The 70,870-nt window shown below is 39.9% G+C and overlaps 1 protein-coding gene across 1 annotated transcript; it reads right to left on the minus strand.

Annotated features, from left to right (window-relative positions):
* Nucleotides 1-16,219: 16,219 nt before the first annotated feature.
* LOC121508562 (homeobox protein OTX1 B-like) lies at nt 16,220-32,640 on the minus strand. Its single transcript, XM_041785495.1, has 4 exons — nt 32,388-32,640; nt 21,676-21,871; nt 20,943-21,094; nt 16,220-17,612 (listed from the first exon to the last, which is right to left on the minus strand). Exons 2-4 carry the CDS (start codon nt 21,770-21,772, stop codon nt 16,809-16,811), a joined length of 1,053 nt encoding a protein of 350 aa, XP_041641429.1. The 5' UTR covers nt 21,773-21,871; nt 32,388-32,640; the 3' UTR covers nt 16,220-16,808.
* Between the last annotated feature and the right edge of the window lie 38,230 nt (nt 32,641-70,870).

The raw sequence follows: 70,870 nt of genomic DNA on the forward strand, positions 1-70,870 counted from the left end.
ATGCGTTTTAGTCCCATTGACCCTCTTATATACAACCAGAGTCCATGTCTTAGTTACTGAGAGTGATTCTAAATAAGTACCTCATACCTGATGCACACCTATAATGATTATATTTGGGGCCTCTTTGAGCTCAGGGTAAAAGGTAATTCTCTAACTTTGTCTTACTGTAAAACCACCTGTAAGTCTGCAGGTTTGCAAGTCTAAAGAAAAACCATCAGTGCTTTCTTAAGATATCAGGTTAACAGGACAGGATGGACAGGCTGACACCGAGGCCGGAGAAAGAAAAAAGGCTTTGTATGTCTCCTCTGTGAGCATCCTCCATTTTTGGTCCTGGTCCAGATGCCGTCCCTGGTTCCTAAATTGATTCTGTTAAACAGAGATCTCATCTAGATTGGCTCTTAATTCTTTGTTTTTATAATTTGCTCATAATCGCCTTCTCTCTGTGCTAATGATAAGGCTCAGCTCTAAAGCCCCTCACTGTGAGCCCCTAAAGCTCTTAAATAAATACGATTAGAGAATATCCCCTGTTACATTTGAGAAGACGACCAGCGCTATCAGATCTGTCACTCAGATGTAAATCTGCACGGTGGGAACTGAAGTTAGCGGCCCGTTAGAAATAATGCCGACAGGGCCAGTATGGATTCATTAGAGTATACTAGATGCGTCTTTTTCTGTTTTAATTCTTGATCACAGTTCATGCTAAAATTGTGCGACTGTCCCTGAAGTACCCGACCACGATCAACAGACCAGCAACAGGTGACGGACGCCGCCAGAGGATACAGCAGAGAGGAAGACTACGGCCACTACCGGGAGAACCAAACAAATAAAAACAAATAAAGATCTGTAATATAAAACATCACATCACTTACAAACTGAGTGGGCGTGCAAGAAAGAGACTAGTGAAAGAGTCCACCAAGACCCCTATGACTACTCTGAAGGAGTTCCAAGCTTCAGCAGCTGAGATGGAGAGACTCTGCAGACAACAACTGTTGGCCGGGTTCTTCAGCAGTCAGAGCTTTATGGGAGAGAGGCAAAGAGAAAGACACTGTTGAAGAAAACTCAGATTCAATCTGGACTAGAGTTCACCAAAAGGACTGTGGGAGACTCCATGGTCAAGAGGAAGAAAGTTCTTTGGTCTGATGAGACCAGAATGGAGCTTTGAGACCATCAGGCAAGACGCCAAACACTGACATCACCACAAACACACCATCCCCACTGTGGATCACGGTGGTGGCAGCATCATGCTGTGGGGATGCTTCTCAGCAGCATCGTGCCGTGGGGATGCTTCTCAGCAGCATCGTGCCATGGGGATGCTTCTCAGCAGCATCATGCAGTGGGGATGCTTCTCAGCAGCCAGCCCTGGAAGGCTTGTACAGGTAGAGGGTAAAATGAATCCTGGAGGACAATCTGATTCAGTCTGACAGGGAACTATGGCCTAGAGAAGTTTTATTTTCCAGTCAGACAGTGAGCCGAAGCATCCAGAGAAAGCTACACAGAAATGTTTTAAAGACAACAAGGAGAATGTTCTGGAGTGGCCGAGTCAAAGCCCAGACTTCAATCCAAGAGAGAATCTGTGACTAGACTTGAAAGGAGCTGTTCACTCCTGATCCCTGATCAACCTGACAGAGCTTGAGCAGTTTATCAAAGAAGAATGGAGTAAAATTCCAGAGTCCAGATGTTTGATCCTGACTGAGACCTATCCACACAGACTCAGAGCTGAGACTGCAGACAGAGGAGACTCTACTAAATACTGACTAGAAGGAGGAATATTTATGTAGTCTCTTATTTTACATTACAGATTTTTATTTCTTTGACATTTCTGGTAGAAATCTGTTGTCACTTTGACATTAATGAGGGTTTTCTCATTAAAAAAGCCAAATCATATTGACCATAATTGATTAATAAAATCAATGACAGAGTGTTGAAATCATCCATGGGTCGGTACTTTTAAAAGGGACTGTATAAACCAACAATGGTTCTGTTTTGTTGAGCTGGAGAGGAGCCACGTCTGTGTTTTTTTACGCTCACGTCTCTTTAATCCAGCCTTGCTAGTGTTTAAGCATCCTGTCAGTCAGAGCGCTGACAGCTGCAGGGAGGGGCTCCCCAGACGGGCCGACACATGCAGAAACTCGTTCCTGCAGGAAAAGTGGACCACAAACAAACACAAACTCTGTGAGAGGAGATCAATTAGAAAACGGCGATCAGATAACCAGGAAAACATCTGGAGACCTGCTGATTTAACCATGATGAGGTCAACACAAAGAAATGATCAGCAGGAACCCAAACTCTTTTCCTGTGAGAGTTTCAGTTAGCTTGACAGGTTTGGACCGCTGACTCTCTGCAGTCTTCCTCATTAGAGTCACATGATGTGACCGAGGGGTCACAGGGGGGACGTTTAGGTCTGGCTTCATAACTTCTCCCTAACGTGGACCCTCTACTCGAACATGGTTGTACCGATGTGGCAGTAGTAGTTTTGTTCGATTCCTTTTATATAATGGTTTTATTTTATCGCGTCTTGAGTGTTTTTATCAGAAGTGTGTTTTATTGTTTTATTGGTTGCTTTTATGAGAGTGGATCCACCGGCCCTGAAACACACAGGTCGCCTCATCAGATGAGCATCGCCACAGGACGCTGCAGATCCAAAGAAAAGTCGAGGAGCTAGCAGACTGGAGAGAGGCGTCCCACCAGCAGAGCGTGGAACAGCAGCACAGCCTGGCCCAGGACAACCATGAAACCAGTTTTTGCCACTTTTAAACCATGTACCATTTTTCATCACTTTTTTGCCAATGTTTACCACTCTTTAACCATTTTTCATCACTTTTTGCCAATTTTTGCCACTTTTGATCCCGTTTTCATCACTTTTTTGCCAGTGTTTACCACTTTTGATCCTGTTTTCATCACCTTTTTGAATTTTTTTGCCACTTTTCAACCCTTTTCATCACTTTTTGCCAATTTTTGCCACTTTTAAAGCATTTCAAAGTAAACTGCAGCAGCTGAGATTTAACGGCTGGAGGAGTGGCTGGAGCAGATCCAATCAGCTGCAGCCACCTGCATCAGCACCTGATTACCTATACACCTACCTACCTATACATCTTTTCCATCACCTTCTCTGCCCATCCTCATCACATTTAACAAATATTTCCACTTCTCAACCCCTTTTAATCACTTTTCTGTCCATTTTTGCTGCTCTTAACCCTTTTTCCACATCTCTGTATGCACATTTTTGACATTTTTTTCACCACCCTTGTCCATTTTGCCTTTTTAAACCCAAATCTGCCATTTGTTTCCATTTTTCAACATGTTTTAACCCAAGCTATGCCATTTTTGGGCCATTTTCTGCACCTTTGGTCCTTTTTTGCCACTTTTTATGCCCTTTTTTGCCTTTTTGTCACAAAAACTTATTAATTATCCCTAAAGTTGTCTCAGTTTTGTCTCCTTTTTTTCTGGCATCCTGACATTTGGCATGGCTTAGCTCTGAAGTCTTACTCTAATTTTTAAATGGTTTATTTCAGTGCGCATCCACGTTGTTGACAAAGATGGTTAGATTTTGTAGAAGACATTTTACGAAGGAAAAATAAATTCTAAATCTATTTGTTTGTTTGATAAGAGAGTTCATTATTCAGGGAGAAAACTCAAATATTGTTATAGCATATGGACCATGGTTTTGCCCCCTTTATCTAGGCCCCAGAAAGCTCTCCGAGCTCTTTATCCCCCCCTATAGGCGGCCTCGGGTACAGACACTGGGGGCGTTGGCAGAGCTCTGTTGGTGCTGTCCTCTCAGGATGAAGCCGGCGGCGGTACAGGGACGCATGGACGTGTTGGCTTGGCAGATAAGTGGACTGATGGAGAGACGCCCAGGCCAAAGAGTGGGACGGCCCAGCACAGCCAGGGAGGACCAGCAACTCACCAACACTGCCGGCTGTAGGGGCAGGAATGTTGGGCGATCTTATGAACATTTTAAGACTTTTAAAAATGTTTTATGAATATTTTTTTCACTTTTATTGACTTCTGTCCTCATGTCATTGAAATAAATTCATTTAATGTAATTATTATCAGGCTGGTCTGGGACTAAGACTTAGCGGACTCAGGCTTGGCGTTAGAGTACTGAATGCCTCCACTCACTAAAGGAAACCAGACTTTGGGGTCAGGTGAATTTAGGTCTGAGTACGATAGATAAAGATATATGGACCAGTCAAACCACATTTTAATCTTTTTTTAAAGTGTCTGTCAGTGGGTCACCTGGGCAGGTGTGAGGTGGACTTCATGAACAAGACGTCAGAATGTTTGTTTGCTATTTTAGAAACCAAAGATTGTCTTTGTGTTCAGGAAGGTCTTCTGTTGACCCTCACAGTTCTGTTTCCTCTGAGTCCTCTCAGGCTTTGTCTAGAACACCTCTTTAGAAGACCTCGCCCCCCCTCATGCAGACTGTTTTTATGATCCTGTCCAGCATTAGGCAGTAAGGTCGTCCTCTGCAGACCCCCGGGTTGGTCAGATTCCAGGAGAGAGAGATTTAAATCTGGCGGTCGTGTTTCCATTGTTTCCTGAGGAGTCGAGGATCAAACGCTGGCGTCCAGTTCTTCCATTGCAGCTGAAACAGAGCGGGATCACACATTCCTCTCTGGCACTCTCAGACTGGACTTAATGGGGATTCCCTGGAAGGCGGCGACTCTCTGTGTTCTTCTTTTCTCTTCCTCTGCTGCTTCTTTAAGTGTTAATCCTCGGGAAACTTCCACCCACGGCGGCTCGTTTGAAGCGAGCCACTGGCCATCCCACTAAGTACGGCCCCCAGTCATCTGAATCATTAGATTAGGCTTAGGCACGGCCCCGACAAAAGACATCCCCCCGTCCACGTTTGTTTCAAGGACAGGCTTCAGCCTCAACAGTGAGAGGCTCTTCCATGCAGAATACATCAAACGGAGGAACCTGAAAACAAGACGCACTCCAGATCCGTGGGGCCGGCCTTACCAGACGTACGCCACTGAGAACACGAGAGGAAGAATGTGGAGTTACAGACGCGGTCTTCAGGAAACGGCCCGCTTGAGAGGAGGAAATTAAGAAGCAAAAACCGATAGTAGAAAAAACCAAAACTAACCCATAAGGGAGGAAATGTCCATCTAACGTCATCTCAGTGTCAAAGTTTGGTCCAAATTTCACTTCAAATCTGATCAGATTTCCAACACCTATGATAAACTATTACAATGAGATTTTAAAAATCTGGCCATGAACGTTTCTGTTTCAGTCTCTCCTCCCCCGGTGAGTCCACAGATAGGTATTTTAAAAGCTGCAGCGTTTTTTGTCCTTGCATACACGTGAAAACAGCGTCTAAGGTCACTGAACCGCCGTCAGCCTCATTCACTGATTCCTCCTTCAGTTTTCAGGGAAGCTTCCACCAGGCTCCTGAGCTTAAACTGCTGCATCGTTTTCTCCTCTGAACCAGGAGCTGCAAGCTTGTGCACGTTTTTCCAAACTAGCATAGAGACACACCCTTTTTATGCCCATATAAGGGCATGAGACTGCAGGGCAGTGTGCAAACACAGAAGGCACACAGGAAAGAGAGGAGCAGTAAGGAGACGTCAGTTTTCAGTTTCTCTTTTTTCAGTTTCTATTGTTGTTATCAGTTTCTCTTTTTAATTTTCAGTTTCTCTTTTTTTTCAGTTTCTCGTTTTTATTTTCAGTTTCTATTTTTTATTTTCAGTTTCTATTTTTTATTTTCAGTTTCTCTCTCTTGTTTTCAGTTCCTCTTTTTTATTTTCAGCTTCTCTTTTTTGTTTTCAGTTTCTCTTTTTTATTTTCAGTTTCTCTTTTTTGTTTTCAGTTTCTCTTTTTTATTTTCAGTTTCTCTTTCTTGTTTTCAGTTTCTCTTTTTTATTTTCAGTTTCTCTTTCTTGTTTTCAGTTTCTCTTTTTTCAGTCTCTCTTTTTTGTTTTCAGTTTCTCGTTTTTATTTTCAGTTTCTATTTTTTATTTTCAGTTTCTCTTCCTTGTTTTTCAGTTTCTCTTTTTGCATTTTCTCTTTCTTGTTTTCAGTTTCTCATTTTTATTTTCAGTTTCTCTTTTTTTAGTTTCTCCCTCTTGTTTTCACTTTCTCTGTTTTTTCAGTTTCTCTTTTTCAGTTTCTGTTTTTTCAGTTTCTCTTTTATTTTCAGTTTCTCTTTTTTAGTTTCTCTCTCTTGTTTTCAGTTTCTCTTTTTTATTTTCAGTTTCTCTTTTTATTTTCAGTTTCTCTTACAAGATTCTCTTTCTTGTTTTTCAGTTTCTCTTTTTGCATTTTGTCTTTCTTGTTTTCAGTTTCTTGTTTTTATTTTCAGTTTCTCCTTCTTGTTTTCAATTTCTCTTTTTATTTTCAGTTTCTCTTTTTTTCAGTTTCTCTTTTTCAGTTTTCAGTTTTCAGTTTTACACCCTCATAAGGAGGTTTTTCAGACATTACGAGATAGATAAATACTTCACTTATTTACCCGTCACAGGACGTAGCGTACGGTGTCACATGACCAGTTTTCTCTGAGAGAACGTGGCGTGGTACGTGTGGACAGAAGAGGAGAGGAGACTTTTCTTAACATCACACTTTTACCTTTCTATGTGGCTTTTGCCAGCAGATTCACGCAAGATTTTAGGAGGAGATTTTAAATGGGTCTTGGGTTTCTAATAGGTGGCAGGGATTCTGTCTCCACACTGACACCCACGAAGTATCAGAATGATAGAAGAACAGAAAATCTGGGCCACAAACAAAAACAGGTGGGGGGCATTCAAGTAAGGGGAAGGTGAAATAACAATATTTTTTTTTGCTTACACACACACACACCCACACACACCTATACGTACACACACACACAACCAATCAGAACTGATCAGCATTCTGCTCCCTATAACCTCCCAGTCCTGCTGATCACCAGCAGCTCTCAGCTTTGAGAAACACCTCAGGTGGACCAGGTTTCCCTAAACCAGCAGCGGGAGCTCCACTGAGGATTGTGGAGAAAATCGAGTATGAATCTAACCATTCATAACATCCTTTATCAAAAATGTTTGGATCCCTGTTTTTCATTTTGCTCAAATTCAACCTTCTAGAGATCACACTTCTGCTTTTCCATGATTTCCTCCCTCGTGGTCAAAACGCTGATCTCTCAGTCAGCAGGTGAACGTGACGATAAGGTCAGCAGCATCAGCAGAAGTTCAGAGTTGAAAACATCTCCATGGTCCAAAACTAAACAGTCAAACCTGAAAAAGTTTCAGACTTTAGAAGTCTGAGGGATGTGGAGTGAAATCTCTTCTCGAGCACCATCTAATCTGCTCCCTTTGAAGACGGCCGTCGTTGTCTCTGGGCCGCTGACGGCCTCATATGTTCATGCAGGGGGAGGCGGCGCTCCTTAAACAGCCGCGGAGCCATTTTGTGCAGAAGGATTCCCGGACATGTCAGGGCTGTTGACGGTCTGTGCTCGGGATTAGCGGGCCAGCGGCGAGGCGGTCCCCTAATCCCTGACTGTATCGTAATCTATTTACCCGCCGTGCAAAAAGGGATTTCCAAACCCAGCTCCAGTCAGAGCTGCTGGAAGAATTCACAATCACAAACATCACAGCTTTTTACCCACGTCCCTGCTCTCTGATTCAGTCCACTTCCTGAAGCTGCTGTTTGAATCAGCGCTGAGGAAAAGAGATGGAAGGAAATATGGTATATAAATAAATAAATACATACATTTTAATAATGGGGCTGCTAACAGGAACGGGGTACTTTGGATAGGACTGAAGCTACAGAGTAAGGATGTTCCTTCTTCCCTCTGTGTTTCACCCACGAGTCTAAAGAGGAGAAAATACTTTAAAACAGTCAGAACCAACAGCATCATTGTGTCAGTGGGATTAGATGAGTCTGAGTAGAGTGTGGCAAAAGCTAGCAGCTACCTCCACCAGCCGCTGTTCCTCTGAGCAGATAAATACGTCTGTTTGTGGTTCTTCATCACTTTAGTTTGGTCCTAAAACCCTCCGCAGCAAAAATATAATGACACGAACTTTTTCTAGTTCCAAACAATCCTAAAATACAGCGTCCTCATGCTAACAGCTAAGCTTCTGATGTTCAGAGTGGGAAAAGAGCCTGGGGAAAGAGGGCGTCACTTCCTGTTAGGATCTGCTTGATGCCATGATCTCCTGGTTTCTCTGTCAGACAGCATGAGGTTAGTCTGCCTAGAATGGATCTGATATAAAAATCACATCTAAAAATGAGAAAAACAGGTTTAATGGGTTTATTTTTAAATCAAACTCTGGCTTTAGTTACTCTATAAATCAAACTCTGGCTTTAGTTACTCTATAAATCAAACTCTGGCTTCAGTTACTCTATAAATCAAACTCTGGCTTTAGTTACTCTATAAATCAAACTCTGGCTTTAGTTACTCTATAAATCAAACTCTGGCTTTAGTTACTCTATAAATCAAACTCTGGCTTTAGTTACTCTGTAAATCAAACTCTGGCTTCAGTTACTCTATATATCAAACTCTGGCTTTAGTTACTCTGCAAATCAAACTCTGGCTTTAGTTACTCTGCAAATCAAACTCTGGCTTCAGTTACTCTATATATCAAACTCTGGCTTTAGTTACTCTATAAATCAAACTCTGGCTTTAGTTACTCTATAAATCAAACTCTGGCTTTAGTTACTCTATAAATCAAACTCTGGCTTTAGTTACTCTATAAATCAAACTCTGGCTTCAGTTACTCTATAAATCAAACTCTGGCTTTAGTTACTCTATAAATCAAACTCTGGCTTTAGTTACTCTATAAATCCAACTCTGGCTTTAGTTACTCTATAAATTAAACTCTGGCTTTAGTTACTCTATAAATCAAACTCTGGCTTTAGTTACTCTGTAAATCAAACTCTGGCTTCAGTTACTCTATATATCAAACTCTGGCTTTAGTTACTCTGCAAATCAAACTCTGGCTTTAGTTACTCTGCAAATCAAACTCTGGCTTCAGTTACTCTATAAATCAAACTCTGGCTTCAGTTACTCTATATATCAAACTCTGGCTTTAGTTACTCTGCAAATCAAACTCTGGCTTTAGTTACTCTGCAAATCAATCTCTGGCTTTAGTTACTCTATAAATCAAACTCTGGCTTTAGTTACTCTATAAATCAAACTCTGGCTTTAGTTACTCTATAAATCAAACTCTGGCTTTAGTTACTCTATAAATCAAACTCTGGCTTTAGTTACTCTATATATCAAATTCTGGCTTTAGTTACTCTATAAATCAAACTCTGGCTTTAGTAACTCTATATATCAAACTCTGGCTTTAGTTACTCTATAAATCAAACTCTGGCTTTAGTTACTCTATAAATCAAACTCTGGCTTCAGTTACTCTTTAAATCAAACTCTGGCTTCAGTTACTCTATATATCAAACTCTGGCTTTAGTTACTCTGCAAATCAAACTCTGGCTTTAGTTACTCTGCAAATCAAACTCTGGCTTTAGTTACTCTGCAAATCAAACTCTGGCTTTAGTTACTCTGCAAATCAAACTCTGGCTTTAGTTACTCTATAAATCAAACTCTGGCTTCAGTTACTCTATATATCAAATTCTGGCTTCAGTTACTCTATATATCAAACTCTGGCTTTAGTTACTCTCTAAATCAAACTCTGGCTTTAGTTACTCTATAAATCAAACTCTGGCTTTAGTTACTCTATAAATCAAACTCTGGCTTTAGTTACTCTATAAATCAAACTCTGGCTTTAGTTACTCTATAAATCAAACTCTGGCTTTAGTTACTCTATAAATCAAACTCTGGCTTTAGTTACTCTATAAATCAAACTCTGGCTTCAGTTACTCTATAAATCAAACTCTGGCTTTAGTTACTCTATAAATCAAACTCTGGCTTTAGTTACTCTTAAATCAAACTCTGGCTTCAGTTACTCTATATATCAAACACTGGCTTTAGTTACTCTATAAATCAAACTCTGGCTTCAGTTACTCTATAAATCAAACTCTGGCTTTAGTTACTCTATAAATCAAACTCTGGCTTTAGTTACTCTATAAATCAAACTCTGGCTTTAGTTACTCTATATATCAAACTCTGGCTTTAGTAACTCTATAAATCAAACTCTGGCTTCAGTTACTCTATAAATCAAACTCTGGCTTTAGTTACTCTATAAATCAAACTCTGGCTTCAGTTTACTCTGCAAATCAAACTCTGGCTTTAGTTACTCTATAAATCAAACTCTGGCTTTAGTTACTCTATAAATCAAACTCTGGCTTTAGTTACTCTATAAATCAAACTCTGGCTTTAGTTACTCTATAAATCAAACTCTGGCTTCAGTTACTCTATAAATCAAACTCTGGCTTTAGTTACTCTATAAATCCAACTCTGGCTACAGTTACTCTATAAACCAAACTCTGGCTTTAGTTACTCTATAAATCAAACTCTGGCTTTAGTTACTCTATAAATCAAACTCTGGCTACAGTTACTCTATAAATCAAACTCTGGCTTTAGTTACTCTATAAATCAAACTCTGGCTTTAGTTACTCTATAAATCAAACTCTGGCTACAGTTACTCTATAAATCAAACTCTGGCTTTAGTTACTCTATAAATCAAACTCTGGCTTTAGTTACTCTATATATCAAACTCTGGCTTTAGTTACTCTATATATCAAACTCTGGCTTTAGTAACTCTATAAATCAAACTCTGGCTTCAGTTACTCTATAAATCAAACTCTGGCTTTAGTTACTCTATAAATCAAACTCTGGCTTCAGTTTACTCTGCAAATCAAACTCTGGCTTTAGTTACTCTATAAATCAAACTCTGGCTTTAGTTACTCTATAAATCAAACTCTGGCTTTAGTTACTCTATAAATCAAACTCTGGCTTTAGTTACTCTATAAATCAAACTCTGGCTTCAGTTACTCTATAAATCAAACTCTGGCTTTAGTTACTCTATAAATCCAACTCTGGCTACAGTTACTCTATAAACCAAACTCTGGCTTTAGTTACTCTATATATCAAACTCTGGCTTTAGTTACTCTATAAATCAAACTCTGGCTACAGTTACTCTATAAATCAAACTCTGGCTTTAGTTACTCTATAAATCAAACTCTGGCTTTAGTTACTCTATAAATCAAACTCTGGCTACAGTTACTCTATAAATCAAACTCTGGCTTTAGTTACTCTATAAATCAAACTCTGGCTTCAGTGACTGGTCTGCAGGGACTGGGGGGGTGTTTACAGGATGGTTGTGATATTTCTCTGGGGGCCGGATAGAACAGTCATACTGCCTTTATTCCCTTTATTCCTGTTTTCTCTATCTAATCGGTTTATTTCAGAAGTGCTGCTTGTTTGTGGGATGACGGGATTCTGATTCATTTATTTGTTGAAGGTTTGATCACAAACAAGAAGAATTTAAGATGGAAAAGGGACATTTTGTCCAGTTTTAACCAATATTTACTGAGAACAATGGTCTGGTTTTTAGTGTTTAGTCATGATAGTTGTGAATGTAGGGACAGAAAATTGTTCCACAGTGACGGTCCACTTTCCCCACAGCGCTGGAGTCAAAGACGTAAAAATCCTGATCAGCTCTACAGAGGAGGGTTAGGGGGTATGGACCAATCAGTTTCTGAAATCAAACTTGATTGATCCAGTTTTGCCTCTTCTAACCCTTTTAGTCACGTCATCCATTATTGCTGCTGTTAAAGTTTTTGCTTTTTTATCTTTTTCTTTTTACATTTTCACAACTTTAGCCCCATGTTGTATAACCCAGTGTTGTCCCCTTTTTTTTATCTTTTTTTTTTTTTTGTCTTTTCAGTCAGTTTCCACTCTTTAACTGCTTTTCAACATTTTTCTACCCATCTTTGACCCTTTATTGCCTTTCTGGATGCATTTTTTTGACACATTTATCTCATGTTTGTTTCTTTACACCTGTTTTTGCCGCTTTGTAAACACTTTTCACCATTTTCCTGCTCATTTGTTTACCTTTTCGTGGCCTTTCTTTACCCTTCTCAGCCCTGTTAATCCCATTTTTTTCATCTATGCACCAATTTTTTTTAAACTCTTTTACCACTTTTCCCCACATTTACCCATCAGTTTTGGCCATTTTAACCCATTTTTCACTTTTCAACCACACTTTTCTGCCCATTTTTTTGTCTCTTAACACATTTTTAACCACTTTTTTTGTTGATCAGTTTTGCCACTTTTCACCCATATTTGCCAATTTTAACATTTCTTGCCTCTTTCTGTGATAAATTGATTCTACCTTAAACTTACAGCAGTTTTCTTTACTTTATTCTTTGGCATCCTAACATTTGTGTGCATGAAGGCTCACCTGGCCTCACCAGTTCCACCAACCATTTCAAAAGTTGCTAACTCCCAACATCCCCAGCTTCACCATCCTCTGCCCTTAGAGATGATGTCATCTTTAAAGTTCATAAAACATTCCATCCTTGCTTTTGAAGACAAGTAACAGAAAAAGAGCTGCAGGCTGGTTTTGAATTCATACGGCCTGTTTGGAGTACAACAGCCTCTAAATACATCACACATACAGGAAAAACCACTGGGAGAGCAAGCCCGGGTTTTCATGTCAGTAGGATCATTAAATAAAGAATCATGAAAAGATATGTCCCATTACTAGTTTAGTTCTCAAGTAAGCATGTTATAGCATCACAGTGATGGCAGCATCATGCTGTGGGGATGCTTCTCAGCAGCATCATGCTGTGGGGATGCTTCTGAGCAGCATCATGTTGTGGGGATGCCTCTCAGCAGCATCGTGCTGTGGGGATGCCTCTCAGCAGCATCGTGCTGTGGGGATGCCTCTCAGCAGCATCGTGCTGTGAGGATGCCTCTCAGCAGCATCATGCTGTGGGGATGCCTCTCAGCAGCATCATGCTGTGGGGATGCTTCTCAGCAGCATCGTGCTGTGGGGATGCCTCTCAGCAGCATCGTGCTGTGGGGATGCCTCTCAGCAGCATCGTGCTGTGGGGTTGCTTTTCAGCAGCCCACCATAGAAGGCTTGTACAGGTAGAGGGTAAAATGAATGACTTGAAAAGGGCTGTCCACTCCTGATCCCTGATCAACCTGACAGAACTTGAGCAGTTTATCAAAGAAGAGTAAAATTCCAGAGTCCAGATGTTTGATCCTGACTGAGACCTATCCACACAGACTCAGAGCTGAGACTGCAGACAAAGGAGACTCTACTAAATACTGACTAGAAGGAGGAATATTTATGCAGTCACTTATTTTATATTACAGATTTTTATTTAATGACATTACTTTGTAGAAATCTGTTTTCACTTTGACATTAATGGGGCAGTTTTTTGGTCATTTTTTTGTCAAAGAGCCAAATTATATTGACTATGATTGATTTTTAATAACACTAAAAGTGTCAAACATCCAAGGGGAAATACTTTTCCATTTATTCAAACATTCCAGCTCTAAATATCAGACTTTTAATTGATCCCCTGTTTTTTTGGTGTGGTTTGGCATTTCATCTCTTCACTGACAGTGCCGCCGCTCAGGCGCCAACAGGTCGGACCGTGTTTGTACTGGGCAGCTTCCAGGTGTGATCATGTGTGCCCTGAAGCCCTCAGTCAAACTAAATAAAGCTTTATTTATAAATCAGAGCATTTTTATTCCCTTATATTTGCTGCCTTTTACGGTTCATGTCTTACATGCAGCTCAGCGCTTCTGTTACAATCAATATTGATCAAACACCATGGCTCTGTTTACCATCTGAAACCAGTCAAACCAGTCCAGGAGAGTCATGTAACTGCTGAAGACAGAAACGTTGCTGAACCAACAGGATTCAAAGGCAGACATAACCGTTTGCTTTAACAAGACTTTATTATAAAGACACCAATGTACATCTTTCAAATTTCACTGACTGGATACTGACATCGCGTGTCTAATTCACATTTTTATTTTCTTTCCTCCCCCAAAAAACCCAAAAATCTTTCACTTTATAAACAAGTGCTGCAGCTCATTCTCCAACATACAACAGGCGGCAGGCCGGACGGCGAGTTTCTGAACAACATTCAAGTCAGAAACCAGACAGAAATGAAGATCAGCAGCCTGAACATCATAGCAGCATCGTGTTTAGGAAAAAGAATGGTTAAGAACAGCCATAAAAGTCTGATTCATGGTTTCTGTTTGTATTTGAAGAATAATCCCCATCACACTGGAGGATATGGGCCATATTCCCACTGCAGCCACGTTCCTGTGACATCATACTTTTACATCTCAATTCTGACTGTTTTTATTCTGTCCTGATTGAAAAGTGACAACAAAACATGATACCGAACATCCAGAGTGATAGGACCACATGTCGTGTTGAAATCCTGTTTGAAAACCCCTTGAATATCATTAGATTAAAGCTAACATTGACTCCCCTTTGGTGGAAACTTTTGAAAAAAGTTGCCAACGATGGACTGCTACTTGGGCAAAAATGGAGGGAAGAGCAACCTGTATCTTAAGTTTCATGAACACCCCTAACCCTGCCTTTGATGATGTCATCCTTAACAGTTTATAAACATTTTTTCCTCTGCCTTTGATGATGTCATCCTTTAAATTTCATAAAAAATGTTCTAATGCCTTTGATGATGTCGTACTTTAAATTTTCTAAACACTTTTTCTTCTGCCTTTGATGATGTCATCCTTAACAGTTTATAAAAAAAATTCCTCTGCCTTTTAATGATGTCATCCTTTAAATATCATAAACATTTTTCCTCTGCCTTTGATGATGTCATCCTTTTTATTTTATGAACATTTTTTGCTCTGCCTTTGATGATGTCATCCTTTTTATTTTATGAACATTTTTTGCTCTGCCTTTGATGATGCCATATAAAACTAAAATGGCCGTCTGAGGCGGCAGACCCACACCGAAGTGTTCAAATTTTGAAGTCCGAGAAAAACAGAATGGGTGCGCGGATCATCACCAAAATCTAATCGATTCTTCACTGTCACTATCCAAATACTTCCTGAACATCTGATGAAGATCCGACTTTCCGTTCTCGAGTTATTTTGTACACATACAAACAAACAAAGATATGGAACCCCTTACATAACCCCCTGCCGATTTTCATCGGCGTGGGTAACAAAACAAAACAGTTAACAAATAAATGTAACCCTGAGGTAAAACTTACTGGATGTATTAACAGCATTAGCCATGTAGTTTTTTAATGTTAGCACACGACATTACACCTACAGGTCTATATTTAAGCTCCTCTGAGGCCTAGTCTACAAGTAGGTAGGTATTTCCAAAAAAACTGAGTTTTTTCTGTCATTTTGATCCTTCATTTACACTCAAACAGTGTTTTTAGTTCACTGTAAAACCCTCTTTTTGTTAAAACCATTTAAGGTTGAACCTCTATTTACAGCATTAATATGCAGACAGGCTTTTTTACTGCTTTATACACTCCAAAGTAACAAACCTAGAGACCAACAGAGTTGGAGCTGATGCGGGCCTTAAGCCACCTCATGAACAGCTTTGACACACTGGCTTCATATCAGCCAATCAGTTCACAGTTACAAAACATTTCAGGAAGTGGGGACAGCTATTAGGAATGAATGAGAACAGAGGACAGTTAGTACTTTACAGCTCTAAAAGGACCTGAACTCTGTAGTTATCATCAGAACATTTCTACCGATACTGAGTATGATTCCAAACTTTATAAAACAGAGATTTTTACCTCAGGTAAACTGATTTATCTGGAGTGGAAGTGATCAAGATCACTAAGACTCAGTCCTGCAGACCTTCTAGTGTGGTCTATCCAGATGAAGGGGGACCAGAGTCTAGCAAAGAGGCTAGCTGAGTACGAAGGTACTATCTTGTATTTTAGAGCACTGGTTTTCAACTGGTGGGTCAGGACCCAAAAGTGGGTCATGGAGCTACTTCCAGAGGGTCATGAATGTGTCCCTGAAATAAAAGGAAGGACAAAAAGCCTACGATATTCAGATAACCCTAAATGGACAACAATGCTTTAATGGCACAACCTTCAAAGGCAAAGATGGGATGTTTATAAACTTTAAAGGATGACGTCATCAGTGTTTATAAACTTTAAAGGATGACGTCATCAGTGTTTATAAACTTTAAAGGATGACGTCATCAGTGTTTATAAACTTTAAAGGATGACGTCATCAGAGGCAGAGGATGGAATGTTTTATAAACTTTTATGGATGACATCATCAAAGGCAGAGGATGGAATGTTTTATAAACTTTTAAGGATGACATCATCAGAGGTAGAGGATGGGATGTTTTATCAACTTTAAAGGATGACATAATCAAAGGCAGAGGATGGAATGTTTTATAAACTTTAAAGGATGACATCATCAAAGGTGGAGAACAGAATGTTCAGCAAGCTGAAGATGTTTGGGGTTTTTTCCCCCTTATTTTTGCCAAATTTTGGAAAGTTGCCAACTATGGACAGTCAGCGTTAGCTTCAATCTAAGGGTAGCTAACAGGTTATCGGACACATTTGTTGATCTGAAATGTGGTCCAAACTCTGTGAATTTTCATCACATTGTCTTTGATCTTAAATTACTAAAGGTTCCCACCCTGAGTGTGATGCCACAGGAGCGTGGCCGCTGTGGGAGTATGAGCTATAGATTACTGAAAGGATCCAAACTGCACAGCCCTGCATGTTCCCCTGAAGTTTAACGCTCACAGGTGTTCAAAAGGTGAAAACATGTTGGCTTCTGGAAAGTTCTGGAGTAGAAAAATAATCCTGGACGGGTTGTTTGTGTCTGTTCACAGATAAAACTTTGTTTAAGCGTCTCTACGGTTAAAGAATCTCCAAAAAGAAACCACCAACAACAAAAACAAACTTCTTTTTAAGCAGAGAAGAAGACAAACAGGAAGTCACAGCACTTGGAAGCGCCATGACGCTTGGTCTTTGTAGTCCAAACAGTCGGCGGTGTTGAAGTTGAGTTTCCACGCTGATGCCGCTGTCTGCTCTTTGTAATCCAGACACTCAGAGGAGTTGAAGGCGAGGCCGGGCGCACTGTACGCCTGGTGGTGGTGCGTCGGGTGGTGGTGATGATGGTGGTGGTGTCCTGACGTCTGAGCGATGTGGTGGTGCGGGTGTCCCGACATGGAGCCGCCCGTCATGGGGCTCAGCTGGTGCGGATGGTGTGGGTGGTGATGGGAGTGCATTGGCGCCAGGTATGAGCCGCACTCCACCCCACCAAAGTAGGAGCCTGACGCTGAGGTTGGGTAACCCTGGCTGTAAGCCGCCGCCGTCTGGCTGTAGGACACCGGGTAGGATGATGTCCCACTACCGGTGGAAGACGAAACAGAGCGCTGCATGCAGGAGGCGCTGGTGGGAGCAGCGGGGTCAGCTAGCGTGGGCGGTGCCGGTGCTGGGGAGATGGGCGCCGGGCTCCATATGGACGACACCGGGGCGGTGACAGAGGTAGATGTGCTGAGCAGACCAGGGCCGCCGAGGCCCGAGGAGATGGAGGAGGACGACGAGGAGGATGAAGAGGAGGAGGCGGAGGAGGAGGAGCTGGACACGGCCGGCGGCGTGAACTGACCGCTGCTCTCGGAGCCCGTGCTCTCTCTGGTAGGGGAGGACTTCTTCTTCATGGGTTTGACTTTGGCGGCGCTGCTGCTGCTGCTCTGCTGCTGTTGCCGACACTTCGCTCGTCGGTTCTTAAACCAAACCTGAGGAGACGAAGGGAACGCCGAGGTCAGAGGAAAAACTGCATTCGTCACTTTTGTTGCATTTATCACACATTCTTGCTTTACTACAAATCATGACAATCATCAGTCTTTTCTCTTAATCAAATGTTGTTGTTTTATAACAAATTTTTATGTTAATTGAAAATGTTTGAATTCAGCAAATAACAATGCATCTATGAAACACTCTGCACAATATTATTGCTTTTACAAAATATTGTAGCATTAATGAATACAGGTGCATTTAGAAATATTGTTGCATTTATTGATTATCCTTGACTTAATATTACATTTGTATATTTGTATAATATTACACTGTAAAATCTTGCATATTTTAAATAAGGTGCATTGATTAAATAATGTGTTTGTTTATTTGTTGCTGGTTTTATAAGATGTCAGTGTGTTCATTACAAATTTTTACATTTGTCATATATTAATGCATTTATTTAATATTTTTGTCTTTACTCAATACTTTTGCTTTAACAAAATATTGTTGTGTTTACCGAATATCCCATCTTTTATTGAATATTGCTGCATTTAATGATTATTCTTGCCTGACTTAAGATCCTTGTATTTGTATTTAATATTGTTGGTTTTCCAATGTTTCGTTGCTTTTATTGAAAATTGTTGAATTCATCAGACATTGTTGCATTTATTAGATACTTGTGCCTTTCCCATATATTACTGCTTAAACAAAATATTGTTTCTGTAAGAAAATATGACTGCTTTTATTGAATATTGTTGGGATAAATATTGTTGCATTTATTTATTATTCTTGGAAGAATATAAAATTTTGCATTAGTTGAAATTATTTGTCAAATAGAGATGCATTTATTCCCAAATTATTGCTGTGTTTTTAAATATTGTGTTAAAAGAACATCTTTGTGCTTTAATAAAGTTACTGTTTTTATGGAAAATTGTTGCATTTATTTAATACCATTGCATGTTGTGAAATCTGCTAAATTGTTAAGATTCTGTTGTTGTTTTTTTCAACATTTTAGTTTTTAGTAAAATAATTTTACTTTTCATGACTTTTTTCAAGTTTGATTTTTTTGCTTTACAATAATTTTTTAAAATGTATTTATTTTTTAAACAGTTATTGAATAACTTTATGTTCATTTCAATGTATTTGCACATTTATGTTTTTTTGCAAACCATAGAATATTATTTGCATTCCATGAGATCTTTTTATCTTTGATTTTTATTTAATATTTTTATCAGCTATTTCAGTAAAAGCTTAAAATTTTTAGATCTTGTAAAATATTTTCTGCGTTTTACTCCTGTTGTTAAATCGCCGCGTCAGCAGCAGGAAGCAGATCTGCAGACACCATAATTGCAGCTTTAAGCTGAGCTGAGGCTCAGAGAGCCGAGCTGAAAAAGCCTTTTCTAAAGACGTCGACCACATCAAACGCCGCTGCTGCACCGAGCCTCCGCCCGGCTAAATCTCCCTGAGATCACACCTTTCTCCTCTGGACTCACAATAACAACTGGACTTTTCCTCAAACACTGGCGCTAATGGAGCCGAGGCCCGGGGTGAGAAACCCAAAGTCTGAGAGAATAAAAACAATTAGAAAGGTTAAGCTCCTTGTTCTCTCTGGCTCTCTGGAGTTTAATTCAAACTTTTACTCTGATTCTATCTCTGTGGCTGGATGCTTGGTGACTTATTTTCCTGGTTTTATCTGATTTAATTTTACATGGCTAAGTTTTGAGTGTTTGAATGTTTTCCACTTGGATTTAATCCTTTATTGATTTGATTTCTGCATTTTGATCATGTTTTTTAATTCTTGTATTTTACTCTTTTTCCAGGATGTAATGCATACCAAGCTCGAACATTTTTATGATGTACACTCCAGAAAAAATGCTGTTTTCAGTTCTCAATTTTACCTGTTTTACCTGTAACTTTCTGCACTGTGCAGTTGTGATAATTGACATTTTTATTATTATTATAATTATTATTTTATTCATGTTTTAATTGATTATAATTTGTTTTTATTGAGTAATGTAATAATTATACTTTTAATTTTATATTATTTTAATAATAATTATGATCATTATTATTATCATAATTAATATATTTCATCATTTTATTATTATTTTATTTTTTGTTTTATTGAGTGATGCAATGATAATTGTCGTTTTTATTTCATTATTAATATTATTTTTTGTTTTGTTTTTATAGAGTGACACAATGGTAATTGTCATTTTTATTTCATTATAATTATCATTATTTTTTATTTGTTTTATTTATTATACTTTGTTTTTATTGAGTGATGTAGTAATTGTCTTTTTTATTTTACATGATTAAAATAATTATTATGATCATTATTATTATCATATATATTATTATTTTATCATTTTATTATTTTTTTGTGCTTTTATTGAGTGATGCAATGATAGAGGAATTTTTTTATTTCATTATCAAATTGTTTTTATTATTATATTATTTGTTGTTTTTATTGAGTGATGCAATGGTAATTGTCATATTTAATCATTATTATTATCATTATTATTATTATTATTATTATTATTTATATTGAGTGATGTATTGGTAATTGTCATTTTAAAAATACTCTGCAGGTTAAAATCTTTGAGGAAAGGCCTCTAAAGTGGTCCTAGATGAGCTTTATGATGATGATGAAGGTGTGATTTGGGGAGTGTTGTGTGATTCCAGGGTTATTATAGCAGAGCTGAAACAGAGTTATGTGGCTGTTTGAATAAATGTAAAGACTGGAACTTTAGTCTAACTTTATCTCTAACTGATATTCTGTTCTCATCCAGTTCACAGACAGAATGCTGATTCCTGGATTTATTCTGAGCACTTGTAGATTTGAATTTATAAAAAAATGTAATAATGAACATTTTGGTATTAGAAATAGAATAAATCCCCTTACTTAAAATCAATAAATAAAATTGCCAGAGTTGATTCTCAGTTCCATTATTGCTCTTGTATTATCCCTGGGTGTCTGATGTTTAATGCACTTTAAACATTTTATTGCTTTGTCTTGTAAAAGTTTCTGCAGACTCCAGTCATGTAGAATTTTATTTTTAAAATGATCTACAGATTTAAAAACTTTGAAGGAAACAGCCTGAAACTTATCCTGATTTGGTTTTTAAGATTTAAAAGCACATTTGACTTCAATATTCAAGTCTTTAAGAAAGAATTCTATTAAAATAAATTCTGTTTAATTCAAACCTGTAGTTAGTCTGCTCTGTCTGTATAAAGTTGTTCTAATCGTCTTATTTCGCGGCCCTCTGGGCCCCCCCCCCCCCCCCCCACACACACACACACACATTAAATAATCCTGTTAATCGCACCTGGACTCGGGACTCGGGCAGGTTGATCTTCAGAGCCACCTCCTCCCTCATGAAGATGTCCGGGTAGCGCGTTTTGGCGAAGAGAGACTCCAGGATGTCCAGCTGCGTGCGCGTAAAAGTGGTGCGCTCGCGACGCTGCTTCCGAGGGTTACCTAGAAGAAAAAAAAAAATTATTCAAAGATTTTATTTAAACTTTTCTGTGGTAATTTAAGGTCAGAAAACAGCCAGAAAATAGACTTTATGTGCTGCAGGTGCGCGGGAAATGCCGTGCGTAAAAGTCTCCATGAGACCACAACTTCAATCTACGTCATTACGCCTCATTTCCTCTGAAGATGAATTCAGCACCCTCAGAGGTGTCCCTAAATGTAACCTTTCTAGATTATTGAGGATTAAAAACCAAAGATTGTTTTTTCCATCCGATAGAAGAAAATCAACAGTTGGCCTGCAGGAGGAAACCTGGAGATTCTTCTAGTTCCACTCAGAGGCGCCTTCTTCTGTTCATTTCACTACAGCAGCGTTTCTGACATTTTTAATTTACCATGAAAAAAAACGAGAGAGATGGAAACACTGAGGGAACCAGTTTAACCAAAACCAGACTGAACCGGATTTGATCATCATCTTAGCAGTTCTCAGTACTTTTATTCTGTGTTCGTTGGTTTTGATTATTTTGACAGTTGTCGCTCGTGTTTCTGTGGTTCTCTGGTTCTAGCAGGTTCTCAGGACGTGGTCGTACCCGGGTAGCCCACAGACGGGTGCAGCAGGTCCATGGTGGCCCCGCTCAGGCCCAGCGCGTTCATGCCGTACGGGGCCTGTTTCAGATAAGACATCATGCTGGGAGGCTGGACGGGCACAGGCGAGCTGCTCTGCCGGTGTTAGGAGCTCCGATCCCCGCTGTAGGCCTGGTCCTGGTCCTGATCCTGGTCCTGATCCTGCGGGAGGAAACAGCGCGGTTATGTCCGGTTACTTCTTAAAGACAACATGCAGAATAAAGCCACAGTCATGGAAACATCCAGCTAAAACTTTTAAAGTAGACCAAGACTTCACTTCACCCCCCTGGATCTGGTCTGATCTCTGCGCACAGAAGAACTGAAATAAAGTCCTGTAGTCCATCAGAGAGAGTCCTCTACGGCTGAGACAACATTAAAGACTCAGACATGATCTAGGACTCTGCAGAGTTAAACCCTGAAGCCTCCCGGGTCTCAGGTGTCGGGACTGTGCCGGACTGCCGTGGAGATCTCTGTGGCCCTCCGGAGGATCCTGGAGCATCATTCTCTCTTTTTTAATGAAACTGTCCGGATAAATCCACTTTTAGATCTAAACCTTCACCACAGTCCTGACTGGATACCTGACCCATCTGAGGCCTGAGGACCAGAATGAAAACGTTTAGATTTTTACGTTGAGGCCGTTTGGACACGAGAACTTTAATTCAACCGACAAAAATAATTCAGACTTTTTAGGACCAAGAACATGAGATCAAACTACCCTGGTTTAATGAAACAGGCTTAATCAAGCTTCTGTGTAAGCATTTAAACTTTCACCAGGAGGATTCTGGGAGGATTTACAGACTTTAGATTTATTCCAGAGGGTTCTGGTGAAGACAGGGTCCCAGCTGGAGGTTCGACCTTCAGATCTGACCAATCAGAGGCCTCGAAAACAGTCCAGAGACTTTCAGGTCCAGGTAAAAAATCAACTAAATGTGACGGTAGAGAGGCTGATCTAGACTTTAGCAACGACTCATAACAATACTGGGACCGGATCTGGAACTGCACCAAAAACCAGAACCTGGAGAGGACAATGGACCAATCAGACTGCAGAACCCTCAGAGACCACCAGAACCCTCAGAAACCACCAAAACCCTCAGAAACCACCAGAGACCACCAGAACCCTCAGAGACCACCAGAACCCTCAGAAACCACCAGAGACCACCAGAACCCTCAGAAACCACCAAAACCCTCAGAAACCACCAGAGACCACCAGAACCCTCAGAGCTTCTCTCTTTTGTGCTCTAAATTATGGGTTTTGTTGTTGTGAGGTAAAAGCGGACCGGTTTCTCTGATAACATCACAGACTGGAGGAGTCTGAGGAAATCTGGACCATTCTAGGGCCGGGCAGCACGGAGCAAAAACACACAAGTCTTTATCTGAACGTTCAGATATCTGGAGTCTGTAGAAGAAAACTAAAAATATCAACACCAGAGAAACACCAACACCAACTAAAAAAAACACCAACCCTGAACACTAAAAAAAAACACCAACCCTGAACACTAAAAAAAACACCAACCCTGAACACTAAAAAAAAACACCAACCCTGAACACTAAAAAAAACACCAACCCTGAACACATTAAAAAAAAAACACCAACCCTGAACACTAAAAAAACACCAACCCTGAACACTAAAAAAAAACACCAACCCTGAACACTAAAAAAAACACCAACCCTGAACACATAAAAAAAAAAAACACCAACCCTGAACACTAAAAAAACACCAACCCTGAACACTTAAAAAAACACCAACCCTGAATGCTAAAAAAAAACACCAACCCTGAACACTAAAAAAAACACCAACCCTGAACGCTAAAAAAAAACACCAACCCTGAACACTAAAAAAAAAAATCAACCCTGGACACTAAAAAAAAAAAACACAAACCCTGAACACTAAAAAAAACATCAACCCTAAACACTAAAAAAAAAACACACCAACACGAAACACTTTAAAAAAAAAAACACCAACCCTGAACACTAAAAAAAACACCAACCCTGAACACATAAAAAAAAAAACACCAACCCTGAACACTAAAAAAACACCAACCCTGAACACTAAAAAAAAACACCAACCCTGAACACTAAAAAAAACACCAACCCTGAACGCTAAAAAAACACCAACCCTGAACACTAAAAAAACACCAACCCTGAACACTAAAAAAAAACCCCAACCCTGAAAACTAAAAAAAAAAACACCAACCCTGAACACTAAAAAAAAACCCCAACCCTGAAAACTAAAAAAAAAAACACCAACCCTGAAAACTAAAAAAAAAAACACCAACCCTGAACACTAAAAAAAACACCAACCCTGAACACTAAAAAAAACACCAACCCTGAAAAAAAAAAAAAAAAACACCAACCCACAAAACTAAAAAAAAACCAACCCATAACACTAAAAAAAAAACCCAACCATCAAAAATAAAAAAAAAAACACCAACCCTGAACACTAAAAAAAAACCCCAACCCTGAAAACAAAAAAAAAAAACACCAACCATGACAACTAAAAAAAAACCAACCCTGAACACTAAAAAAAACACCAACCCTGAACACTAAAAAAAACACCAACCCTGAACACTAAAAAAAAAAACCCAACCCTGAAAACTAAAAAAAAAAACACCAACCCTGAACACTAAAAAAAAAAACCCAACCCTGAAAACTAAAAAAAAAAACACCAACCCTGAACACTAAAAAAAAAAACACCAACCCTGAACGCTAAAAAAAAACACCAACTCTGAACACTAAAAAAAAAACACCAACCCTGAACACTAAAAAAAACACCAACCCTGAACACTAAAAAAAACACCAACCCTGAACACTAAAAAAAACACCAACCCTGAACACTTAAAAAAAACACCAACTCTGAACACTAAAAAAAACACCAACCCTGAACACTAAAAAAAACACCAACCCTGAACACTAAAAAAAACACCAACCCTGAACACTAAAAAAAAACACCAACCCTGAACACTAAAAAAAACATCAACTCTGAACACTAAAAAAAAACACCAACCCTGAACACTAAAAAAAACACCAACCCTGAACACTTAAAAAAAACACCAACTCTGAACACTAAAAAAAACACCAACCCTGAACACTAAAAAAAACACCAACCCTGAACACTAAAAAAAACACCAACCCTGAACACTAAAAAAAAACACCAACCCTGAACACTAAAAAAAACATCAACTCTGAACACTAAAAAAAAACACACCAACCCTGAACACTAAAAAAAACACACCAACCCTGAACACTGAAAAAAACATCAACCCTGAACACTGAAAAAAACATCAACCCTGAACACTAAAAAAAAAAACACCAACCCTGAACACTAAAAAAAACACACCAACCCTGAACACTGAAAAAAACATCAACCCTGAACACTGAAAAAAACATCAACCCTGAACACTAAAAAAAAAAACACCAACACTGAACACTAAAAAAAAAAACACCAACACTGAACACTAAAAAAACCATCAACCCTGAACACTAAAAAAAAACATCAACTCTGAAAACTAAAAAACATCAACTCTGAACACTGAAAAAAACATCAACCCTGAACACTAAAAAAAAAAACACCAACACTGAACACTAAAAAAAAAAACACCAACACTGAACACTAAAAAAACCATCAACCCTGAACACTAAAAAAAAACACCAACTCTGAACACTAAAAAAACACATCAACTCTGAACACTAAAAAAAACATCAACCCTGAACACTGAAAAAAACATCAACTCTGAAAACTAAAAAACATCAACTCTGAACACTAAAAAAAAACCCCAACCCTGAAAACTAAAAAAAAACACCAACCCTGAACACTAAAAAAAACACCAACTCTGAACACTAAAAAAAAAAACCACCAACCCTGAACACTAAAAAAAACACCAACCCTGAACACTTAAAAAAAAACACCAACCCTGAACACTAAAAAAAACACCAACCCTGAACACTTAAAAAAAACACCAACTCTGAACACTAAAAAAAAAACCAACCCTGAACACTAAAAAAAACACCAACCCTGAACACTAAAAAAAAACACCAACCCACAACACTAAAAAAAAACACCAACCCTGAACAATAAAAAAAACATCAACTCTGAACACTAAAAAAAAACACCAACCCTGAACACTAAAAAAAACACCAACCCTGAACACTTAAAAAAAACACCAACTCTGAACACTAAAAAAAACACCAACCCTGAACACTAAAAAAAACACCAACCCTGAACACTAAAAAAAACACCAACCCTGAACACTAAAAAAAAACACCAACCCTGAACACTAAAAAAAACATCAACTCTGAACACTAAAAAAAAACACACCAACCCTGAACACTAAAAAAAACACACCAACCCTGAACACTGAAAAAAACATCAACCCTGAACACTGAAAAAAACATCAACCCTGAACACTAAAAAAAAAAACACCAACACTGAACACTAAAAAAAAAAACACCAACACTGAACACTAAAAAAACCATCAACCCTGAACACTAAAAAAAACATCAACTCTGAAAACTAAAAAACATCAACTCTGAACACTGAAAAAAACATCAACCCTGAACACTAAAAAAAAAAAACACCAACACTGAACACTAAAAAAAAAAACACCAACACTGAACACTAAAAAAACCATCAACCCTGAACACTAAAAAAAAACACCAACTCTGAACACTAAAAAAACACATCAACTCTGAACACTAAAAAAAACATCAACCCTGAACACTGAAAAAAACATCAACTCTGAAAACTAAAAAACATCAACTCTGAACACTGAAAAAAACATCAACCCTGAACACTAAAAAAAAAAACACCAACACTGAACACTAAAAAAAAAAACACCAACACTGAACACTAAAAAAACCATCAACTCTGAACACTAAAAAAACATCAACTCTGAAAACTAAAAAACATCAACTCTGAACACTGAAAAAAACATCAACCCTGAACACTAAAAAAAAAAACACCAACACTGAACACTAAAAAAAAAAACACCAACACTGAACACTAAAAAAAACATCAACTCTGAACACTAAAAAAACATCAACTCTGAACACTAAAAAAAACATCAACTCTGAACACTAAAAAAACATCAACTCTGAACACTAAAAAAACACATAAACTTTGAACACTTACAAAAAAATCTGTAAAAAGGTTTTCACAAAAAAGTTTTTCAAGTGTTAAAAAGCGACTGATTTCAGTTCATCCAGCTCAGGTTTCCTTTCTGCAGCTTAATGTGAGTTCATTCAGGTCCTCATCACCTCCTGAAGCATCATGGGTTTTTAGTTTCCCCTGGTTTTCTGTTTGGAGTGTAGAAAGTCTGATATGGTCAGTACACTGGCCAAAAGAAATTATTGGACCAACCTCAAAAATGCTTCAATTAGTAAAAAGCTTTTAAAGTGAAGTTAACGAGAGAAGGTCGTTAACTTGTAGAGAACTGTCTGTTTCCAGTAGAAGCAGTTTTCTTAAGTTGGTTCAACAGTTTTCTTTTTACAGTCTTCTCTAAAAAACACGTTTCCAGATGATCAGATCTGTTATTTTAATGATCGGTTATTTTAAAAGGAACACAAACTTCATGAACTACAATCAGACATTTACAGAACCCTTCCTCCTCTATAGCTCCGCCCACTTTTCCAAATGTTGCCAACACATTTGTGCAATTCTGACAGTACTCTCTCTCTAGTCCTCACTGCTGTCTGCTTTTACCCCACTATCGATCTAAATCGTTTAACATTCAAACACAGCGTTAAAGATGATACAACAGTCCCATACATATGGAAATGTTGCCAACAGATTTGTGCAATTTTTCTCCTCTGTGGTTAAAAGTAGAGTTTCTGTCTGTTCTGATTCTACTGATCATTAAAACAGATTTGTTAATTTTTCAAACTCACAGTGAGGACAAAAGCTGTCCATTTTTTGTGCAATTTTGACATCATGCAACAATTTTGCAGCATTTTTTGATGATTAAAAATTGTCCAATGGGTCTGTGGGACTTTGATTTTGATTTTTAGTAATTTCTTCTTAAATGATCAAATCATCAATATTTGAATGATTGTGGAATCAAAAAGACCAACCATCATGATCTTTAATCCTACAAACCAAAGACCTAGAGTGCTGTTAGAATTGTGCAAATATGTTGGCAACATTTGTGAAAGTGAGAGTGAGAGAAAGCCTCTCTTTTAACAGAAAGAAGTCCTAAACACGCCTATAAATGTGAATACACTGTTCTTTGTTATCAGACAAACTCCTAACCACAGTTCAAATTGCACAAACATGTTGGCAACATTTAGAAAAGTGGATAAAATTGTCAAGGAGCAAGGGCAACATAATGAAACGTTCTCTCTTCTAGTTAAAAACCAGGGTGAAAATAAAATAATGGCACATTTATGAAGAGAAAAGAACATTTTAATAACATGAACATTCAGAAATGTTGACAATGTTTTTGCACAGTTTCAACAGTGAACAGGAGTCTCCCTGTGATTTTTAAGAACTGACAACAATTAATTGGATGTCTGGGAGTCTAGGAGTTTGATTTTTGTTGCTCTGTTGTTTATTTTTTTCGAAGAATATAAATGATACACACGGAACAATTCAAATCGATACTTTTTTTTACTGATAGTGATTCTTATTGAAAACTATCTTCACAGTGAGCATTAACCCACAGATATCTTTATTTTCTATAAATTATATGGACATAAACAATATTCTTCTACTTTGTCTGGTTTTTACTGAAACATCTAAAAATGTGCTGTGTTGCCCAGCCCTAGCTAAAACTGTCAACATGATAGCAGTTAAAAACAACATTATATTCTAATGGAAAGGTTTCTCTGTTTCACCATTTTTGTTCTGTTATCGATAAAGTGTCCATTATGTTCTCATTAAGTCATTATTTAATTAATGAAGTCATCACTTAATTAATTAAGTCATTAAAATTAACAAACTCATTAATGAATTAAGTCATGGTTAAACGGAGCCGTTTCAGCCTCTTATCTCTGCAGGATGTTCCCATCAGTAACTCTCCCTCTTTTCTACTGTTAACCCTTTAATCTAAAGATAACTGAGGCTAACTTAATCCTGAATTTACGGCATCTTTTCTAATCCCGGGTAAAATAAATCCTCATCTGTGATTCTTTTTAATCTCGTCTGCAGTGTTATTTTGTCGACTAAAACTATGATGAAAATGTTCGTAGACTGCCTTTTTTTTCATGACTTAAACTAGACTAACAAAAATAGATCTGTGATGACTAAAACTGACAAAAACTGAGTTTAGTTTTCATCAAGGTGACTAAAACTAGACTAAAATTTAATGAAGTTTTCGTCAGACACTCAAAATCTGTGATATTTCTCCACTGTGGGTAAATCTGTCAAAAACAACACATCTGTTTCTATTCTGCCTCTCAGCTGTAGAAAGCAGGGACCCCAGGTTTGACAGAGAACACACTACCATGATTTGGTACCAGATTTAGACAAGAAAATAAATGCTTGGACTAAAAGTAAAGACTAAAATGTGAGGACTTTAATGGACTAAAACTAGACTAAAACTAAAAAGGGTAGAAATGACTAAAATGTGACTAAAACTAAAATGCATTTCATTTAAAGACTAAAACTAAAAATAGCTGCCAAAGTTAACACTGCTCGTCTGTTATATCGGCCATATCTATCGCCATCTTTGACCCTCTTATCAGAATAAAACCACAGGTTTTTTATTAATAATGCGTTGCCTTACATTTATATTTACATGCTGTTAAAATAAAGGTATTGTCTTTAAATCTTCCTGCAGCTCTTTGTGCACTAAGAAGACTTAAATATCTGCGCCGTAGGGCAGCGGGAGCTCTGACCTGAGGACTGTGGTAGAGGACCAGAGGGTTACCGTTCCAGTCCGGATCAGATCTCGACATGAACATATTAAATGCAAACATACGTGTTTGGTTTGCTCAGGGATCGAGTGTAGAGTCGTACCGCAGAGTTCCTCTTAAGGAAACTCTCCCCTCACATCTTCCTCAATCCTGTTTTAAAGTTAGGAAAACTTTTAATCTGCAGCCACACATTTAAAAAAGTTTCTGCTAAATTGAGTCATTTTACATCCAAATACAAGGGGTTAAATTTACAGCAGGTGTTTGTATATCTTTATTTATTTTACAGAGTCTTTCTTTCTTTTTTAAGTCGCTGCATAAGCCGGCCTGTGGTTCACGTCTTCGCTGTTTCTCTGCAGCTGGTTTTGCTGCGAGAAACTTTAACCCACGAAAGCCTGAAAACACAAATTATAGTCAGAAAAATTTATTTTATTGTAACTGAAATGTTGATTTCACTTTCTACGAAAATACAAAAAATACTAAATTTCATACAGTTTAACATATTCTATCTAATTTGATTCATTAGGTGTTTTTGGTAACTGATAATCCACTTGAGGGCATTTTTATCATTTATTAGATCGTATTCAACAGTTTTTTAGTAATTTATTGATCATATTGATTAGATAGAGGTGTCATAAAAGTAAGTATCAAATATGATACAACAGGCTTTTAGGGGTTAAATACCCGTGTTAAAGCTTTGATTTGGTTAGAAACGCGTTGAGTCTGCAGCAACAAATTAAAATAAAATGATGAATGTTCTGCTTTGTGTGGACATATAGGTGCTTTAATACACACGAGGCCTTCACTGTTAAATACTTAAATATATGTTAGAATGTGTGAGAACAAATGGGACTGTTTTATTTATTTAACTGTGTTTTTATCTACCATCATATTTATTCTATGCTGTTTTATTTCTTTTTGAGTGTTCTTTGTTTCTCGGGTATCTTTGACAACTTTTACTGCTCTTAAAATCATAAATATCTGTTTTTAACTTTAACTCTTACTCTGTGTGTATAAAGAAGCTTGTCTTGATGTGTTTTGTATTTTTAATTCTGATTTTAAATCACCCTGTAATACTGAGGTCAGCTTTAAAGTCTGAAAAACACACCTATAAATACAGTAGATGAGGGTGCAAGATCAAACAAGGTTAAATAAAGAAATAAAGCTACATTTATGTTTGATTTTTTTAAAGTCATGCAGCTTTTATTTGACTTTCAATTCCTGCAGAGCTCCACAAACTGGTCCGGCCTTTTCTTTCTGCTGTTTCTTTTATTTTTTATTCCTGTTTTTTTGGCTTTATTTGCCTTTATGTAGGGAGGACAGAACAGGACTGAACGTCTAGGCCTTCTGCACACACACATTCAACTTTCACGTCTTTTAATGTGATAAAGTTGTTTTTAACGCTGTGAGTCTCTCTGAATAAAGCTCGTCTGCAGCTTCATTATCAGAATTAATAATAATAAACTGTTAACAGGATGTTTTCAGAGCAGGGCTGTGTATTTAGGTAAGAATTTCCATAATCCATCTGCAGGTAAATGCCCACATTTGGGACTATAACAGCGGCTGGTTGCGTGCTGAAAAGGTCCGCGGGCCTCCTGCTGGACCTCAGCTGAGGCGTTAACACTTTTAAATAAAGATTGTCTCATTTCCATAGCCGCAGGAAGGAGCGCAAATCACGCAATGTAAATGGGTGCAAACTGTGTGCAAATCAACTCCATTACAATTTAGATTAGATCTACAGGACGGCAATTAGCAGAGGGGCTCTTATCAGCCGGAGGGGGGGTACATAGGTAAACATAAAACTAGGATAATTAAATAAAAATTTAAAAAAAAAAAAAAAAAAATAGCGATTTTTTCATGTCAACAAATATGTAAGAATTTTGGTTTTCTCATTCCCCTCACAACTCTATTTTCTACTTTTATTTCTATGCTTTAATTTCCTTTAACCTACTTACGTTTCTATCCAGTTCTTTTTTTTTTTTTTTTATTCTATTATTTGTTGATGCACCAAAAACCAACTCAGATTTCTTTCCTGTAAAAACATATTTGGCAATAAAACTCCGTTCTGAATCTCTTTTTATCGTAAAGACGTGTCATGGTTACGTTTTTAAACAAATCTTTTACAGGCCGAAGCATTTTAAAACTCCGAAGCAGATATTTTTATTTATATTAAAATTAATTTATCGTAAAATACCAAATAGATAGGCCACATTTAAAACGTAAAATAATACCACAAATAAGCTATAAGTCTAATAACATGCTTTATTTTCTTAAAGTAGCCCTAATTATTATTTCTGGACTGTTAGAGAACTTTAAACACAATCTTAAAATCTGCTTTAATTTTGTATGCTAAATCGTAAATTTACAGTAATTATTCGTTTATTAATTTTTAACAATAGCGTCCGTCTTTTCTACTTTTAAATTTGAATTTTAATGACTAAAATAAGGTTTAACCATCTACATCTATTTTTTCCGTCATAGTTAATTTTTGGATCTTTTTTTTCTACCCTTGTTTACTATATTTACGAAGTTTTCTTGTGTCAGTTGGTTCTTTTTTTATCTTTTATTTATTGTCTTTTTTATCTCTTACTATAAATCCTTTATTTAATACTATTATTTTGGTAAGCATTTTTAAAATACTTCCGTTTCTTCGGCCACTTTTTTCGCTTTCTTGTAAAGCACTTTAAACTGCCACTGAGTTTGTCAAAAAGGTGCTGTGTAAATAAAGTTTGATTGAGTGATTGATTACTAAAGACAGTCTCTGCTTAAATACAGCTGATCTGGATCAGTGAGTGAATAAATTAAATTCAGTCTTCTCTCGGAGTTTTCTCACCTCGTCTCGGTTCCGTTCCCAAAAACAATCCAGTCAAATGTCAAAGACCCGATCCAAAGTTGTCAAATATCCACATGGAGGAGAGGGAGTGGGTCTCTGTGGCGGAATAAATCAGGCTGAGCTCTTCCTGGCGCAGGTTAAGTCTCTGTCAGGACTATAGAGTCAACATTTCACCCCTGAAGGCTCTAAAAAATAAAAATATTAACCGTATGTTGTTCCTTCCCGTGTTGACGGATGGAGATTGATGCTCGTCTCCGAGGCCCGCGCCTCTATGAGTCAAGGAAGCACGCGGGGTCTCCGTCCTCTGAGCCAATCGCGGCGCTCCGTAGCCTCGTCAGCGATCCAAACGGCCAATCAGACGGCGAGCCGAGTGCCAAAACACCCGCCCTCTTTGGAGTGGAACGTGACAGGAATGGAGCTTTGATGTCAGAAAAGTTCGACAGACTCAAACCTCCGTTCCCGCTAGGAACGGTTCATTTAAACAGCGTTATTTTAAAAAACTAAACGTTAATATGGGCGATTAACTACACGATTAATGAGTCTGGATTATTTGTTTTATGTGTTTAAGCTCAGAATGAGGTGAACCAGTCCTGTTAGTGATTAAAACTCCATAAATGAGCCGTCTTATTCTGCCTCTTTGATCAGAATAGTTAGCTAAAGTGTTAGCATCAAACCTAAAACAAACTTACATTACTGTAAAAATAATAATGATAAAAAAAAAGCTGCCAGCAGGCCCAGCATGTGGTTAAAATGGACTCATCTGCGTATTTAACATTGCTGCATACTTTTTATTTGTTTCTGGAAATTTAAAAGAATTTTGGAGACTGGTCCCTAAATAACACAAAAATGGCACAAACAACCCTGTGGAAGACAATCAGGGCCAGTGGGAAAAATGTTATACTTTTTAAAAAATCAAGCTGGTTTTAAAGTCACACTGAGATTAAACTCGAAATTCTGGGGTTAAAACAAACAATTCTGGGGTTTTCATGAGTAAAAAAAAAATTACATTTTTCTCCCTTACAGAATTCTGATTTCAAAATCGGTTTTCTGACTTTTCCCCTTCTATCCTAGTCAGAGTCCAGGTATTTTCTATTAGAACTGGGGAAAAAATTGGGTCTAAAAAAAGATAAATAAATGTACTGGCTCTAACGATCTTTAGTATGACCCATGAACCAGATCAGTAGTTTCAGTTCTGACAACAATTTATTTGTTGATGATAAAAAAAAAAGCTTTAGTGTAGGCCCTGACATGGTCAGCTCCTCACAATAATAGGATAAAAAATAACAGCTTTAAAACAAGCTACAAAGTTTGTTAGGGGCTGTAGGTAGCCCAGAACAAGCCAGATTAGCTAGCATAGTCACAAAAGATGAGTAAATAAAACAAACTAAAATGTTGCTTGTGTTTTTTCTTAAGTTGTTGATTGTTTTATTTTTGTGTTGTCATTGTGTTGTTGTTGTTGTTGATCTTGTTGTTGTTTATGTTGTCATTGTGTAGTTTCTTGTTTTTCTCCTTGTGTTTTTTGTTGGTGGTGGTGTTGTGTGGTTTCTTGTGTTCTTCCTTGTGTTGTTGTTGATGTTTATTGCTGTTGATGTTGTTAGTGTTGTTTGTTGTGTTGTTTTTGTGTGGTTTCTTGTGTTCTTCCTTGTGTTGTTGTTGATAATGTTTATTGCTGTTGTTGTTGTTAGTGTTGTGTTGGTGTTGATGTTGTTGATCTTTTTGTTTGATCTGGTTGTTTGTTGTTGTCTATCTAGGTGCCATTGTGCTGTTGTTGTTTTTGTTGTTGCTGTTCTTGTTGGTGGTGTTGTTGTGCTGTTGTTGTTGTTGATCTTGTTTGTTGGGTTGTTTTTGTTGTTGGTGGTGGTGGTGGTGGTGTACTGTTGTTGTTGATCTGGTTGTTTGTTGTTGTCTATCTAGGTGTTGTTGTGCTGTTGTTGTTCTTGTTGTTGCTGTTCTTGTTGGTGGTGTTGTTGTGCTGTTGTTGTTGTTGATCTTGTTTGTTGGGTTGTTTTTGTTGTTGTTGTTGGTGGTGGTGGTGGTGTACTGTTGTTGTTGATCTGGTTGTTTGTTGTTGTTTTGTTACTGTTGATGTTTTTGTTGTTGGTGGTATTGTACTGTTGTTGATCTGGTTGTTGTTGTTGTTGATCTGGTTGTTGGTTATTGTGTTGTCATAGTTGTTGTTGTTCTGTTGTTGTTGTTGTTGATCTTGTTGTTGGTGGTGGTGGTGTACTGATGTTGTTGACTTTGTTGCTTGTTGTTGTTGACCTGGTTGTTGTTGATGGTGGTGGTGTACTGATGTTGTTGACCTTGTTGTTTGTTGTTGTTGATCTGGTTGTTGTTGATGGTGGTGGTGGTGTACTGATGTTGTTGACCTTGTGGTTTGTTGTTGTTGATCTTGTTATTGATTATTGTGTTGTCATAGTTTTTGTTGTTGTGCTGTTGTTGTTGTTGATCTTGTTGTTTGTTATTGTGTTGTCATTGTTGTTGTGCTGTTGTGGTTGTTGTTGATTTTGTTGTTTGTTGTTGATCTGGTTGTTGTTGTTGTTGTTGTGCAGTTGTTTTTGATCTTGTTGTTTGTTATTGTGTTGTCGTTGTTGTTTTTGTTGTTGTTGATGTGGTTGTTTTTTGTTGTTGTTGATCTTGTTATTGTTATTTGCTGTTGTTGTTCAGTTGTTTTTGATCTTGTTGTTTGTTATTGTGTTGTTGTTGTTTTATTGTTGTTGTTGATCTTGTTGTTGTTATTTGTTGTTGTTGTTATTTGTTGTTGTTGTTTTTGTTGTTGTTGTTGTTATTTGTTGTTGTTGTTTTTGTTGTTGCTGTTGTTGATCTTGTTGTTATTTGTTGTTGTTGTTGTTATTTGTTGTTGTTTTTATTTGTTGTTGTTGTTTTTGTTGTTGTTGTTGTTATTTGTTGTTGTTGTTTTTGTTGTTGCTGTTGTTGATCTTGTTGTTATTTGTTGTTGTTGTTTTTGTTGTTGTTGTTGTTATTTGTTGTTGTTGTTATTTGTTGTTGTTGTTGTTATTTGTTGTTGTTATTTGTTGTTGTTTTTTTTGTTGTTGTTGTTGTTATTTGTTGTTGTTGTTATTTGTTGTTGTTGTTGTTATTTGTTGTTGTTGTTGTTGTTGTTGTTATTTGTTGTTGTTGTTTTTGTTGTTGTTGTTATTTGTTGTTGTTGTTGTTGTTGTTATTTGTTGTTGTTGTTTTTGTCGTTGTTGTTATTTGTTGTTGTTGTTTTTGTTGTTGTTGTTGTTATTTGTTGTTGTTGTTGTTGTTGTTATTTGTTGTTGTTGTTTTTGTTGTTTTTGTTGTTGTTGTTGTTGTTGTTGTTGTTATTTGTTGTTGTTGTTTTTGTTGTTTTTGTTGTTATTTGTTGTTGTTGTTATTTGTTGTTGTTGTTTTTGTCGTTGTTGTTATTTGTTGTTGTTGTTTTTGTTGTTGTTGTTATTTGTTGTTGTTGTTGTTGTTGTTTTTGTTGTTGTTGTTGTTTTTGTTGTTTTTGTTGTTGTTGTTATTTGTTGTTGTTGTTGTTATTTGTTGTTGTTGTTTTTGTCGTTGTTGTTATTTGTTGTTGTTGTTTTTGTTGTTGTTGTTATTTGTTGTTGTTGTTGTTGTTGTTTTTGTTGTTGTTGTTGTTGTTGTTATTTGTTGTTGTTGTTTTTGTTGTTGTTGTTGTTATTTGTTGTTGTTGTTTTTGTTGTTGTTGTTATTTGTTGTTGTTGTTGTTGTTGTTATTTGTTGTTGTTGTTTTTGTTGTTGTTGTTGTTATTTGTTGTTGTTGTTATTTGTTGTTGTTGTTTTTGTTGTTGTTGTTGTTATTTGTTGTTGTTGTTATTTGTTGTTGTTGTTGTTGTTGTTATTTGTTGTTGTTGTTTTTGTTGTTTTTGTTGTTGTTGTTGTTGTTGTTCTGTCCCCTGCGTTTTCAGTAATGTCTGCAGCAGATGCTGACAAAGCCGTCAGGGATTGATCACAAGTATCAGGATATCAGAGCTCATTGTTTCTGGTGTTGAGGGTTTCTGTCTCTAATCCCAAACTTCAGGAGAATTTTCCTAAAGCTAAGCTGGTAAATCCCGGGATCAGGCGGCCTTAAGGGCCCAGAATGAGTGTGCATGTAGTGTGGTGATGGTGGTGCTGGTGGGGGGGTGGAGAGACTTCCTTACTTCCTTCTCCTGGCTGTTGTCGGCGCTTATTGAAAGCATGATGCAGAAAATCTCATGTTGTCAGGAGGTTCCAGCCACTCGTACACAGGGCCGAGCCTGCAGACGGTGAGCAGGGCAGAACTTTACATCAGCAGACAGCAGAGTTTTAGATGAAGGCTGCAGGGAAAGTGTTGCTCTGCAGGTGAGGAGGGAAGAGACGGGGACACAGACTTCTGCTATGAGAGGAAACTCTGATGAGGAGCCTCGATGAAGAGACTGTTCTCTGCTGGAGCTAAAAGGTAAGAAAATCTCAAACTAAGCAGCCTCCTGTTTAGACTGAAGACTGTGTGGTGAATTATTTTTGTTTAAAACCTCCCAAAGATCATGGCTGGTGGAAAAGTACCAGAACATCAGGTTAATGTGAAGTAACTTTGATTGAGATTGACTTCAAAGAGAAACTGCTGCTAAAGGTTAAAATATTTCTCTGAAAGTTCACCCAAAGTTTTAAAGGTAAATATGATCGTTGTGCAAAATGCAAAAGGGAACTTTGGATGATTGTTGATTCTGTGCTAATGACTGGAGTTAACAGACATTTTCACCCCCTCTTTTTTTTTACCATATTCTAAATTTCACTCAGTACCAGAGGCTGTGTAGAAGTAGAAGTAAAACACTCTCCCAGAGAAGTTCTCCAGTGAAAGTAGACATCATTGATGTCAAAAACACTTCAAACTGCACAGAAACGTTGAATAAGATGACTGAGGTGAAGCTCAGGTCAAAATATGACGCCGTATTCCTCCCTGCAGGCAGCGTGAAAATCTGCTCCAACATGCAGCTCTGTCTGATTATCTGCACCAGATTTGATTTCTTACAGTCGTGGAAAAAGTTGACAAGTTAATAACTGGGCCAAAGTACAGACACTCCCATCAAACACGTCAGACCACACAACAGGAAGTAGAAGACAAAACACAAATATGTGACGGAGTAGTGGAAACACATCAAAATTAAAGATAACAACAATAATATAGTAACTTCAGCTCTGTTCTTTATCTTACCATGAGAGGAAATCTGTCTCTGCCACGTAAAATAATGAGATAAAAAAAACAGTCAGAAAGAACATTAAAACATTCAACTTTAAAAACTGTAGTTATTCTAAGAATTTCTATAATTAATCATGACTAATTTCCTGTTTGACATGTCTTCAGAATTCACTGTTTTTAATTTTTTTACCGCTCTTGTTCCAATTGTTTTTTTGGAACGTCTTAAAGGCTAGATGGACTTCCTGTTTGGATAGAAGCTTTTATTTTGAAAAACAGTAAGGACCTTTGGGGGAATCAAATATAATGACAGGGGCTCAGCAGAAAAAGGAACTTGCTATGGATACCTGTTATATACACAGACAGAAAGACGTTTTGATTCATTGTCTTACTGGGAAAAAACTGCATTTTTTTCACCTTCTACCTTTCCAAGACTTCCAGGGGCAACTGCTGAAGAAGCATCCCCACAGCATGATGCTGCTGAAGAAGCATCCCCACAGCATGATGCTGCTGAGAAGCATCCCCACAGCATGATGCTGCTGGGAAGCATCCCCACAGCATGATGCTGCTGAAGAAGCATCCCCACAGCATGATGCTGCTGAGAAGCATCCCCACAGCATGATGCTGCTGAGAAGGATCCCCACAGCATGATGCTGCTGAGAAGCATCCCCACAGCATGATGCTGCTGAGAAGCATTCCCACAGCACGATGCTGCCACCACCATGCCCCACAGTGGGGATGGTGTGTTTGTGGTGATGTCAGTGTTTGGCGTCTTGTCTGATGGTCTAAAAGCTCCATTCTGGTCTCATCAGACCAAAGAACTTTCTTCCTGGAGTCTCCCACAGTCCTTCTGGTGAACTCTAGTCCAGATTGAATCTGAGTTTTCTTCAACAGTGTCTTTCTCTTTGCCACTCTCCCATAAAGCTCTGACTGGTGAAGAACCCGGCCAACAGTTGTTGTCTGCAGAGTCTCTCCATCTCAGCTGCTGAAGCTTGGAGCTCCTTCAGAGTAGTCATAGGTGTCTTGGTGGACTCTCTCACTAGTCTCCTTCTTGCACGCTTACTCAGTTTGTGAGGACAGTCTGATCTAGGCAGATTTACACATGTGACATATTCCTTCATTTCTTCATGATGGATTTAACTGAACTCTGGGGGATGTTCAGAGACTTGGAAATGTTTCTGTCTCCATCCCCTGACTTAGACTTTGCAGTAACCTTTTCTCTGAGTGTTCTTTTGTCTTCGTGGTGTAATGGTAGCCAGGAATACTGTTGAACCAGTGACTGGACCTCTGTTGGATTAGATCAGTCACTTTAAATGGATGATTATTTATACAGTCTCTTAACTTTATATGACAGATTTTCTTTAATCGACATGACTTTGTAGAAATCTGGTTCCACTTTGACATGAAAGAGGGTTTTTTTTGTTTGTTTGTTTGTTTTTTTGTGTTTTTCTTGTTGTCCAAAAAGCCAGATTATATCGACCATGATGGATTTATAAAACCATTAAACATCCGTGCGGTAGACTACCCTTTAGGCGCTGTGTCTGGTGTGTTTAGTGGCTTTAACTAAGATCAATTGTTTTGATTTGAGGCCATCAGCTGTAGCGTCGGCGTGTTTTTACCGTGTTACTGTGAGTCATTAACCCCCGCTCTGACTGACACCTGAGGAGCTGCAGTAGAAACAGGAAATGAGAACCGACTCATCATTCACAGTCAAGTACAGTACAGCCGAGTCCTGACATGGAGCAGTATGTAGCTGTCAATCAAGCCCTGGAGGCCCGCCCCCCTCATTAAGAGGGCAAACAAAGAAGGAGAAGAAGAAGAGGAGGAGGAGGGAGAAATCAGACACCAAACCAACTGACCCCATCCTCTACCCATCAGCCCCGTGGATGGAGGAGGAGGAGGGGGGGTGGTGGGGGGGTTAACTTCCAATCCTTTTAGGGATTACCCCCCCCCCCCTCTCTCTGGCTCTGCTCCTCGCTCTTTCACTCGGCTGCCCCTCGGGCAATCACGTTAAAACTTGCACGGCCGGCGCTCATTCAGATTTCTCTAACAATGCGAGCAGCGGTAACCATGTGAGCACTGGCAGGGCACGCAGGAATGCACACGCTCTGCCCCCCCAACGCCCCCCACAGTGACCGGAGAAAGAAAATATAGAAGGCGATAAAGCATTTCCCAGATGTCTCCCAGCAAAAATGGAGCTTTTTAAAAGACTATTAGCACAGACGATCGTCTTGTTCCAGTCAGAACCTTAAAACTGAAGCTAGCTTCCTCATGCTAGAGTCTGCTCATGATGTAATATTTGAAAACTGCATAAACCTGCACATGATTTACCCTCAGTACTAGTGAGCAGACCTTCTAATCTGATCACAAACCCATGTTTGAGCTCATGGATGTGATCTTTCTCAGGGATCCTGTCAGCAGCCTGCAGAGTTCCTCAGCATCAACAGAACTTTTAAAATGTCCTGATGAACCAGAGACAATGTCAGAAGCGTCTTACCTGGGCTGTGGAGAAAAAAGAACTGGATTGTTGTGGTCTCAGTGGTCCAAAGTCCTCTTTTCAGATGAAAGTAGATTTTGCATGTCATTTGGAAATCAAGGTCCAAAGTCTGGAGGAGGAGTGGAGAGGACCAGAATCCACGTTGCTTGAAGTCCAGTGTGAAGTTTCCACAGTCAGTGATGATCTGGGCTGCCATGGCATCTGCTGGTGTTGGTCCACTGTGTTTTCTGATGTCCACAGTCAACGCAGCCATCTACCAGGACATTTTAGAGACCTTCATGCTTCCTTCTGCTGACAAGCACCATGGAGATGCTGATTTCATTTTCCAGCAGGACTTGGCACCTGCCCACACTGCCAAAGGTACCAAAAGCTGCTTCAGTGACCATGGTGTTACTGTGCTTGATTCTGACCTGAACCCCATAGAGAATCTATGGAAGATGAGAGACACCAGACCCAACAATGCAGATGACCTGAAGGCCGCTATCAAAGCAACCTGGGCTTCCATTACACCTGAGCAGTGCCACAGGCTGATCGCCTCCATGCCACGCCGCATTGATGCAGTAATTCATGCAAAAGGAGGCCCAACTGAGTATTGATGCATAGAAATGAACATACTTTTCAGAAGCCTGACATTTCTGTTGAAAATATCCTTTTTTTTATTGATCTTATGTAATATTCTGATTTTTTGAGACACTGAATTTTGGGTTTTCATATCTGTAAGCCATAATCATCAACATTTCAAGAAATAAAGGCTTGAAATATTTCACTCTATGTGTAATGAGTCTATAAAATATGTGGGTTTACCTTTCTGAAAAGAGTGAGAACAAATATTGTACTTTTTCATGATATTCTAATTTTATTAGATGTACCTGTACTAGTATTTAATGGCAAAAGGCAGCTTAAATGGGGGAAAAGTGGCAAAGTTGAGGACAAAGTGGCAAAAATGGGATAAAAGTGGCAAAAAATAATTTAAAAAATAGGAAACTAGTAGTATTTAATGACACAAGGTAGCTTAATTGGGCAAGAAGTGGCAAAAATGGTGAAAACTGGCAAAAATTGGGAAAAAAAGTGGCAAAAAATGGGGAAAAAGTAGCTAAAAGAAGTGGCAAGAATGGGCAGTAAAATAGGAAACAAGTGGTATTTAACGACTGAAGGATGCCGAAATGGACAAAAATGGTGAAAATGGCACAAATGGGATAAAAGTGGCCAAAAAAATTTGGCAAAATGGACAAAAACATAGGAAACTCGTGGTATTTAATGGCAAAGGATGCTTAAATGGGAGAGAAGTGGCAAAAAAATGGTGAAAAGAGGCATAAATGGGAAAAAAGTGGCAGAAAATGGTGAAAAAGTGGCTACAAGAAGTGGCAAGAATGGCCAAAAAGTAGGAAAAGTGTGGTGTTTAATGACATAAAGTAGCTTAAATGGTTGAAAAGTGGCAAAGAAATGGTTAAAAAGGGCAAAAAGTTTCCCTTTATTCAGGTTTTCTTTGGGAATAATATTTGAATTAAGACATAGAAGAGGCACAAATGATCAGAAAAGAGCCACACGTGTCTCCAGAGCCACAGGTTGAGTAACACTGCTGTACTATCATACAGTATCTCATCATGTAGTACAGGCTGGTGTCGTATCCCAGTGCTGTACTGTATTTTATCACATGTATCAGGATGTACGGTGCTGTTTTATAGTGTAATGACTGTAACAGAGTCTGGCTGCTGTTGTAAACGTCCTCCATCTTTAGCAGCTCTCTCTTTGCGTAGCGTTGGCTAAATCTTGCATGTCCATCCACCATCCGGACACCCTGATGGTCTTAGAGTAGGAACAGGTAGAAATGAGCGCTCCCTCCTGCCCTCTGTGTGCAGGACGGAGGGGAACCTCCACGCTCTCTTATCTCTGCATCCAGTCAACTCCAGGCTCTGCTCGAGTTCGCTCCCTCATCAGAGCCGTCTGTTTGATAGGATTCTGGCACTGCGGCTAATCAATCTGCTGCACGGAGCTGCCAGAAGACCTGTAACCAAGCTCAAAGAGCCCCACAAATGGCCCCGTGCCGGGGATAAGCCCCTGCACAGGATTACATATTGATTTTAAACGTCTAAAAAAGCTTATCATATAAAAGCGCCGCGCGGTACAAAAGCAGCCGAGTCTATGCATGAATCTGTCTTTCAGAGGGGAACTTTCAAATCCACGGACCCTGAACCAAAACAGGAATAAATGGAGGAGGAATCGATGGCAGGATGAGGTGAGGTGGCACATTGTTAACGCGGGAATCACAAGTCCACCTCGTGTCTCAGAGGAGCGGGCTGGAGGGGTCTGGTTTATCGTTAAGGTTCTGTTCTCGTGGATTTCATTCTGTTTTAAAGATCTTTTCATGGACAGAGTCTGAGCGGTGGAGCAGTGGTCAGTGCTGCATCCTCTGCTTCAAATCCAAGCGGCAACCTCCGGCCCTGAAAAATGAAGCCAATGCAGAAGTGTAAAATAAATGCACTAAAAATGCCCGTCGAGGCAGCTAGCTTACCAAGCTAGCCGCCTTGACACCCCTGTGCTCATTGTTTCATTACCTATTCATGTCTCCTCTTCCTCCACGGTCAGCGATGGAAATTCAGAAATTCGCAAGTTGAAATTGACGCGCTCCAAGTTAAAATCGTCATCACGGAAATGCACGATGTTTGGTGCAATGCAACGAGTCGGAAATGAAATCACACTCACTCACACACACGCTTGTGTGACCTACCTCAGATCTGCTGAAGCCGGAGTCGAACCCACGTGTCCCGGTCTCCAGGCAGAGTCCTTCACCCCTGAACCACCTTCAGCGCTGAGAAACAGGAAGAACCAGAGAGAAAGCTGCAGAAACGTCAGCACTTTAGTGCAGTGATACTCAACGCTGGGCTCTTTGAGATGATTTCTGGCTCTTTGAGATGATTTCTGGCTCTTTGAGATGATTTCTTTGACCTCAGAAATGAGCCATTTCAGCCACAGTCAGTTTGATTCCCACACTTACACAGTTGGCTTTAACTGTCAGAATTAGTTGTCAACCTTTATTTTCTGTCTGTATATACTTACTTTCTTTTTGCCCCTTTTTACATTTTTTTGCCACCTCTGATCAATTTCTGCCACTTTAACCCATTTTTGCCATTTTTCACCACTTGTGGCCCTTGCAAAGATAATTTCCAAAAATGGTCTCTTTGGTTGGGCAGGGTTGAGTAAAACTGTTTGAGTGCAAAGAGAAAAAAGCAAAGCACGTTCATGCTGATGCACATCTGAATTGAACATGTTCAGTGACTCCGTCTGTTCCTGTCATCCTGCAGAATCCATTTGGCTCAGTAGGGAGAGATCTGGATTTTCAGTATGAAGGCTGTGAGTTCAAATCTCTCTTCACTGTCATATATTTCCCTTGCAGGTGTCTCCAGTTCAGAATAATGTCTGCTTTATCAAACGTGCACTAAAGTCCTCTAAATTTTTTGAGATCTGGACCCTAATTGAACCATTTCATCCAGCCTTCTACAGGAATGTTTGTATGAAGTTTGGGTGAGGTGGTGTGTGAACACTGCGGGAAATACTCAGAAAATCTACTTAGAAAGATCAGGATTTATAGCAGATGACTTGTCTGCATGTAAAGATCCAGTTGCAGAGGCTTTGGTCCTCAAGACCTGGTCTTGGTGCTGTTTGGTGTCTTTCCCATATTTTCTGTCTCTCTTCAGCTATCCCACCAATATGAAGGCAAAAAGCCTCAAAAATACTCTTTAGAAATAAAAGAACACAAATGCTTTCTGGGATTTTCTTCAATTTCTGCAGAAATATCTTTCTTTCTGTAATCCAGGTAGCTCAAATGGCAGGAAAAAGGTTTGAAGATCCAGAGATTGGGGGTTCAAGTCTCACACGGGGCAGCTCAGATAGAAATCTATATTTATATATATACACTACTGCTTCAAAGTTTGGGATCACTTGGAATTTTTCCTGTTTTCCATGGAAAAACTCATGAAAAGAGTCTGAATAGGAAACACAGCAGATGAAGCGGCCATGCTGACATTGTCAGAGTTAGAAATAAGAATTTTAATGAAAAATATTTAAACTTTGCCTTCATAGAAAAAACACAGTTTGCAGCGATTACAGCCGTGCAGACCTGAGGCGTTCTAGCTGACAGTTCTTCAAGGAAATCTGATGAGATTTCCCCCCATCATTCCTGGAGCAGTCTCAGTCAGAACTCTGGCTGTCTGCTTGTTCCTTAAATATTGGGACTTTATAGATCATAGTTTGGTTTTTATTCTTCTATGAATATTTCAATATATCTGCTGTTTTAGTCACACCATCCAGGCTTTAAATTCTGTTGCACACGCGGACAAAAGTTTACAGGGCCGTGTCTGTGATGCCTTCAGTGGCATCGTGGAAATTCAGGTTCTCTGGCAAATGGCTGATGTGACAAATCCATGAATACAAATGACTGTTTTCATTCATGAATGTCCCTGTGAATTTTTGAAACATGTCAGAAAGCAGTAGTAGTCGTAGTAGTGGGTGCAAGCTATTTTCAGATCGGCGAGGCTTAGATGCGAGCTGCTCTGCCAACGCTACAGAGACATACTGTATGGTATTTTTTGTTTTCCCTCATCAAACTCATCAAATACATAATCCAACAACTCCAAAACGCTCTCCTGGACAAGTTGTGACCTTCACATTCACCACGCTATGAAATGACAACGTAGAATTATGTAACATTACGACACATGAAGCAAATACTCGGAACTACTTCTTGAGTGAACCTGTTTTACCTCTTCTGAAATCACTCCGCCCAGCAGCCATGTCTGGAGTGTAGTTCCTGCTTCGCATTTCCCTCTAAACCAACTCCGTCTTGTAATGTTCCATGATTATTTCATATTATTTCAAGATACAAAATATTGTAATGAGATTATAGAAACAGAAATTCAGATTCAGCTTCAAAGATTGATTTTAAAAGAAGACTAAAATAAAATTTAAAACATTTAAAAAATATTGAAAATGATAATTATCAAATTTTCAGGTAAACAAAGTGTTCAAAGTGCATAAAATAGCACAAAAATAAGGCTTTTTTAAATGAAAAACCTCCAGACCCCCTATAGAGGTATATTCTGTGTTTTAATCTGCTAAATTATTACCTCCTCTTGTCTTTGCACATTTTTGTAGAAAGCTAAATTCACAAAAAAAAGTATTTGCCCCCTTTCTGATTCCTGATGTTTTTGCATATTTATCACAATTAAATATTTCGGATCAGTGAAACATTTATTTTTTTTTTTTAAGATTTATTTTGGGGCCTTTTCATGCCTTTATTAGATAGAGGAGGACAGTGGATAGCGATAGAGTGGATAAGAGCAGAAAAACAATTAAAAAAGCCCTAAAAGGCTCTAGGAGGGCCTGAGGGTTAAAGCAAGCCTGTGGGGAGAACGGTGAGGAACAACGAGGCCGCAGTCTGAGACAGTGGTGCCTAATGTGGAAGCACCTTTAGTTCCTGCAGACGTTTTCTTGGCTGACAGACAAACAACACGTTAACATCCTCAGAGAGACAGCCAGGCTGTCAAACCTTTACCAGGAGAAGTTTGAGGCCTCTTAATCACCGTAAAACAAGCAGCAGAGGAAACAAAAGCTGCATGTCCTTGATTCAAGAGGCAGCTCTTCCCTCCATCAATAATCCAGACTTCATAATCAGGAGATTAACCGATACGAGGCGTGCAGATGACTGAAGGCTGGAACAACGTTTCCCTCCAAACATAAAACTAATTAGAATTGATTTATTATGGATCAGCTACCTTATCAGGTGAGCAAGAGAATTACCATGCTGAGCCAAAGGGCTGCGGCAGGTCGCTGCTGAATGGTAAAATCAATCAGAGCTGACTGCATCGCATCTCAACGAGAACGCCACGGAAAACAGATTCTTTATATCCACGTCACACCCAAACCCAGCCTCCAGGGTGCTACAGGAATATTTCTGATCAGATATCAGTGACTCGTCTCATGTGGGACAGTCGTAACAGCTCTGACTGATGGGACGGATAAAAACAGGAGTCAGTGATCGTTAAATATTATATTTGATTTACAACAGAGCAGAAAAAACAGCTCTAACATAAAACACCACATAAATATGAGACCTGCCCTGATCACAGCTACATGTTAGCTACGCATTCTTCCCTTGTCATACTCTTAAAATAAACTCTGGCTTTAGTTACTCTTAAATCAAACTCTGGCTTTAGTTACTCTTAAATCAAACTCTGGCTTTAGTTACTCTTAAATCAAACTCTGGCTTTAGTTACTCTTAAATCAAACTCTGGCTTTAGTTACTCTATAAATCAAACTCTGGCTTTAGTTACTCTTAAATCAAACTCTGGCTTTAGTTACTCTATAAATCAAACTCTGGCTTTAGTTACTCTTAAATCAAACTCTGGCTTTAGTTCCTCTATAAATCAAACTCTGGCTTTAGTTACTCTTAAATCAAACTCTGGCTTTAGTTACTCTTAAATCAAACTCTGGCTTTAGTTACTCTATAAATCAAACTCTGGCTTTAGTTACTCTTAAATCAAACTCTGGCTTTAGTTACTCTATAAATCACACTCTGGCTTTAGTTACTCTTAAATCAAACTCTGGCTTTAGTTACTCTTTAAATCAAACTCTGGCTTTAGTTACTCTTAAATCAAACTCTGGCTTTAGTTACTCTATAAATCAAACTCTGGCTTTAGTTACTCTATGAATCAAACTCTGGCTTTAGTTACTCTATGAATCAAACTCTGGCTTCAGTTACTCTATGAATCAAACTCTGGCTTTAGTTACTCTATAAATCAAACTCTGGCTTTAGTGACTCTATAAATTAAACTCTGGCTTTAGTTACTCTTAAATCAAACTCTGGCTTTAGTTACTCTTAAATCAAACTCTGGCTTTAGTTACTCTTAAATCAAACTCTGGCTTTAGTTACTCTATAAATCAAACTCTGGCTTTAGTTACTCTATGAATCAAACTCTGGCTTCAGTTACTCTATGAATCAAACTCTGGCTTTAGTTACTCTTAAATCAAACTCTGGCTTTAGTTACTCTATAAATTAAACTCTGGCTTTAGTTACTCTTAAATCAAACTCTGGCTTTAGTTACTCTTAAATCAAACTCTGGCTTTAGTTACTCTTAAATCAAACTCTGGCTTTAGTTACTCTATAAATCAAACTCTGGCTTTAGTTACTCTATAAATCAAACTCTGGCTTTAGTTACTCTATAAATCAAACTCTGGCTTTAGTTACTCTATAAATCAAACTCTGGCTTTAGTTACTCTATGAATCAAACTCTGGCTTTAGTTACTCTTAAATCAAACTCTGGCTTTAGTTACTCTTAAATCAAACTCTGGCTTTAGTTACTCTATAAATCAAACTCTGGCTTTAGTTACTCTATAAATCAAACTCTGGCTTTAGTTACTCTTAAATCAAACTCTGGCTTTAGTTACTCTATAAATCAAACTCTGGCTTTAGTTACTCTATAAATCAAACTCTTGCTTTAGTTCCTCTATAAATCAAACTCTGGCTTTAGTTACTCTATAAATCAAACTCTGGCTTTAGTTCCTCTATAAATCAAACTCTGGCTTTAGTTACTCTATAAATCAAACTCTGACTTAGGTTAAACTCTGGCCTGAGGGCTCGAAGGCTAACTTAAACCATCACATCTGATTTTATTCCACATAAATATCACACCTGCCCTGATCACAGCCACTTATTCGCATCTTCCCTTGTCATACTGCCACCTAGTGTTGAGAGTTGATAGTTCCTCATATATAAAGCAGCACTCCCTCTGTATTTAATTTGAATTGCAGTCCTGAGAGGATGGGCTTGCTGTCTCTGCTGTGCTGCAGCACTCTGCATCATTCAAACAAACATATAAAGTTGTGACAGAGCCCTTCAGTGTAGCCGTAGTTTAACTTTTATCATTTTAAGCTTTAAAGCTTTGATGACTAAGATCCTGTTAAAATCAACTACACTGACATCTGAAGTGATACCAACCACCAGGGTGGAATTTTCTCTGGAATGGAGCCACTTTTTAAATCAACAGAAGAACCGATGATCAGAGCCTCTGATGTTTACTCCTTCACAATCCCTCACCTCTTCTTCTCCTTTCTTCGTCTTCTTCTCTCTTGTTTGGCGGCGGCTGGCGTCGGTTCAGCAGCTCGTCGAAGCCTCTCCAGCTCCGGCTCCTTTTCTCTCCCTGGGCAACTTGAAAAACTTCATCAATATGTTAATGACTTAATCTTTAAACACTTAAAGAAACCATTAATAAACATTGATTTGAACACTTGCCACCACTGACTCGCATTAATCCAGTGCAAATAGCTGATACACGAACTGCAGCAGAGGACAATTTGTGGAGGATTACGGATGGAAAATGGACGCCAGAGACATTGATCACACTTTCAGAGTCGGGCTGAAGTGAGGCTGAGTTGACCTCTGCTCTCTTCTTTAGGTCAACCAGCTTCAAAACTGGAGAATAACCCGAAATGGAGCACGTTATTGAAAAATCTGGAGCCAATGTTTGATTATCACACATTCAACAAGCTCAACACTAAAACCCAGCCTGACCCGAGCCGGTCTCTGCATGACTTTGTCCATGTGGGAATCACTGAGTCTGTTCAGGGCGTCCCGACCCAGCCCGCGGTCAAAACATTTAGTCTGCATGGTGACAATGGGCACATGTGGCTAAACCTGGACAATGGAGGCAAAACAGTGGCATAAAACCAAGATAAAATTGTAAAGACCAATTTATCAGGGTCCATTCTCTGGGTTTATCAGGGTCCATTCTCTGGGTTTATCAGGGTCCATTCTCTGGTTTATCAGGGTCCATTCTCTGGGTTTATCAGGGTCCATTCTCTGGTTTATCAGGGTCCATTCTCTGGGTTTATCAGGGTCCATTCTCTGGGTTTATCAGGGTCCATTCTCTGGTTTATCAGGGTCCATTCTCTGGGTTTATCAGGGTCCATTCTCTGGGTTTATCAGGGTCCATTCTCTGGTTTATCAGGGTCCATTCTCTGGGTTTATCAGGGTCCATTCTCTGGGTTTATCAGGGTCCATACTCTGGGTTTATCAGGGTCCATTCTCTGGGTTTATCAGGGTCCATTCTCTGGGTTTATCAGGGTCCATTCTCTGGGTTTATCAGGGTCCATTCTCTGGTTTATCAGGGTCCATTCTCTGGTTTATCAGAGTCCATTCTCTGGGTTTATCAGGGTCCATTCTCTGGGTTTATCAGGGTCCATTCTCTGGATTTATCAGGGTCCATTCTCTGGTTTATCAGGGTCCATTCTCTGGGTTTATCAGGGTCCATTCTCTGGTTTATCAGGGTCCATTCTCTGGGTTTATCAGGGGCCATTGTCTGGGTTTATCAGGGTCCATTCTCTGGGTTTATCAGGGTCCATTCTCTGGGTTTATCAGGGTCCATTTTCTGGTTCATCAGGGTCCATTTTCTGGTTTATCAGGGTCCATTCTCTGGTTCATCAGGGACCATTGTCTGGGTTTATCAGGGTCCATTCTCTGGGTTTATCAGGGTCCATTCTCTGGTTTATCAGGGTCCATTCTCTGGTTCATCAGGGTCCATTCTCTGGGTTTATCAGGGTCCATTCTCTGGGTTTATCAGGGTCCATTCTCTGGTTCATCAGGGTCCATTCTCTGGGTTTATCAGGGTCCATTCTCTGGGTTTATCAGGGTCCATTTTCTGGTTTATCAGGGTCCATTCTCTGGTTCATCAGGGTCCATTCTCTGGGTTTATCAGGGGCCAAGACAGCTTCTTGTCATCCATGTTTTTGAGCTTTGACAATCCTTGATTTTGTTTTTTATTATGACATTTTACATAGTGTCCCAGCTTTTTTGGAACTGCTGTTGTAATTAGAGAAACAACAAACTGAATCAGTGAAACAGAGGAGATTCATCCCGCCCGGCTCCTTGAACTCGACCCTGAAGAAACACCCAAACGCCCTCGCTGCAGGTGCGCTGATCTGATCCTGACGTCTCTGAGTGAATCCTCCATAACCAAATAAGATTAAGATGATAATCTGAGACGGCGTTAAAAAGATAAGGCTAATGAGAGTGGCTGGCTCTCCTGATGCTGTACCTCTCATCGTCTGCTGATTAGAGCAGATATTTACCTGTTAAAGGTGTTTCTGCTGTTTCTGCTGCTCTGTTTCTGTTATGAAGATGACACGACCATCTCAGACTCCTTAACATTTATTCTTCATTCCTATCAGGGCTGTTTTTGTTGCTTTTAGTCAGAAAAAACTCCGTAATTGCAACGATGTTCTGCAATTATCAAATAAAGCTCCACCCGGATGTCCTCGGAGGGTCGATTTCCCTGCTCAAATAAATATCTGGGGGATAACGGCGTCCATACAAAGCTCAAATCTCCCAGAAGCCCCACAGACACGGATTTAAAGCCTGGCCGTGTTGTTGTAGTACATTTTTTCCTGTTTGCTTTAGATAACAAATCTTTGGTTGACCCTGAGGGTTAGGGGAGCATTACAAATTAATCCCAGTTTTAATAAGTCTGTCTTAAGCCTGGGATCTTTAGCCCAAAAGAAAGAGAGCGAGGAGGGGGAGGGAGAGAAGAAAGGATCTGAGAGGAAAGAAATATATTAAAGCCTGTGATCACAGCAGCTTTTCTTGTTTGTTATCCTCCGTTTTACCTTTAATCCAATACTTGCTAATCCAATTTGTCTTTCAGGCTCCCACCCTAACTTCTCCTCGTCAGAGCCGCTGACCGCCGCTGAATTCTGGGGAGTTACTCTTAAAAGGCGGTTAGGAGGCTGGAGCATGATGGAGAAATATCAGAAATAAGAGTCTGTTCAGAGACCTAGCTGCAGCCTGAATATGCATGAAGAGCCCTGATCAGATGTGGGCCAGTCACCCACTGAAGGGGAATATTGGGGAACACAAAGGGATTGATTTAATTACTCTGAGTGGGCCTGAGCGCCCAGCCGCCTTGTTAGGAGGACTGAAAAGGCTGCCAGGATCCTTGGGCTATTTTTGTGAGGAGGGAGGGCTGACCGAGGGACGGGGGTGCAGATGGTGGTGGGGGGGTCGGAGGTAGCCTAGCTTCTTAAGTCACCAAAACTAATCCTGAGAATAAAGCGTCCTGATTGAAAGGAGCGCCATTGATCGCTGAAGAAATGGACGCTCTGTGTTTAACGTGGACATTCATCCTGTTAGAAGACTTTTATCTGATAACACGCAATGCTCCTTTAATTCAGAACTGCTCTCAGTCATGTTCAGGCCGATGGATGGAGCCTGACACTAAAAGTCATGCTTCAGACCAGACTAAAGTTTGATAACGTTCATTATTCATCCTGGGATTTTAGTCGCATAAAAACCAGACGAAGGAACCGAAGTGTTAGATTTGTCTGATCAGATATTTTCAAACTCATTTTAAACAAAACTAAAACACACGTGTTTAACCGTAAAGAACACCAGAGGAGACTTTAGACCAGTGACACTCAACCTGTGGCTCTTTTATGTCTCCATTTTAAATATTATTCCCCAAGAAAACCTTGAAAAAGGACTCTTTTTTTGCCATTTTAACTATTTTTTGCCACTTTACAGCCATTTAAACTACCTTTTGCCATTAAATAACACTATTTATATCAATTAATTATTAATTATTTATATAATGTATATTATATTTCTTCTTTTTTCTGCCACTTTAATCTCTCACTTTCAGCTCTTTTTGCAATCTTTTTGCAAGTTTCCCCCATTAAAGCTACCTTTTGCCATTAAATACCCCTGTTACCTATTTTCTACCATTTTAGCCACTTTTACACCCTTTTATGCCCATTTAAAGTACGTTTTGCCAATAAATACCACCTTTTCATATTTTCTACCCTATGTTGCCACATTTTTGCCACTTTTACTCCATTTATTGCCCATTTAAGCAACTTTTTGCCATTAAATACCCATTTTTTCTATTTTTCTACACTTTTTTTGCCACTTTTACTCAATTTTTTGCCCGATAAAGCTACCTCTTGCCATTAAGTACCACTGTTTCCCATTTTTCTATTCATTTTTGGGCCTTTTACACCATTTTTTGCCCATTTAAGCTACCTTTTGCTATTAAATACCACTTTTTCTTACTTTTTTGCAGTTTTGCCACTTTTTGCCCGATTGAAGCTGCCTTTTGCCAAGAAATACCAATTTTTTTCCCTATTTTTGGCCCATTTTTTCCACTTTTCTGCCACTTTAATCCCACTTCTGGCCCTTTTTGCAATTTTTTGCCAGTTTCACCCATTAAAACCTTTTGACATTAAATACCCCTTTTACCTGTTTTTCTACCAATTTTTGCCACTTTTACACCATTTCTTGCCCATTTAAGCTACCTTTTGCCATTAAATACCACTTATTTCCTATTTTTTGCCCATTTTTGCCACCCTTGACTGCTTTTGCCTATTTTAGTCACTTTTCATTCATTTTTTGCCATGTTTTTGCCAATTGTGGGCTGTTTTTGCCACCTGTAACTCATTTCTGTCACTGCGTACCAATTTTTGCCCCTTTTCATCCATTTTTGCTGCTTTTTGACCATTTTTTCCACCTTTAACTTATTGTTATTGCTTCTTCAAGCTGTTTTTGCCACTTTTCACCTCTTAGATTGTGGTCCTTACAAAGGTATTTTTCAACAGTTTGGCTCTTTGGTTGTGCAGGGTTGAGTAACACTGCTCTAGACCCTTTAAGAGAAGCTTAAGTAAATCTGTCAAAAACAAAAGCTGCCTCTCAGCTGTAGAAAGCAGGGATCCCAGGTTTAGTAGAGTGCAGAGAACACACTACCATGATTTGGTACCAGATTTAGACAAGAGAATAAATGCTTGGACTAAAAGTAAAGACTAAAATGTTTTTGAGTTTTCGTCGACTAAAACTAAAAAGGATAGAAGTGACTAAAATATGACTAAAACTAAAATGCATTTCTTTTAAAGACTAAAACTGAGAGTAAATTTAAAATAGCTGTTCTCAACACTGTTCTGCTGTTGGATCATAGGGTTTAAGAGTGGAGGAGACATGGAGAACTCTACGCTGACTGCTGGTAGAGCAACATCTGCCTCACTGGAAACACGAGGCTGGTCATCATTGGAGGAAATTCTGCCTTAATCTCAGAAGTCTAACTTTAATCTTAGAATTCCAAATGTGATCTTAGAATTATGACTTTGATTTTAGAACACTGACATTAATCTCAGAATTCCAGCTTTAATCTTAGAATTCTGACTTTGATCTTAGAATTCCAGCTTTAATCTTAGAATTCTGACTTTGATCTCAGAATTCTGACTTTGATCTCAGAATTCCAGCTTTAATCTTAGGATTCTGACTTTGATCTTAGAATTCCAGCTTTAATCTTAGAATTCTGACTTTGATCTCAGAATTCTGACTTTAATCTCAGAATTCCAGTTTTAATCTTTGGATTCTGACTTTGATCTCAGAATTCCAACTTTAATCTCAGGATTCCAGCTGTAATCTCACGATCCTGACTTTAATCTCAGATTAAAGTTAGATAAAAACCCTCTCAGTAGAATTATTTATTTTGAATAATCTGATATGAAACTTTGCATCACTTTCTGGCCATCAGGCCAGATTATTGACAGCGGTGCATCCATGTTTTCTTTATTCAAGCCCCGTCATCAGCAGGTTTCTTCCTCTCACTGCTCCCTCAGTGGCGTTTGTCTTTGTCCCAACACGATGGCACATTCAAGGGTCTTTAGAGGAAAACAAAGCTCTCGAGCAACGTTGAAGGGGGCGTCGACTCCACAGCTCACCTGATAGATCCCTGAGAGGTGTTTCCATCAAAAGAGCTCCTCTTTTCCAGTGCGGCGGCTCAGACAATAAGCCGGCCCGAGTGGATTCTAGTGCCTTGTGCTCAACAGGCAGCGGTGACAGCGAAGCCCTTAATCATCTCATGACAAAAGCCAAAAGGCATCATCCTATTAAGCAGCGTGCTCGGCCGCTAATATGAGCGACTGCCCGGGAACCTTTCATAGGGCGCTGTGCTATTAAAGAGCGTCTGAACCAGCCAGCGGGGACCCGGGCCCATTCACCTTTCATCTGGGAGCCTGTTGTTTGGCGGCTTTAGTGGAGGCCGGCTCAAGATGTTAGTGATCTCATTACAGCGGCGGTGAGAAACCGCCTCCAAATTTGAGCATCTCCCCTTCCCTTCTGGTCCCACCGCCCTTCCTGCGTCAAAGGCTTCGCCCTTGCGTGGCCATAAATTGATTATGACTTCAGGCTCACAAATTCGCCATTTCCCTGAAAAGTTTGCTCATCCAACCCCCGATGGACTCTCTTTCTTATCTTTTCTTTCTTCGGGGCAGTGCGCTGAATGGGCGGCCAGGTTGAAAAGCGAGGAGGCCCCCGGGCACCACAAAAAACGCTCAGATTTCTCATTTAGTTGTCTTTATGCTGCGAGCACCATGTGGTCCTTGAAGGTGTTGAAAACATGGGAAGCACCGGAGAGATCAGAGCAATCTCATTAGCATTCGCTCAGAATTGGAGTGGCCCGGCTGTATGGCGAGGCCGAGTCCTCTGTCGGGTCCGAGACGACCGCCTCCGCCACTGCGCCCTCCGCCTCTTTGTGCCTTTGTGTTCTTTCAAGACTTTTTTGTCATGTTTGGCTGCTTTACTTCACGGGACGCTGCCAAGGGGATCATGGGAAAAGACAATATCATCGCTGTCCGGCTCTTTGGCAACTTCAGGTCAAAACAGGAAGCTCGCAAAAACAACAGGAAGCCACGTCAGTGGGATTTTTTAGTAAATCTTTACCTTTTGTTTCGAATTGAGGACTCATTAAGATTAAAATGGCCCCTCATACAATGTATTTAATGAACAAAAACATTTTCAGAAATTTCTCATGATGAGGGAGAAAAGCTGTTAAAAAGTGCACGTCCACATTCATGCTGGAAGCAGTCCCAGAATGCACGTGCATTCTAGCATCACTTCCAGTGCACAAGTGCATTCTGGGACCAGTTCTAGCATGAATGTGGAAGTGCACTTTTAACAGCTTTTCTCCCTCATTCTGTGAAATAAAAACAAACATTGTTTTCTGTTCGGTAAATTCGCCGTTTGAAGCGATGTTTCAGTGAATAGAGTCTTCAGTTCAGAATGACACTCCTGGGAAGACGGGCGCGCTGGTAGTCGAGTGGTTAAGGTGATCTAAACCTGGTGTCTTTGTTATTGTGATCAGGCCAAACATGTGATTTAGACTCAGTTATTTTCTATGCACCATGTGGAAAATGTATCCAGTTTCATTTGCAATTTTGGCTTCTTCATAAAACAAGATAACCAGTAAGAAAATGATTAGCGAAGACATCCTCTCAGTCAAAGTTCAACCCCTATAACTCCACCCCAGCTCCTCCTACAGTCTTCATTTAGGCTTTAAAAGGTAGAAGCATTATTCAGAGATTTATGCTGGATTACCTTGTTCATTATCTTTGACAGATTTTTAACAACTACCGTTAAAGTCTGTTGATGATTTTTGGCTGTCAAACTTTTACTGTATGTGTGAGATAGAAAGTTGGGACTCTCTCAGGAGGATCAAAGGAAAACAGCAAAGCAACAACAGGCAGAGCTACTGGATTGGCTGGTCCATCCTCTAACTGTTTCCTATTGGCTGGTCCATCCTCTAACTGTTTCCTATTGCTGGTCCATCCTCTAACTGTTTCCTATTGCTGGTCCATCGTCTACCTGTTTCCGATTGCTGGTCCATCCTCTAACTGTTTCCTATTGGCTGGTCCATCCTCTAACTGTTTCCTATTGGCTGGTCCATCCTCTACCTGTTTCCTATTGGCTGGTCCATCCTCTACCTGTTTCCTATTGGCTGGTCCATCCTCTACCTGTTTCCTATTGGCTGGTCCATCCTCTACCTGTTTCCTATTGGCTGGTCCATCCTCTACCTGTTTCCGATTGCTGGTCCATCCTCTACCTGTTTCCGATTGCTGGTCCATCCTCTACCTGTTTCCTATTGGCTGGTCCATCGAAAGATAACCTAGAGTTGAATTACATATAGAGCACAGAAAGAGTTTTGTGACAGTTTCACAAAGAACCATAATAATGAAGGCCCAATTCCACCATTTAAACAAACAGAAATAAGGACATTATTTACTTATTTTTTAAAAAATAATATTAGAATTTTAACTCATATTTAAGATTTGAAAAAGTAATGTATGAGCTGGGGAATTGTAATGATAAGATAGTAAATCATAGTTATGAGATTTAAAGTCGAGGCTATGATAGAAAGTCACGATGATGACGAATGTTGATTTGATCAGATTCAAAGTCAAAACTAGGAGTCTAAAAATCAAGATTATGAGGAAACAAAATTATGAGATTGAAAAGTCAAAATTATGAAATGGGAAATCAAAATTTAAGAAAACAAATCAGAATTCTAATATGTTGAATGTCATAACAATGAGATAAGAAGTCAAAATTCTGAGTTAAAAAAAAATATGTTAAAAGAAAAGAAAATAATGTTGGATCAAATGTCAGAATTATGAGAAAAAATATATCATAATTATAAGACAAGAAGCCAAAATGTGAAATAAAAAGTCATAATTCAGAGATATTAAGTCTTAGTTCATGTTTATTATGAGAAAAAAAGTTAGAATTATAAGATAGTATCCCTTATTATACAATAAAATGACAAAAGTTTGAGGACCCCTTGGGTTTTGTAACAAAACTGACTCCATATACTTCCTTCCTCTGTTCAGCATTAGGACCTGATTATATCTTTATTTTTCCTCTCCAGGAATGAGCTGCCTGAGATCTGTGGGTGTGGATGCTTTATCTCCTCGTCTCCTCGTCTCCTTGTCTCCTCGTCTCCTCGTCTTCATCTCCAGGATGATTTTCTGGACATAACCGGACATCCAGGACCACAGCTCTCAAATATAATGACTCTAAAATGTTCCACTAACAATGCCAGAAGGATAAACCTGGTCTGGTTCAGGTTGGGGTGGATTTGGGACTCTTGGATGTAGAAACCTTAGCAGATGTAGAGACATGTGTAATGGATGTAGGTGGGCAGATTTACAGTCTAAATCCCAGCAGTGACACCCTCTATCATAGACGACGGCTCTGAATGATGTCGGCAGCCCATTCCCTCCAGAGCGGGGGTTATGGATCCGTGTTTATGTGGGTTTAAGCTGCTGATGGTGCAGGTTGGTGTGAGCGATACGAGGGCGGCTCTGCTCCTGTCCCTGGTCTACATCAGACAACGGAGCAGATCGAGGGTTAACAGGAGGGCCAGGAGAATGCTGGGTCAGGGATTCGATTTGTCGATCCGTGCACTAAATAAATTCTTTCTAATTTATACAGAAGTGTTAACCCTTACAGCCCCGCCACTGGACTAAAACCGTAAATAGTATTAAAATAAAAACCCAAAAACGAAAGCAAACCTGTGCACCAGATCTACTTCATCATAGAGTCTGGGTCTTTGGATCAATGTGAACTTATACATACTGTACCTGGCCACCATGTCCAAGTCTGCTGGAGGAGGTAGACTCCAGCACACAACCATAAACGAGAATGGGGTCCACATCAGCAAGTAGGCCTGACCACAGACCTGACCAGCCCCTGATAAACCCAGAGAATGGACCCTGATGAACCCAGAGAATGGATCCTGGTAGACTCAGAGAATAGACCCTGATAAACCCAGAGATTGGACCCTGATTAACCCAGAGATTGGACCCTGGTAGACTCAGAGAATAGACCCTGATGAAACCAGAGAATGGACCCTGATAAACCCAGAGAATGGACCCTGATGAAACCAGAGAATGGACCCTGATAAATCCAGAGAGTGGACCCTGATAAATCCAGAGAATGGACCCTGGTAGACTCAGAGAATGGACCCTGATAAATCCAGAGAATGGACCCTGATAAATCCAGAGAGTGGACCCTGATAAATCCAGAGAATGGACCCTGATAAACCCAGAGAATGGACCCTGATAAACCCAGAGAATGGACCCTGATAAACCCAGAGAATGGACCCTGATAAATCCAGAGAATGGACCCTGATAAACCCAGAGAATGGACCCTGATAAACCCAGAGAATGGACCCTGATAAACCCAGAGAATGGACCCTGATAAACCCAGAGAATGGACCCTGATAAACCCAGAGAATGGACCCTGATAAACCCAGAGAATTGACCCTGATAAACCCAGAGAATGGACCCTGATAAACCCAGAGAATGGACCCTGATAAACCCAGAGAATGGACCCTGATAAATCCAGAGAATGGACCCTGATAAACCCAGAGAATGGACCCTGATAAACCCAGAGAATGGACCCTGATAAACCCAGAGAATGGACCCTGATAAACCCAGAGAATGGACCCTGATAAACCCAGAGAATGGACCCTGATAAACCCAGAGAATGGACCCTGATAAACCCAGAGAATGGACCCTGATGAACCCAGAGAATGGATCCTGGTAGACTCAGAGAATAGACCCTGATAAACCCAGAGAATGGACCCTGATAAACCCAGAGAATGGACCCTGATAAACCCAGAGAATGGACCCTGGTAGACTCAGAGAATGGACCCTGATGAACCCAGAGAATGGACCCTGATGAACCCAGAGAATGGACCCTGATGAAACCAGAGAATGGACCCTGATAAATCAAGAGAATGGACCCTGATAAACCCAGAGAATGGACCCTGATAAACCCAGAGAATGGACTCTGATAAACCCAGAGAATGGACCCTGATAAACCCAGAGAATGGACCCTGATAAACCCAGAGAATGGACCCTGATAAACCCAGAGAATGGACCCTGATAAACCCAGAGAATGGACCCTGATGAACCCAGAGAATGGACCCTGGTAGACTCAGAGAATGGACCCTGATGAACCCAGAGAATGGACCCTGGTAGACTCAGAGAATGGACCCTGATGAAACCAGAGAATGGACCCTGATAAATCCAGAGAATGGACCCTGATAAACCCAGAGAATGGACCCTGATGAACCCAGAGAATGGACCCTGGTAGACTCAGAGAATGGACCCTGATGAAACCAGAGAATGGACCCTGATAAATCCAGAGAATGGACCCTGATAAACCCAGAGAATGGACCCTGATAAACCCAGAGAATGGACCCTGATAAACCCAGAGAATGGACCCTGATAAACCCAGAGAATGGACCCTGATAAATCCAGAGAATGGACCCTGATAAACCCAGAGAATGGACCCTGATGAACCCAGAGAATGGACCCTGATAAATCCAGAGAATGGACCCTGATAAACCCAGAGAGTGGACCCTGATAAACCCAGAGAATGGACCCTGATAAACCCAGAGAATGGACCCTGATAAACCCAGAGAATGGACCCTGATAAATCCAGAGAATGGACTCTGATAAACCCAGAGAATGGACTCTGATAAACCAGAGAATGGACCCTGATAAACCCAGAGATTGGACCCTGATAAATCCAGAGAATGGACTCTGATAAACCCAGAGATTGGACTCTGATAAACCAGAGAATGGGCCCCTATGTGTTGTAAAAGCCTTTTTGCATTTTGCTTTAGTCGTTCTCTCATCATTCTGCTTTTTCTTGTGCAGCTTTATTGCTTCCCTTTATTATTAGTATGAGAAAATATTTGTCCTTTTGTGTGTATTTTTATATATATTACAAGCATCAGGGATTTTTGCACTTGAACTAGTTTTGAAGGGGTTAAAAATGCCCTCAAAAAATGTATAAATATTTGATATTTATTTTCATATTGAACTCTGATATAATAAAACGATGAAAAGTGGAAAAAATATACATTGTTTGTACAATTTTTCCTCTAATGTGTGGCGATGCGGCCGTCCTGGTCTGACGTTTTTAGGATATGGGATGTACCCACCGCTGGCGGCAGCATTAGCCCACTGCAGCAGTAGTGCTGGTATATTATACATGTGAATCATTCATAGTGACCAATTACAGCTCTGCCTGCTTGATACAGTCTGCCTCCTGTAAGCTGAGTAGCTGACAGACATGTCAATCAATCAACACTTACAGCTGCATCCAATCCCCGCCCCCTAAATCAACTCTCAGGAGCCAATGACAGCCCGGTGTGCTGACACAAACTTACCTGTAGTTTGTTTACAAAGTTAGCTAAAACAGCAGCATGAACGAATGACCAAAATTATCTGGATGTGAGCACAAAAACAGCTTTACTAAAGGAGGAAGGGCTTCTGAAGCACAGGGAGACGATTGGAGGTTTATTTTTACAGTGAATGTTAGCAGGAATCCTGATGGCTCAAACCCCGCGGACGGAGGTGCTAGCTAACATCGGACAGGTGCTAGCTAATGTTGCTAGGTGTTAGCTAGCCATCGGGCAGGTGTCAAACCCATCGTCACGTTCACAGACTGATAGTTCATCACTCTTCTCTTAAATTTAACAGGAAGCAGCATGACCAGATCAGGAGCTAACCTCTCTTCTAGACCACCATCAAGTCCAGAACAATGACACGAACAATGAAAAACCAGCTGAAGCACTAAGATCATGCCCGTTCCTGATCGCAGGTTTTCGTTCTTCAGACTGATTTATAAACCATGTCAGCAGTTTAATGGGACTGAAGAGACTAACAGACTTCGTACAGAGGACTGAGTGGCTCAGAAACCTGAAGGTGCTCCGTGAGTGTGAGCTGTCTGAGTAAACGTCTGCAGGTAGGTTTGGTCTCACCTGTGACGGTCTGTGATAGAACTAGAATGGTATTCTGCATGTTTGGGAGTACAGAGGTCTCCTATGGCAGAGAGCTGTCTGTGCTGTCCCATACCTGCTGTTTAGGTTTAATGAGGTTTTCAGAGTTATTGTGCAGAGCTGTTGTTTTCTGTGTGTAGTACAGTTGTAACAGGCCTGCATGTTGACTCATGTAGAATAATATTGGTGACTATTCCAGAACCTTTGTGTTGCTAAAGCCTGTTTGCATTTTGCTTTTGTCATGCTGTCATTGTTCCATTGTTTCTTTATTGACATTGGTGCTCCTCACTGGTGGCATGAAAAAGAAAGATTTTTACACTGTTTTCAAGCTTTCCTAGAAATAAGGGTTCGGCTGATTGTACTTTAATAATCTTTAATAGGCCCAGATTGAGAGAGAGAGGAAAAGTGAGAGAGCGAGCGTTATGCAGTTAGGAAAAATAGGAGAGAAATCCATAATTTAAAACGCCTCAACCATCTGCTATCTACGTGAATTTTTTAATTTTTTATTTATTTAGATGTTGAGCAAAATGGATTCTCAATAGTTTATAATCTACAGACAACTTATTTCCAGTCATGGTTCCAGTAGACAGGGCTCTGATAAGATGAGAGTTTAAAATAAGAGAGCAGTGATGATCCATGAAGCTGACCAGCTCATCCATGCGCAGTTTACTGGTCTGATCTGTGATCAGTGGTTTGATTGATTTTTGTTTTCCTCTAACAGTTAGAGCAGATCAATAGATCCTGCGATCACTGATCAATGGTTTGTTTTCTTGCTGATTTAAACAGATCAATAAATCCTCTGATCAGTGATCAATGGTTTGTTTTCTTACTGATTTAAAGCAGATCAATAGATCCTCTGATCAGTGATCAATCATCTATTTTCTTGCTGATTTATAGCGGATCATTAGATCCTCTGATCAGTGATCAATCCTTTTTTCTTTCTTTCTGATTTATAGCAGATCAATAAATCTTCCTATCAGCGATCAATGGTTTGATTTCTTTCTGATTTATAGCGGGTCATTAGATCCTCCGATCAGCGATCAATGGTTTGATTTCTTACTGATTTAAAGCAGATCAATAGATCCTCTGATCAGTGATCAATCATCTATTTTCTTGCTGATTTATAGCGGATCATTAGATCCTCTGATCAATGATCAATCCTTTTTTCTTTCTTTCTGATTTATAGCGGATCAATGGATCCTGCGATCAGTGATCAATGGTTTGTTTTCTTACTGATTTATAGCGGATCATTAGATCCTCTAATCAGTGATCAATCATCTATTTTCTTGCTGATTTATAGTGGATCATTAGATCCTCTGATCAGCGATAAATGGTTTGTATCTTTCTCATTTATAGCGGATCAATAGATCCTCCGATCAGCGATCAATGGTTTGATTTCTTACTGATTTATAGCGGATCATTAGATCCTCTGATCAGTGATCAATGGTTTGATTTCTTACTGATTTATAGCGGATCATTAGATCCTCTAATCAGTAATCAATCATCTATTTTCTTGCTGATTTATAGCAGATCATTAGATCCTCTAATCAGTAATCAATCATCTATTTTCTTGCTGATTTATAGCGGATCATTAGATCCTCTAATCAGTAATCAATCATCTATTTTCTTGCTGATTTATAGCAGATCATTAGATCCTCTAATCAGTAATCAATCATCTATTTTCTTGCTGATTTATAGCAGATCATTAGATCCTATGTTCAGAGATCAATCCTTTTTTTTCTTGCTGATTTAAAGCGGATCAACAGATCCTGCAATCAGTGATCAATGGTTTGTTTTCTTTCTGATTTATAGCGGATCATTAAATCCTCAGATCAGTGATCAATGGTTTGTTTTCTTTCTGATTTATAGCGGATCATTAAATCCTCAGATCAGTGATCAATGGTTTGTCTTTCTGCTGATTTTAAGTAGATCACAGGATCGCTGACTCCTGTCCTCACTGGTCTTTGTTCTCTGCAGCTCCCAGATTAGCGTCGCAGTTATCCGAGGAGCCGAAGACAGAGCTCCAGCAAATCCCAAACACTTGAAAATGTGTCATTAGTGCTGCGCTACATTCTTTCATTAGCGAGTTTATCGGAGCACCCAGCCATACGGCGAAGGTTCATGCACCCTTGAGCACAAAGACTCAACTTGTTCTACATTTACAGAATCATTTAACTTCTTTAATTATTCTTTAAATTACAATTGCAAATAAAGGCGCAGCCCGCCGCGGTTATGCATGGCCTGCAAAAAGAGCAACATTTTTAATGATTACTTTTCACATGGAACCAAACTAATCTCCCATGGACAAGAAATGAATGAAAGAGGGCAGATTTTCCCTGGCGCCAAGCTTTAATGGAGGGAGCATCCTCCATTAAAGCTCGCTGGCTGTTCTGGACCAGATGTTGCAGAACTCGCCAACAATTGTGCTGAAAATAGAAAAGGAGCGGGGGCGGGGAGGTTGGAATAAATTAATTGCTAATTTCTGCGTCTTTGAAGGAATTAGGCTCACTGCTTTCCCCCGATGTGCTGTGTGAATGTCCGGGCCTTAAACGTTTTTTCTTCTGGCCCCTCTGAGCTCTCCTGACGGTTAAGGGCCACCCAGAGGAGAACAGCGATGCAAAACCGAGGAGTAATCCCTCTGTTTATCTGGGCTGGGAGGCTCGGCCCCAACCTCTGCCTCTATTATCCCCGGGATTTAAGGCCAACTTTCATTTATTGGCCGGCCTGCGTTCTCTATCCCGGCCGCTGAGCTCGGGACGCCCCCCCTCCCCGAGCTCCTGACGCATTTGCATAGAGCAACAATGCGTGTTGCCGGGGCAGTGGCCGGTCAGCGATGGGACAGGCCGCTCAGAAGCTGCGTTTGCTCAGGCAGCACATGGCTTTAGAAGAATGTGGCCTTCAGGGGGGAAGGAGCAGCACCTGCACGCCGCAGCGGCCGGGCCTCGCCACGGCGCCCGAAAACAGCAGATGTACCCCAATCTGGATGCTGACTCCTTTTGTTGTTTCCACACAAATGAGCAAGCGAGGAGGAAATGCTGGGGCAAATACATCAGCGGCGAGATTTCAGAGAGGCGTCAGAGAACACCTGCTGCACGGTTTACCTGCTAGAGGACCAGGATCAGTTTAGACCAGGAACGGTTTAGACTGGGGATCTGTTTGACCAGGAACTGGTTTAGACCGGGGATCAGCATAGACTGGGGATCTGTTTATACTAGGAAACAAAATGAAGAAAGGAAAATAGAAAAAAATAGACAATGAAACACAGAAAGGAAAACAGGGAAGGTCAGTGTGTTCTACAGCTGCATTTCTTATTTGAAATAAGAAATGCAAAATCAATAATCAAGCTGTTCCCTAATCACTGCTTGACAACAGGACAATAAAACATAGAAATAAAACCTGTTTATATTATGCTGCTCAAGCTCTGTCAGGTTGATCAGGGATCAAGAGTGAACAGCTCTTTTCAAGTCCAGCCTCTGTTTTCTATTGGATTGAGGTCTGGGCTTTGACTCGGCCACCCCAGAACATTCTCCTTGTTGTATTTAAACCATTTCTGTGTAGCTTTCTCTGTATGCTTCAGCTCATTGTCTGACTGGAAAATAAGTCTTCTCTTAGCTGTAGTTCTCTGTCAGACTGAAGACGATTGTCCTCCATGATTCATTTTACCCTCTACCTTTACAAGCCTTCCAGGGCTGGCTGCTGAGAAGCATCCCCACGACATGATGCTGCTGAGAAGCACCCCCACAACATGATGCTGCTGAGAAGCATCCCCACGACATGATGCTGCTGAGAAGCATCCCCACAGCATGATGCTGCTGAGAAGCATCCCCACAGCACAATGCTGCTGAGAAGCATCCCCACAGCGTGATGCTGCTGAGAAGTGTCCCCAAGACATGATGCTACTGAGAAGCATCCCCACAACATGATGCTGCTGAGAAGCATCCCCACAACATGATGCTGCTGAGAAGCATCCCCACGACATGATGCTGCTGAGAAGCATCCCCACGACATGATGCTGCTGAGAAGCATCCCCACGACATGATGCTGCTGAGAAGCATCCCCACGACATGATGCTGCTGAGAAGCATCCCCACAGCACAATGCTGCTGAGAAGCATCCCCACAGCGTGATGCTGCTGAGAAGTGTCCCCACAGCATGATGCTGCCACCACTATGCTCCACGGTGGGGATGGTGTGTTTGTGGCAGTGTTAATTTTGGCAGCTATTTTTAATTTTGCTCTTCATATTGTCATATTTTTAGTTTTAATCAATAAAAGTCCTCATATTTAGTCTTTACTTTTAGTCCAAACATTTATTTTTTTGTTTAAATCTGGTACCAAATCATGGTAGTGTGTTCTCTGCTAAACCTGGGGTCCCTGCTTTCTACAGCTGAGAGGCAGAATAGATACAGATGTATTGTTTTTGACAGATTTACCCACAGTGGAGAAATATCAGATTTTGAATGTCCGATGAAAACTACATTACATTTTAATCTAGTTTTAGTCATCTTGATGGAAACTAAACTTAGTTGTTGTCACTTTTAGTCATCACAGATCTAATTTTGTTAGTCTTACTCTAGTTTTAGTCATGGAAAAAAGGCTGTCAACGAACATTTTTAGTCAGAGATTTAGTCGAAGAAATTTACACTGCTGCACAATCTGGACTCATCTCTGAACATCATGTTCTTCCACATGTTCAGGTTGCAGTCCAACAGGCCTGATAAAAGGGGCAGATCAGGAACATTGTTCAATGACCAACCCACATCCTCAGCTCTGCTGCTCATCCCACAAATGCATGATCCTTACAGATGTGGCTCCATTTAAAGGGAAATAAATAGGCTTTACTATTTTTTAATATTTATGGAGATGAAGCATTATTACAACAGAGAAATAATCCACCAAATACTCTTTAACTTTTTTTTGTGCCTGGTTTATCTCCCAAAAAAACTGTTGGATTTTTAAAATCTGGTTGTAAAATGTAATCTCTCTAAGGATGCTGAGGTTAACCCTGGTTTGTGGTGATGTCAGTGTTTGGCGTCTTGTCTGATGGTCAAAAAGCTCCATTCTGGTCTCATCAGACCAAAGAACTTTCTTCCTCTTGACCATGGAGTCTCCCACAGTCCTTTAGGTGAACTCTAGTCCAGATTGAATCTGAGTTTTCTTCAACAGTGTCTTTCTCTTTGCCACTCTCCCATAAAGCTCTGACTGGTGAAGAACCCGGCCAACAGTTGTTGTCTGCAGAGTCTCTCCATCTCAGCTGCTGAAGCTTGGAGCTCCTTCAGAGTAGTCATAGGTGTCTTGGTGTCCTCTCTCACTAGTCTCCTTCTTACACGCCCACTCAGTTTGTGAGGACGGTCTGATCTAGGCAGATTTACATATGTGACATATTCCTTCATTTCTTCATGATGGATTTAACTGAACTCTGGGGGATGTTCAGAGACTTGGAAATGTTTCTGTCTCCATCCTCTGACTTATACTTTTCAATAACCTTTTCTCTGAGTGTTCTTTTGTCTTCATGGTGTAATGGTAGCCATGAATACTGATGAATCAGTGAGAAGACCTTCCAGGCACAGGTGTCTTTATACTACAATCCCTGTGAGACTACTAGCACCAGCTGTCTGGACCTCTGCTGGATTAGGTCAGTCACTTTAATCTTCAAAGCTTTAAATTCACATAGGTCACCTCTGCTGTAGTGAAAATCTCTTCAGATCATTTTAACTACAGTCTTTATATCAGGTAGGAAAAGTCATTGAAAATCCTGACAGACTTAGAGATGAAGGAACAGTCTGGGTGTTAAGACTAAATCTGTCCATCTGTGAGTGGATGAAAGGATATGGAGATTGTCACTGAACAGTTAATGATCCATAGTTAGTCCTCCCATGGTAAACTGACCCATGAAGAATATCTATGCCATAATTCACAGGATATTTTCTCCAAAAACAACCTTCATAGAATCAGAGTCCACATGTTTGCCCATATTTCTGCACATTTTGATGACTTGTTGGGTGGAGAGCGTGTACGTGGACCATTTGTTCCTTGTGCACAGGGATCTGTGAGTTCTTCGGGGCGATCGTTGACTCACAAACACAGACCCGAAGCCTGCAGGGAGCTGAGAGCCTCTTCAGCCTACAGGTAAATAAGACCACCCACATCCACAACAACAGCCCTTATCTCCACCCGCCACAGACGCTGCTTCCCTCCTCAAACACACCCTCAGAGATGGAGGTAAAGGACAGGAGAGACAGAGGTCTGATGTTCTTCTGATGAAATGCGGTGTTAGTTTAAGTCCAGATGGAACGGAACACACACCTTCCAGAAAGTTCCTCCTCTGTCTGCTCGGTCCTCAGAATATTTCCCTGAAGTCTTGAGTATCATCAGGATGTTTTTAGTCAAATGTGAGACGAGCTTTTGTGTTCTTTTTGCTCAGCAGTGGTTTTAGTCTTGGAACTCTCCCATGATGCTGTTGTTGCCCAGTCTCTGATTGTTGAATCATGACCTCTGACCTTAACTGAGTCAGTGAGGCCTGCAAGTCTTTAGATGTTGTTCTGGGTTCTGCTGGGACCTCCTGGATGAGTTGTCCATGTTCTCTTGGAGTCATATTGGTAGGCCGGCCTCTCCTGGGAAGGTTCACCACTGTTTTATATTCCCTGATGTTGACTGTCCTTCGATGGCAATTTTTTTGGAAGTGTTGGACCTGGTGAGGACCGAGGGAAACCCTCACCCTTGCAATGATGTCATCAAAGCTTATAAAGAGTTCCATTCTTGCTTTGAAAGCTGATGTCATCAAAGTTTTAGAAACATCTAATCCTTGCATTTAAAAAAAACCCATCGAATCCTGTAAATATTCCATGCTTTCCTTTAGAGATGATATCAGAATTTGAAAGTTGCTGTGTTTAAGATGATGTTCACGATCACAGAAAATTCCATCCTTGCCTTCAGTGATGATTTCATCAGAATTTATAAAACAAGCCGTCTTTGTCTCTAAAGGTTTCTTCAAGGTTTGTAAAACATTCCATCCTTCAAAACTCCTCATCCTTGCCTTATACAATGATACCATCAAAGCTTGTAAACATTCCAGCCTTGCCTTAAGAGATGATGTCATCAAAGTTTATAAACATTCCATCCTTGCCTATTGAAGATGATGTCACCAAAGTCTATAAAACCATATTTGTCTCTAAAGGTTTATTCAAGTCTTATAAAACATTCCATTCTTGCCTTGATTGATGATGTCCTAAAAATTTTCAAAACTACTCATCCTTGCCTTTGTTGATGATGGCATTTCAATTTTCAGAACCTCATTCTTTAAAATGATACTATCAAAGCCTGTAAACATTCCATCCTAGCCTAAAGAGGTGATGTCAGCAAAGTTCACAAAACATAAAATCCTTGCCTTCAGTGATGAAGAGGAAGAGGAGGAGCACTGATTTAAATGTCTGTGTTTAGGACCGTTGATGAGGAGGAGGAGGAGGAGGTGGAGAAGAAGCAGTGATGAAGAGCAGTGAGGAGGAGGTGGAGGAGGAAGAGGAGTGGTGATTTTATTTTCTGTGTTTGGGAGCATTGGTGATGATGATGATGATGATGAGGAGGAGGAGGAGCGGTGGTTTTAGTGTCTTTGTTTAGGACCATTGATGATGATGATGATGACAATGATGAGGAGGAGGAGTGGTGGTTTTGGTGTTTCTGTTAAGGAACAGTGAGGAGGAGCAGTGAGGAAGAGGAGCAGTGAGGTGGAGGAGCGGTGGTTTTGGTCTTAGTGCTAAGGAACAGTGAGGAGGAGGAGAAACAGTGAGGAGGAGAAGTGGCGGTTTTGGCGTCTGAGTTGCTGATAGCGCCCTCGCTCTCATTGTCCCGTATCTGTTGACAGTTGGCTCCTCTCTGCATAATTGGCCCCTCCCCCCCATTAGCGCTGGCTCTGTTTGGCTCCCCGGGGCCAGTGTTAGAACAAATTTAAGGAGTGTCATATTTCACGCATTTCAGCGGGGCCAACAGGGTGACTCTCACATTAGCGTAATGAATCAATCTGCTCGCTAATGGCTCCGCTAACCACGCCATGATGTGCTGGAGGAGTCCTGCAGGGAGGAGAAAGGAGGCGCCACAGTTTTATACATCAGCTGAACATTTCAGAGAAAGGTTTAAGGAGGCAGGGATCTGAGATTAGATTTGATTTAAAGATGGGAGAGGGAGACATGGAACTGTTAAATCAGCGTTTAGGAGAAGAACCACAGGCTCTAAGGAGAGAAATATGACAGGATTTAAGGAAAATACAGAAATATGGCTCCTCCCCGTAACGGAAAGTAGGGAAGGAGTTGAGGAGTGAGGAAAGAAAGAAAGAAAGAAAGAAAGAAAGAAAGAAAGAAAGAAAGAAAGAAAGAAGTAGACATTTACCTCTTTGTAAAGTCTCTGTGTCTCCTAGAGTCTGATCGATCAGCTCTACTGTCATCACCTCTCATCAATACTAATAGCTTTATCAATACAGGAGGACTGCTTTAACAGCTGATCAATACACAGATGATCAGAGGAATTTCATTATCAGAGACCACGCGTAGAATATAGCTGTAAAACGTCAAAATCAAATGAGATTTCTAAATCTAGGTAGACAGATTTCTTCTATCAGCCCAGATTTATCAAAACATTTTAGTACAGTCAAATCCTTCATTAGAACCTCAAATTTACAGATGCTCTGTCTGTGCTGTGATCCAGGTGTGCAGCACTGATCCAGGTGTTCAGCATTGATCCAGGTGTTCAGCATTGATCCAGGTGTTCAGCATTGATCCAGGTGTTCAGCATTGATCCAGGTGTTCAGCATTGATCCAGGTGTTCAGCACTGATCCAGGTGTTCAGCACTGTTTTAGGCGTGTCTGCACAGTTTCGCAGCCACACATCCCTGAGCAGCTGGAATTCTAGATCACAGTAGAACCATCAACAACTGCTGATTTTTTATGATAGAGAGGCTAAGCCAACCTCTTAACTCAGTCCTAGACTCCTCTAGATTCTGGTCTCAGTCCTAGACTCCTCTAGAATCTGGGCTCAGTCCTAGACTCCTCTAGACTCTGGTCTCAGTCCTAGACTCCTCTAGACTCTGGTCTCAGTCCTAGACTCCTCTAGACTCTGGTCTCAGTCCTAGACTCCTCTAGACTCTGGTCTCAGTCCTAGACTCCTCTAGACTCTGGTGTCCTTTCATCCGGATAGACCAGGCTAGGTGATGCTAACTGCAGCGTTCAGCTCCATTTAAAGCTCTAAAGTACTAACTTTCCCTTGTTGGCAGTCTCCCACTTCCTGTGTCATTGGGATCATGTGACTATAGACGTACGCTAACAGAGGGTTATTTTTCCTTACTGGTGTTGATTGGTCATCAGTGTTGAGTAAACTTTTCTCCATTGGTGGTGCTGTAGGTGGGCGGAGAAACAAAAACCAGGAGGTGACGCTGGTTTGATCCTCACAGATCATGATGACAGAAACATCATCCTGTTCTAATGGCTGTAGGAAATATCTGTTTATTCAGTTTAACACGGAGCAGAGACACAAACCTGAACAGGGACCGACCGATCCATCTCACCACCTGCCCCCCTAAACCCCCCTCCTCCCCCCGCCCTGCCCCCACACCGCTCAATCAGAACCACAGCAATGGTTTTTTATCTGCAGATTGTCAGACAATGCCTGGAGGATCCCGTATCCTAATCTCCCCAATCCCCCGTCCCCCTCCTCTTTATCCCACTGTTAAAGAATGTTTGAAAGGGCGACACCAAAACCAGAAAAAGGAGGAGAACCCTGGACGGGGGGGTTAGTAACATCTGGGCCGTTTACGGGGAAAATACTGGACAAAGACTAATTTCTTCATATCAGTGACAGATGTCATAATGGTTGAGAACACGTTTCATTGTTGGGTTAAAATGTTTTTAAACGTGTTTCTATATTTGATTTTAATCTGATAATATGAAGTTTAGATCAGATCAGTGAAGTTTATAATGACCACATTACAACACATTTTTATTTTATGACCATTAAATTATATTTAAATTGTTTTAAACCTCATACAGAACCCTTCCTGACAACCAGAGCTCTGACATTTAATACTTTAATACACTTTATTCTCTATCATCATTTATTATTAATCCAAAGCTTTCATTCTTGTTTTTTTAAAGGTATTTTGTTT

The sequence above is a fragment of the Cheilinus undulatus genome, linkage group 4 (genome assembly GCF_018320785.1).
Source record: "Cheilinus undulatus linkage group 4, ASM1832078v1, whole genome shotgun sequence".
NCBI lineage: Eukaryota > Metazoa > Chordata > Actinopteri > Labriformes > Labridae > Cheilinus > Cheilinus undulatus.

Bases quoted from the DNA above. Each gene is read 5' to 3' on its own strand.
- LOC121508562 (XM_041785495.1), bottom strand. From the start codon at position 21,772: ATGATGTCTTATCTGAAACAGGCCCCGTACGGCATGAACGCGCTGGGC. The intron at 21,095-21,675 runs GTACGACCACGT...TTTTTCTTCTAG, and splicing joins CCCGTCTGTGGGCTACCCGG to GTAACCCTCGGAAGCAGCGT. The intron at 17,613-20,942 runs GTGCGATTAACA...TCGTCTCCTCAG, and splicing joins TGCCCGAGTCCCGAGTCCAG to GTTTGGTTTAAGAACCGACG.